Genomic DNA, 72,089 nt, shown 5'->3' on the forward strand with positions numbered 1-72,089 from the left:
AAACAACATTCTAAGTGAAAGGTGAATAAATCCCACGAAATTCATGCAAATACAAATTGTTTACCCCCCCCACACTTAAATCAAACTTTGTCCTCAATGTTTTAAGCAGAAAGTCACAACAGAGCAAGCAAATAAACAAATTCGAGAAAGAAAGCAAAGTAAAGGCAGTAAAGAAAAAGAAAGGAATAAAAATAAGTCTCTTAAAGGGTTTTCCAAGTTCTTCTCTATTCGGATGCATGGGTTGCCTCCCACGAAGCGCTTTCTTTTACGTCTTGCAGCCGGACGGTACCTCCGTTTAAGCTTGACTAGGTTCCACGGCATAGAGGGGTACCTCCTCCACGACATGCTCCTCAAACATCTCGTAATAGGGCTTCAATTGATGCCCATTCACTTTGAATTCTTGCTGCGTCCTTGAACTTTTGATTTGCACTGCACCATGAGGGAAAACATTAGTAACAACAAACGGGCCAATCCATTTAGAACGCAACTTACCAGGAAACAAACGTAGGCGAGAGTTAAAAAGTAACACTTTCTGCCCAACTGTGAAGGTCTTGGTTCGAATCATTTTATCATGGAATGCTTTGGTCTTGGCTTTGTACATCCGGGCATTCTCATAGGCTTCATTCCGAATCTCCTCAAGTTCATTCAATTGGAGCTTCCTATGAACTCCCGCTGCATCTATGTCCATGTTGAAAATCTTCACGGCCCAATGTGCCTTGTGCTCTAACTCTACGGGCAAATGACATGGCTTACCATAGACGAGCCGAAAAGGTGACATCCCAATGGGTGTTTTGTATGCCGTACGATACGCCCACAGTGCATCATCTAAACGTAAGCTCCAATCCCTCCTTGTTGGTCCAACGGTCTTCTCCAAAATTTGTTTGATTTCTCGGTTAGACACCTCGGCTTGGCCATTTGTTTGAGGATGGTAAGGTGTGGAGACCTTATGGTTGACATGGTACTTTCTTAGCAACGCCTCAATGGTCCGATTGCAAAAGTGAGACCCTCCATCACTTATGATTACTCTCGGCATTCCAAACCTAGCAAAAATGTTAGTTTTCACGAAATCTGCAACCACCTTAGAATCGTTAGTACGGGTGGCTTTTGCTTCCACCCATTTAGAAACATAATCAACGGCTAGCAAGATATAAGTGAAACCATAAGATGGAGGGAAAGGGCCCATGAAATCAATGCCCCAAACATCAAAAATTTCAACATTAAAGACAGGGGTTTGCGGCATTTGGTCCTTGGTACCTATGTTACCCATTCGTTGGCAACGATCACAAGACATACAAAAGGTTCTAGCATCCCTAAATATAGTCGGCCAATAAAAACCACATTCTAGAACCTTGAGGGCAGTGCGTTGTGTGCCAAAATGACCACCACATGCATATGTGTGACAAAAGCTTAGAATAGAGTGAAATTCAGAATCATGCACACATCTACGTACAATTTGATCTGAGCAATACTTCCACAAATAAGGGTCATCCCAAACATAGAAACGTGCATCATTTTTAAGCTTATCACGTTGGTGCTTGTTTAGTTCATTTGGAATTTGTTTAGCCACCAAGTAATTCACTAAATCTGCATACCATGGTTCACTTACCTCAATGGATAGCAGCTGCTCATCGGGAAAAGTTTCAGGGATAGGCACGGCATGTTCATGCTCCTCGTGGATCATTCGGCTTAAATGGTCAGCCACTACATTCTCGCTTCCTTTCTTATCCCGGATTTCAATATCAAATTCTTGAAGAAGAAGAATCCAACGGATAAGCCTCGGCTTTGCTTCCTTTTTCGTGAGCAAGTACCTCAAAGCTGCATGATCAGAATAAACGATTACTTTAGTACCAATTAAATATGAACGGAATTTATCTAAAGCAAAAACCACAGCTAGAAGTTCTTTTTCCGTCGTGGAGTAGTTCAATTGGGCATCATTGAGAGTCCGAGAGGCATAGTATATGACATGCGGCCGCTTGTCTCTTCTTTGTCCTAGAACAGCTCCTAATGCATAGTCGGATGCATCGCACATGAGCTCGAACGGAAGGCTCCAATCGGATGCATCTCACCATGATTCTGTTGAATACCACTAATTTTCTTCCGTAGGAGAATCACTCTCGAAGTAGGGAAGAATTTCTCCAAGAAAGCACGCTTCATACTCTCCCACGAAGTCACAGTTCCCGGGGCTAGTTCGTAGAGCCAATCTTTGGCCTTGTCCATAAGTGAAAATGGAAAGGCCTTCATCTTCAATATACTCCCATCCACATTGACGGGGGTCATGCTCGAACAAACCACCTCGAACTCCTTCAAGTGTTTGTTGGGGTCTTCCATAGACAAGCCATGGAACTTCGGAATATGGTGTAACAAACTGGATTTGAGTTCAAATTCCTCAGTCTTCCCCTCTGCAGCCGTGGGGTATTGGATACAAAGAGGCAATGCATTATCCAAACCCGAGGCCGAAAGCTCCTTGATGGTTCTATTATCTGCTGCCATGGCTTGTTCTTCTTCAAAAATCTGATCCGTGGGCTTTTCTTCTACACCTACTTCGTCTTCTTCAAGCCCAGGTTGTGGTGACTCTTGTTGACTCCTCGTTCTCCTCAAAGTGCGTTCAAAATCACCGTCAAAGTCGGAGATGTTCTCTATAATAGGCCGAGAGCGACGAGTCATACACAGTACCTAAAAAACAAGGAAACAAACAAACTAAGAATCTAAAATAAGAATGCACGAAAAACAAAAAAAATATAAAAATAAAGACAAAGGATTAGCAAAGTTGCTAATCCCCGGCAACGGCGCCAAAATTTGATGCGAGAATTACTTGACACTCAAATTAAACCCTCGTTTGACAATTGTAGTAGAATGGATAAGTGAGGGATCGTTCTAGACCGGGGATTAGGAGGGCTTGCTAAAACCTTCTAAATTGACTTAAAAACATAAAAACTAAATTAAAATACTCTTAACAAGACTACTATGACTCAGAATGGCTTTGAAAAACTCAAATTGTCTAAAACAATCAAATTGACTCAAATAGAAGCTAGAACTTGATTTAGACGAATTTGCAATTGTTTATGACTCCAAAAGCTTAAAGATACAAAAATAAAACAAATACGAATGATTAAGACTTAACAAAATAGGGGGGGGGGAAATTGTGGTTGGACGATATTAAATTAAAAAGACAGAATATAATTAAAGGCAAAATGTAAATATGAATGTGCTAAAAATATGGATGATGGAATAGCCAAGGGGTTCTTCTCCACACATGTTACACTTGCAAACAAAATTGATTCTCAGTTGGTCTTTCGATAAGTTGTGAAACTCAATGCTCCAAGTTAATTAGATCCGCTTAGATTAACTTTCAGATTTCCCTAAATTCGTTGGATTGAATGGAATACGCATTACAACCAAATTATTCTTAATCAAAGTCCCTAACTATGGAATACGCATGATAGAGACATTTAACCAAGATCATTAAGTTCAACGGAAATCATAAACATCGACGAGGCATTCGTTACTATGGAATACGCATGAAACTTATGCCAAGAATTCGTTTAACGCGATTGTTTATAAGCAACCTCTACTACTTGTGAATATAAGTTCATAACGATTAGGTGAAATTCACTTATATTCTAGCGTCATATTTATGCATGAAAATTAAGCTTGCAATCTCAATGAACATACATAAATAAGTTATCAATCAAACAGTTAAACGAATTGAATCCACAACTTATGAAATTCCAACCAAACGTAATCAATTCAAATTGCAAATATAAACATAGTTTCGAATCACCCCCTAGCTAAAGGGGGTTTAGTTCCTCATAACTTTGAAATCAAAGAAACACCTAAACATTCCAACAACTCAAACTGAATTGTATGAACGTTTAGGCACTCTTCTCTTCCATTACAAAACAAAGAAAATTGAATTTAAACATTGAAATCAAAGAAACACCTAAACATTCCAACAACTCAAACTTGAATTGTATGAACGTTTAGGCACTCTTCTCTTCTTCGTTGTTGTAGCACAAGGTCTAAGGTGAGCTTTGGGGATTATGTGAAGTGTTTTGGAGGGATGGGAAGTGGTTGGATAGTGGCTGCAATGAAGGAGAAAAACTGCACAGAAAATGGAAGGGGAATTGCGGCAATGGAATGGTATTTGTGTTGTGTGAAGTGTTGTGAATGGAAATATGAGATATGAATTGAATGAATGAATGCAAGGGTATTTATAGGAGTAGTGGAGGGAACATATGGTTGTTTGTTTAAGATGCAAGTGGCTAATTAATGATGGAAAAGTATGTGATTTAAAGGATGCAAAGTGAATGAATCATGAATCATTGTGGATGAAAGGTGGAAGTGCATGTGTTGATGACTAGGTTAGTGGGTGGAAATCTGAAAATGGCATATAGGAATGGGAGCTCACGGTTTGAATGTGTAAAGTGTGTGTGAATGCATGTGAAGATGCAATAAATAATGCATGTAGGGTTAGGAAATAATGAAGAAATGCATGTGAGATGTTTGGAAAGGAAATGGGAACCCACGGCAATGAAGTTGTTTTGTGTTGTGAATTATGATGAATGCATGTGAGTTAAAGAGGGAGAATGTGGTGAAATGATGAAGTAGGAAGGTGGAAATGCATGTGAGATGTTTGGAAAGGAATAAAGAATGAATGGTGGAAATGTGAGTGAATGATGTGCATGTGTGAGAGTGCATGTGGAATTAAGAGGAGTATGGAAGTGAAATAAATGAATGATATGTTAAGTGATAAGTGAATGATATGTGGTGAGTGATAAGTGAATGGTTTGATAAGTGATAAATGAATTAGTTTAAAGGGCTAGGGTTTAAGTACATAGAATGGGCCTAAAATAGGTTGGTTTGTATGGCATAATGTGTTTGATTGGGCTAGAGCCATTGTTTTGTGTCTTCAAGTGCATACAAGGCCTTCAAATTCGTCCATCCTCTTGGCTCCATGGATAAGCTATCCAATCCATGCCCAAAAATGCTCCAAATGGCCTCAAAATGCACTTTCTTGCTCCCTAGGCCCTTAGAACCTGAAAACACACAAAAGAAGCATAAAGGACTAAAATAACGAGAGAAACATAACGTAAATTCACGAGAACAAGCCATTTAAGTCGCATGAATATGCTCCTATCAGTGCCTCTGGAGATAAGACGCAAGCCTTTGACGGTCATTGTGAATTCGACCCTCAGATTCTTGCAGCTCATCAAGCTTCCTCTTCATGCTCGACGAATAGTTATTTGCAAGCACATGCAAACTTCTATTCTCATACTTAAGCTGCTGGATCTCCTGCTTGAGACTTTCCACCTCTGCCATCAATGATTCCACCTGACGGGAGCGGGCAAGCAGGCGTTGGCCCATGTTGGACACAGAACTCGCACACTGAACACTAAGTGCGAGGGACTCTTGAACGGCCAACTCATCGGACCGTCCTGACAGCAGCCTACTATCTTTCGGTGTGAGGAGGTTCCTAGCTACTATTGTAGCTGTTGTGGCGTCCCGCATCACGGAGTCTTCACCTGTGAGAGGACCGTTAGAAGAAAAGAAAGAAGGGCGCCATACGTTACCTTGACGCGGTGCGCCCGTATCACTACTAAGGCTCAATTCCAAGCTAAGGTTCGATGAGTTTGCCATTTTTCAAAAGTGTTCAAAGAGAAGGGATGGAGTTAATTCTCAAAGGGCCGGAGTCGATTTTCAAGAATGGGAATTCTTCAGAGTGTGTTTGTTGTGGTGATCGATAGCTCTATAAAAGCCAAGGCGACGCGTCCACCGATTCAAGAAGCCGGAATTTCCGGCGTAATTTAGGCGACGCTCCCTCGGCTTTTCAGAAAACGCGTTCAACTTTGTCAAAAGATTTCTGACAAAGCTGAAAACACGTGGAGGCCATCATCGCATCTACACGTCTTTAGCCGACAAGCGCAAAGTTCGGCGACGCTTTCTCTGCTTTTCAGAAAACGCGTGCAGCTTTGTCAAAAGGAGCCGCATCTGTACTACCACGTGTCGTTCAGAAAGTGAAGGGGCGTCGTTCAGAAATCGAAGGGGCGCCTGCTCAGAAATCGAAGAGGCGTATTCAAAGATCGAAGAGGCGCCACTATTTCAAAGAGCCGGATTTGCGGGATCAAAACGTTTGTCGACAAGGGTAAAAAGTACCACCACTTGATATTATCTCTATATATGTCGACCTTCGTCTTTTATGGCAGGGCAAACCTGAAGAAAATGCCCAACTCTCCCTCACCTCTGAGGGCGCACTCCCAGCAAAGCCTTTCAAAATACTCAATTCTTTCTTCTTCCCCAAAGATGATACCAGATGCCTGGAGTACATATGACCCAGGAGGAAACGGCGGATTAAAGCATGTGCTGATTCATTCACCGCTTCTTCAAAGCAAAGGTATCTCATATCATCAAGGTCAAAAGCAAAAGTATCTCATATCATGCTCTTTCCCTGTCTTTTTCTTTGTCCTTGTTCTTACTCGCATGGCAAAGTAAAAGAAGCAATCAGCCGGCACTTGGAGTCAGTCTTCCGATCTGGAGCCAACTGCCTGGAATCTATTCCTGATTGCTTACCTAGCGTTGCTCTCGAGTAGTCATCTTCAACGGTTGATACACTTCCAGAGAAGGGACCACTTCTGCAAAGGGGAGCGAGTAAGGCAAGTGAAAATGATACATTGAAGCATGTGGAGACAAACTTAGGCTGAGTTATCCTCCAACCCTTTTCAATACGAATTGGAAAGATTGAACAAAGAAACAGACCAAAGGAGTAAGCTCAGACCTTCGGAGGAGACCAAAAGAACCATCCTGCTGCCCAGTTCAAGAAGTAGCACAAAGGAAAATCAACGATGGGCAGAAACCAGTTCAAGAGTAAGCCTGTGGAATCACAAAGATCAAAGCCTCAATGCAATTACCAAGGAGAAGATGGAATTTACACTCTATAACCAGATTTGCGTCTCTAAACTCTTCTCTTTGTTAATTACATTATGCCATGTTTAATATGTTTAGTTGCTTTTTGTGTGTTTACTTATGTTTTGTGTGAATCTATGCTTAAAACATTGAGGACAATGTTTGATTTAAGTGTGGGGGGGTAACTAAACTAAGTATATTTAATGCAAATTCGTGGGATTTTATCACCCATAACTTCAAATGTTGTTCCTTGCTGTTTTAAGGTGTTTTTAAGTTGTTTTAGAGTGTTTTAGTATGTTTTGTTTTTATAACTCCGAAAATCACATAAAAATTTGAAAAACATGTTTTAAAAAAAAAAGCCTAAAAAGAGTGTTTTGAGTTGTTTTTGTGTGTTTGTGTCTTAGGGTACCTTCCAACACAATGATAAGGATTTGGTTTATAGTTGCATGACTGTTAAAAAGAGTTATAAACATAGATGAAAGTTTGATTTACTCTTGGTATATGCTTGGTTATGGTTATAATGTATGACTTCACATGCAATCATAAAAGAAAAATTCGTTTTTTTGTAACATGCTTGAAGGAAGGAACTCAAACAAACGCTACATCCCTGTGAGACTCGAGCCATTACCTTCTTTGGAGAGTTATTTTCTGTGATTCTTTGTTTTCTAAAATTGTTGCATGATCTCATTATTCCTTGCTTGGTTGCTACTTAGAATGCAATTATATCATGATAGAACTAAATGCTAGAACTTATATCCGTTTCATTCAAAGCATGATATTGATTGCATAACATACAATAAGATGAAGTTGTTAGTCAAGCCAAAGCCAAAAAGCCTATCCCTTTTCACATGTATTGTAGGATTACCCCTTTTGAGCCTTTTCAAGCTTATTTTCTTTGTTAACCCCTTGTTCTTAAAGGATAGTGAAGCATGACTTAGAATGAACTCCTTTTGATCAATATACTGCAGAAAATAAGTGTGGGGGAAGATAATAGGGCACGGCCAAAGAATGAAATAAAGAAAAAAAAAAATTGTTGAAAAGAAAGAAAAAAAAAAAAAAAAAAAAAGAGTTGAAAAATAAGTGAGAATGATCTCACAAGCATTGGTTATTGAAGGAAGGGTCCAAAAGAGTGAATTTGACCCTAGTTGTTGCATGAATCTTCCCTTGTGTTTAAAAGTTGATTTCTGCCATTAAAAGTGAGTTTAAGTGTCAATTTCATTACTTCGCTTCCTATTACTTTAAGAACCTTTGTTTTACTTTACCTTTCTTTGTTAAACCATTACCCTTAGCCCCGTTACAACCCTCAATTTTATTTCCTAATTCTAAAAGCCTTTGATTTAATTTTAATTAACCAAAATAAGCTAGGGTTTTGTTTTCTGAAACCATATATATTTTAAACCCTAGTCGTAGCTCCTCCATCTATTCCAGCCACCTCCCTTCTCTGCCGCAGCCACTCCACCCTTCCAGCCACCATTTCCAACCTCCATACACCTTCCCACCTCCTTGCCGCACCACCATATCCCCATAAATCCATTCCCAACCAAGAAAATCATCCAAACTCACCCTGAAACCCTCTCTGCCGCAGCAAGAAGAAGAAGAAAGAGGAGCTTGAAACGTGCAGAAATTCAAAGTGGATTCGTTGGGCGTTCTAGGTGTAATCAATCTTTTGTTCTTTATGTTTAATTTCAATTTTGTTTCTCTTTCTGTGAACATGAGAGGCTAAATCCCTAGTTAGCTAGGGGGTGATTAAAAACCATGTTTATGCTTGCAATATAAATTGATTACCTTTGGTTGGAATTTCATGAGTTGTGGATTCAATTTGTTTAATGATAGGAGCATATTCATGCGACTTAAATGGCTTGTTCTCGTGCATTTACGTTATGTTTCTCTAGTTATTTTAGTCCTTTATGTTTCTTTTGTGTGTTTTCAGGTTCTAAGGGCCTAGGGAGCAAGAAAGTGCATTTTGAGGCCATTTGGAGCATTTTTGGGCATGGATTGGATAGCTTATCCATGGAGCCAAGAGGATGGACGAATTTGAAGGCCTTGTATTCACTTTGGACATAAAACAAAGGGCCTAGCCCATTCTCTCTTATTCTCTCCCTTATAGCCATGCAAAGAACCATCCATTCCATCAAAAACAATCCATCAATTCACATGCAAAACCACCATTAACACACATGCACCCAAACAAAGCCAACCTAGCTAACCCTACATGCATTCTTTATTCATTCTTCATCATTGCATTCATTCTCCAAACACTTTCATTAATTAAAACACATTTGCACATCCACTCATTCTTTCCCCAAAGCCGTGCATTCCCAATCCCTTTCCAACATTTCACATGCATTTCCACCTTGGTCATGCTTTCCCATTTCATTATTCATTCACTTTGCATTCATTCAATCAACCCACATGCACTTTAATCATTCAAACATGTAGCCACATAATCATTCACCCTATCCATTCTTTGTCACAAAACAATGTCACATACACTCATCATCACACAACCTAGCTAACCCTACATGCATTATTTATTAACTCTTCATCATGCATCAACATTTTAAATCATCAAAAACCAACCCATTGCCGTGCATAATCTCTCATCATTCCAGCCACATTTCTAACTCACATGCATCACATTCATTTCCAAACAACAATCACTTCAAATGCCATGCATTCACATGCATTTACACCACCAAAAACCCCTTTGCCGTGGGCTTTCAATGCCTTGCTCAGAAATAAGCTAGCTTTCCCTTTTATTTTCCAGCTTTCATTCTTCATCATTGCAGCCATTCCACATGAAATTCTTCATCATTGCACCACAAATCTTCCCATACATTCAAATGCCATGCATTCACATGCATTTCCAGCAAGAAAACACCTAACCCGTGCAAACATACCCCATTTCCAGCTTTCACATGTTGTCCTAGCTGTTTTTCCATCATTCCTCCACACAAACACCTTAAACAAACAGCCATTTACATCTCCACTCCTCCTATAAATACCCTTGCATTCCCATCATTCAAAAACATCTCATTTCATACACAACACACCACAAACACTTCCCTAGCCGTGAGTTTCCCTCCCTTATAATCCAAACACCACTCCTCTACCATTTCCATAATCCCCCAAACCTCACCTTAGACCTTGTGCTACAACAACGAGGAAGAGAAGAGGACCTAAACGTTCATACAATTCAAGTTTGAGTTGTTGGAATGTTTAGGTGATTCTTTGATTTCAATATTTCATTTTAATTCTCTTTGTTTTGTACGTATGAGGAATGGAAGAGAAGAGTGCCTAAACGTTCATACAATTCAAGTTTGAGTTGTTGGAATGTTTAGGTGTTTCTTTGATTTCAAAGTTATGAAGAACTAAACCCCCCCTTTAGCTAGGGGGTGATTCGAAACTATGTTTATGTTTGCATTATGAATTGATTAACTTTCGTTGGAATTTCATAAGTTGTTGATTCAATTTGTTTAACCGTTTGATTGATAACTTATTTATGTATATTTATTAAGAATGCGCGCTTAATTTTCATGCATGAATATGACGCTAGAATATAAGTGAGTTTCACCTAATCGTTATGAACTTATATTCACAAGTAGTGGAGGTTGCTTATAAACAATCGCGTTAAATGAATTCTTGGCACGAGTTTCATGCTCATCATAGTAACGAATGCCTCGTCAACACTTATAGTTTTCATAATGCTTATTGATCTTTGATTGTATCTTTATTGTGCTGTTCACGTAAAGGACTTTTGGAGAATGTTGTGAATTGCGTTGCGCTAACCCATCCAATTCATTAACTTAAGGAAAACTTGACGGTTAATTTAAGCGGACCTAATTAACCCGGGGCGTTGAGTTTCATAATTTATCGAAAGACCAACTGAGAATCAATCTTGTATGCAAGTGTAACATGTGTGGAGAAGAACCCCTTGGCTATTCCATCATCCATTCATTCCATTTCATCAATTTCATATTTACATTCTGTTTTAATTGCAATTTGTTCATTTAGTTTAATTTTGTCAAAACCTAAATCCCCCTTTACTTTAATGTCAAATTAGTTAGAAATCAATTTAGTTTGTGTTTTTAAGAGTTTTGAGTCTTTTGAACTTGTTTGAATCTTTTGGTTTGTTTTAGTGTTTTAAGCATTTAGTTTTGTATTCTTTGAGTCTAGTTTAGTGTTTTATATTGTTTTTACGTTTTTGAGTCAAATCCAAGTGATTAACAATCCCTCCTAATCCCCGGTCCAGAACGATCCCTACTTACATACTTACTACAATTGTCAAAAAGAGGGTTTAATTTGTGCGCGTATGAATCGCGCATCAAATTTTGGCGCCGTTACCGGGGATTAGAAAATTTGCTAATCCCTTGGATTGTTTGTTTCTGTTATGTATTTTAGATTTAGTTTTTTTTATTTGTGTTTTGTTTGTTGAATTCAAGTACTAGATGGCACTTGATAATGCTTCTCTTTTGTCACAACTCATGGAAAGGTCCCAAATGCAAAGAGTTGATATATTTAATCTTCAATCAAGGAATAACGTGTTTTCCAATACTTACAATTCGGATTGGAGTGATCATTCAAACTCTATGTGGTGGGAACTTCAAAATGCTCAACAAAGAGGATATTGGCAGCCACCACAACCTCATATTCAATATGCCCAACCAAATTTAAGTTCGTCAATAAATTATAATCAAAAGCTTGATGAATTAATTTGTTTGGTGCAGGGCTTACAAAATCAAGACAATGAGGCTCAACAAGAAGGATATTGGCAGCCGTATGAGGAGTTCTATTCAATGCCTATGCAGCCACCACAACCTGCCCAAAGTAATGTAGGTAATTCAAATGATAATGATACGATTTTTCAATTACTTACTACTCTGGAAAAGCAAATTGGGCAGATAGCGGAGTTCGAAGGACAATTTTGCGACTAAGGCGAACTCCCTAGTTCAACCATTGCAAATCAGAAGGGAGAATTTGAAACCACCAATGCTATCATGTTGAGAAGTGACAAGGAGGTTGGAACGGACCCTCAACCATCAAAATCAAATCACAAGGAAGAGGAATACACCCAACCCACGGAAAGGGTGGAAACACCTTTACCGGAGGCACCTATTGCTCCTATGCCATCTAATACAGGTATGGTTGTTCCAAATTTCATTATTTTTAACCCCGTTCCAAGATTCATGACTTCCAAGGAAGAAGAAGGTGAAAAAGACATCTTGGAAGCCCTTCCAAAGGTGACAAGTAGGGAATGTCATGAATTCATCAAAGAGGACGTTCTTGAAACCACAAAATCCAAAGAAGTTAAATTTGATGACATTGGACAAGTCATAACCATCACTTGCAATCTGGCCAAGTCCAATATCCCTGAAACTTTCAAAGGAGTGGTGTTTGTCATTGAGTTCTTGTCGGACAAAACAAGTAAGTTTTTGAATCAGGCACCTACACTAGAATTCAAACCAATGCCGGTTCACTTCAAGTATCACCTTCCATTCAAGGACCAATTCCATGCCGTTTGATTTTATTTATGTTAATAAAAGAAAAAAAAAAAAAAAAAAAAAGATACTAAGCATGGAGAAAGATGGAGCCTTCACAGAGGATGTTTACGCGAAGCCCCACTACGAGGCGCAGAAGCGGAAGGCGCAAAAGCGGGAGGCATAGAAGCGGGAGGCATTGGAGCGGAAGCCATCGGAGCGGGAGGCATCGGAGCTAGAGCATTCCAGGCCTCAATACTTGGCCAAGCGCTGGATGACCCAGGAAAAAGGTGCCTCTGGAGATAAGACGTAAGCCTTTGACGGTCATTGTGAATTCGACCCTCAGATTCTTGCAGCTCATCAAGCTTCCTCTTCATGCCCGCCGAATAGTTATTTGCAAGCACATGCAAACTTCTATTCTCGTACTTAAGCTGTTTGATTTCCTGCTTAAGACTTTCCACCTCTGCCATCAACGATTCCACTTGGCGGGACCGAGCAAGCAGGCGTAGGCCCATGTTGGACACAGAGCTCGCACACTGAACACTAAGTGCGAGGGACTCTTGAACGGCCAACTCATCGGACCGTCCTGACAGCAGCCTACTATCTTTTGGAGTGAGGAGGTTCCTAGCTACTATTGTAGCTGTTGTGGCGTCCTGCATCACAGAGTCTTCACCTGAAAGAGGACCGTTAGAAGATAAAAAAGAAGGACGCCATACATTACCTTGACGGGGCGCAACCAGATCGCTGCTGAGACTCAAATCTAAGCTAAGGTTCGATGAGTTTGCCATTTTTTTTTCAAAAGTGTTCAAAGAGAAGGGGTGGATGGAGTTAAAATTTTTCAAAGGGCCGGAGACGATGTTCAAGAATGGGAAATCTTCAGAGTGTGTATGTTGGCGGTGATCGATAGCTCTATAAAAAGCCAAAGCGACGCGTCCACCGATTCAAAGAGCCGGATTTTCCGGCGTAAGTTAGGCGACGCTCCCTCGGCTTTTCAGAAAACGCGTTCAACTTTGTCAAAAGATTTCTAACAAAGCTGAAAACACGTGGAGGCCATCATCGCAACTACACATCTTTAGCCGACAAGCGCAAAGTTCGGCGACGCTTTCTCTGCTTTTCAGAAGACGCGTGCAGCTTTGTCAAAAGGAGCCGCATCTGCACTACCACGTGTCGTTCAGAAAGCGAAGGGGCGTCGTTCAGAAATCGAAGGGGCGCTTGCTCAGAAATCGAAGATGCGTATTCAAAGATCGAAGAGGCGCCACTATTTCAAAAAGCCGGATTTGCGGGATCAAAACGTTTGTCGACAAGGGTAAAAAGTACCACCACTTGCTATTATCTCTATATATGTCGACCTTCATTTTTTTTTTTTTTGGCAAGGTAAAACCTGAAGAAAATGCCCAACTCTTCCTCACCTCTGAGGGAGCACTCCCAGCAAAGCCTTTCGAAATACTCAATTCTTTCTTCTTCCCCAAAGATGATACCAGATGCCTAGAGTACAGATGACCCAGGAGGAAACGGCGAATTGAAATACGCTGATTCATTCACCGCTTCTTCAAAAGCAAAGGTATCTCATATCATCAAGGTCAAAAGCAAAAGTATCTCATATCATGCTCTTTCCCTGTCTTTTTCTTTGTCCTTGTTCTTACTCGCATGGCAAAGTAAAAGAAGCAATCAGCCGGCACTTGGAGTCAGTCTTCCAATCTGGAGCCAACTGCCTGGAATCTATTCCTGATTGCTTACCTAGCGTTGCTCTCGAGTAGTCATCTTCAACGGTTGATACACTTCCGGAGAAGGGTGATGCGAGAATTATACGCACACAAATTAAACCCTCTTTTTATCAATTGTAGTAAGTATGTAAGTAGGGATCGTTCTGGACCGGGGATTAGGAGGGATTGTTAATCACTTGGATTTGACTTAAAAACGTAAAAACACAAACTAAAACACTATACTAAACTCGAAGAATTCAAAACTAAAAATAAGAAAGATTAAGACTAAGACTTAAACGAAATATGGGGGGATTGATTTTGGACGAATTTAAACTAAAATGGATAGGTTGTAAAGAAAACAAATTGTAAATATGAAATTGACGGAAATGAATGGATGGTATGGCTAGCTAAGGGGTTCATCTCCATACATGTTACACTTGCATAATAAAATGATTTCCAATTGCATTTCAATAAACCATGAATTCTCAACACCCCGGGTTAATTAGGTCCGCTTAAATTAACCGTCAAGTTTTCCTTAAGTTAATGAATTGGATGATTGCATACGACAATCCAAAGCATTCCTCACAAATTCCCTACATGAATTGCATAATAGAGATACAAGCAAGAATCATTAAGCAACATGAAAACTATAAGTGTTGACGAGGCATTCGTTACTATGATTGCATGAAACTTATGCCAAGAATTTGTTTAACGCGATTGTTTATAAGCAACCTCCACTACTTGTGAATATAAGTTCATAACTATTACGTGAAACTCACTTATATTCTAGCGTCATATTCATGCATGAAAATTAAGCGTTCATTCTCAATAAACATACATAAATAGGATATCAATCAAATAGTTAAACAAATTGAATTCACAACTTATGAAACGTAATTAAAAGTAATCAAATCATATTGCAAGCATAAACATATATTTCGAATCACCCCCCTAGCTAGGGGGGGGGTTTAGTTCCTCATACAAAACAAAGAGAATTAAAATTAAACATTGAAATCAAAGAAACACCTAAACATTCCAACAACTCAAACTTGAATTGTATGAACGTTTAGGCCCTCTTCTCTTCCTCTTCGTTGTAGCACAAGGTCTAAAGATAGTTGGTTTGGGGGGATGGAAGTGTGGAATGGAGTGGGGAATTATGGAAATAGGTGAGGAGTGGTGGAGAGAATGGTGCAGAAAATGGAGAGAAACTCACGGCTAGAGAAGGAATGGAGTGTTTGTGTTGTGGTATCTACAATGGAATGAGATGATTCATGAATGAATGAATGCAAGGGTATTTATAGGAGTAATGGAGGTGTAAATGGCTGTTTGTTTAAGGTGTTTGTGTGGAGGAAATGATGGAAAAACATGGTGGAAAGCTGGAATGTGAAATGGTGCCCACGGCAAAGTGTTTTGGGGATGTTGGATTTGCATGTGTGTGCTGAAAATGGTGTGTGTATGCATGTGTTTGGGAAGCTTTCTTGCTCATTTTCTGGATGCAATGATGAAGAGTTTAATAATTAATGCATGTAGGTGGCTGAAATGATGAAGAATGAGTGGTGGAAATGAAAGGGAAAGCTAGAAAGACATGTGAAGATGCTGGAAATGCAATGGAACTCACGGCACAAGGGTTCTTTGGTGATGAATGTGGTTGATTTAATGGAGGAACAAGTGCATGTGTTGAATTGGTGGTGCATGTGATTAAAGATCGAGAAGGTGGTGTAATGATGAAGTGGAATGGCTGAAAATGCAAGGGGGAGTGAAGGCCACGGCAAAGGTGTTTTGGTGCATGTGTTGGCTGTTTTGTTTGTTGGTTAAAGCTTGTGTTTGCATGTGAATGTTGTTTTAAAGAATGAATGGTGGTATAATGATGAAGTGTGATGAGTGATAAGTGTATGATATGTTGAGTGATATGTTGAGTGGTAAGTGAATGATAAGATAAGTGATAAGTGAATGATATGTTGAGTGATAAGATAAGTGGTTATTGATATGTGGTTTATTGATATGTAGATGAATGAATGATATGATAAGTAATGAATGAATGATATGTGGTTATTGATATGTAGATGAATGAATGATATGATAAGTAATAAATATATGATATGTGGTGATGATAAGATAAGTGTATGATATGATAAGTGGTGAATGAAGGAGTGGAATGTTGGAATGTTATGCACGACTAAGGATATAGGAAAGGTTTAAATATCCTAAAACTAAAGGGAACAAGGTTCCAACACTTTGGTCTTCAATTAGGTTTTCAATTTCGTCCAACACTTTGGCTCCAAGCATAAGCTATCCATCCTTAGCCCAAAAGTGCTCCAAAATGCATCTTTTTGTCCTTTAGCCCTTTCGACCTACAAACACACGAAAATAGCTTAAAGTACTAAAATAACTAAAGAAACATAACGTAAATGCACGAGAACAAGCCATTTAAGTCGCATGAATATGCTCCTATCAAATACCCCCACACTTATCTTTTGCTAGTCCTCGAGCAAAACAAAACAAAAGAAACCAGAAACAAAACAAAACGAACAAGTAAAACACAACTTAAACCTTCCAACAAAGGTCTCAGGGATTTCCAAAGCATATGACAAGTTAAAAATCATTATTCCCACAGATTTTAGCCATCTTTACACTTAAGTACATTCTTAATCATAGTCACCACATACTAGTTCACAATTAAGCATTTAAAACCATGTTTTGAATGTAGTAACATGCCTTAGAGAAATTGCTCAAATCCTTACAAGATATGCACTCGTTTTTCACACAGATTTTCTGACTACACATCCTACACTAGTTATATGTGAGAAGATTGATGTAAACATGTAGACGAACACTCACATATGTTATAACAAGGAAAGCATTTTCTGGATTTACGATAATGACATGAATTTGATCTCATGAATGGAATGCTACTACTTAGAATGAGAACCAGTGATTCCATAAGCTCATATCAATTCCAAACTCCACATTATTGAACACGTAACGATCAAGATAGAAGTCAAAGGGGTATTGGCTAACAATGAAAGGATATGGAAGACAAAGGTTTTTAAAGAAATAGCGAGCAAAGCATTTGAATCATCTCAGAATTCACTTTTGAATGAACACTCAATCTTTTGAACAAAAAGGGGGAACAAGCTCTTTTTTTCTTTCTTTCTTTTCTTTTCTGTTTTTCTTTTTTCATATGTTTTTCACAAATTTTTTTTTTTTTTTTTTTTTTTTTTTCTTTTCTTTTGTCTCTCAAAACATACATAAACGCTTAAGAACAAAACATTCTCTCCCCCACACTCATTTTCTTTCATAATGTACTCAAAAGGAATTCATTTAAGTCATGCTCACTATCTTTTAAGAACAAGGGTACGGATGGTCCTAATCTAGGCTAGGTAAGGGTTGATGTGGTTAGCAAAGAAAATAGGTTAAACGAGGCTCAACGGGGTTCAGACTTACAACAAGTACGAAAAATGGGAAGTAAGGCTATTTGGCTATGGTGGCAACTACACAACTTCATCTTGATATATGTTATGCAATTCAATGTCATGCTTTGAATGAAACGGATATAAGTTCTAGCATTTAGTTCTATCATGATACAATTGCATTCTAAGTAGCAACCAAGCAAGGATAATGAGATCATGCAACAACTTTAGAAAACAAAGAATCACAGAAAATAACTCTCCAAAGAACGTAATGGCTCGAGTCTCACAGGGTTGTAGCATTTGTTCGAGTTCCTTCCTTCAAGCATGTTACAAAAACGAATTTTTCTTTTATGATTGCATGTGAAGTTATACATTATAACCATAACCAAGCATATACCAAGAGTAAATCAAACTTTTCTCTATGTTTATAACTCTTTTTAACCGTCATGCAATTACAAACCAAATCCTTATCATTGTGTTGGAAGGTACCCTAAGACACAAACACACAAAAACGACTCAAAACACTCTTTTTAGGCTTTTCAAAACATTTTTTTCAAATTTTTATGTGATTTTCGGAGTTATAAAACAAAACACACTAAAACACTCTAAAATAATTTAAAAACACCTTAAAACAGCAAGGAACAACATTTGAAGTTATGGGTGATAAAATCCCACGAATTTGCATTAACAACATTAGTTACCCCCCCACACTTAAATCAAACATTGTCCTCAATGTTTTAAGCATAGATTCACACAAAACATAAGTAAACACACAAAAAGCACTTTAAACATACTAAACATGGCATAATGTAATTAACAAAGAGAAGAGTTTAGAGACGCAAATCTGGTTATAGAGTGTAAATTCCATCTTCTCCTTGGTAATTGCATTGAGGCTTTGATCTTTGTGATTCCACAGGCTTACTCTTGAACTGGTTTCCGCCCATCATTGATTTTCCTTTGTGCTACTTCTTGAACTGGGCAGCAGGATGGTTCTTTTGGTCTCCTCCGAAGGTCTGAGCTTACTCCTTTGGTCTGTTTCTTTGTTCAATCTTTCCAATTCGTATTGAAAAGGGTTGGAGGATAACTCAGCCTAAGTTTGTCTCCACATGCTTCAATGTATCATTTTCACTTGCCTTACTCGCTCCCCTTTGCAGAAGTGGTCCCTTCTTTGGAAGTGTATCAACCGTTGAAGATGACTACTCGAGAGCAACGCTAGGTAAGCAATCAGGAATAGATTCCAGGCAGTTGGCTCCAGATCGGAAGACTGACTCCAAGTGCCGGCTGATTGCTTCTTTTACTTTGCCATGCGAGTAAGAACAAGGACAAAGAAAAAGACAGGGAAAAAGCATGATATGAGATACTTTTGCTTTTGACCTTGATGATATGAGATACCTTTGCTTTTGAAGAAGCGGTGAATGAATCAGCACATGTATTTGTTGTGCTGTTTCCTCCTGGGTCATCTGTACTCCAGGCATCTGGTATCATCTTTGGGGAAGAAGAAAGAATTGAGTATTTCGAAAGGCTTTGCTGGGAGTGCGCCCTCATAGGTGAGGGAGAGTTGGGCATTTTCTTCAGGTTTGCCCTGCCATAAAAGACGAAGGTCGACATATATAGAGATAATATCAAGTGGTGGTACTTTTTACCCTTGTCGACAAACGTTTTGATCCCGCAATTCCGGCTTTTTGAAATAGTGGCGCCTCTTCGATCTTTGAATACGCCTCTTCGATTTCTGAGCAGGCGCCCCTTCGATTTCTGAACGACGCCCCTTCGCTTTCTGAACGACACGTGGTAGTGCAGATGCGGCTCCTTTTGACAAAGCTGCACGCGTCTTCCGAAAAGCAGAGAAAGCGTCGCCGAACTTTGCGCTTGTCGGCTAAAGAGGTGTAGTTGCGATGATGGCCTCCACGTGCGTCTTCTGAAAAGCCGAGAAAACGTCGCCTAAATTACTCCGGAAATTCCGGCTTTTTGAATCGGTGGACGCGTCGCCTTGGCTTCTTATTGAGGTATCGATCACCGCCACAACCACACTCTGAAGATCTCCCATTCTTGATAATCGTCTCCGGCCCTTCGAAATTTAACTCCATCCACCCCTTCTCTTTGAACACTTTTGAAAGAAAATGGCAAACTCATCGAACCTTAGCTTAGATTTGAGTCTCAGCAGCGATCCGGTTGCGCCCCGTCAAGGTAATGTATGGCGCCCTTCTTTTTTATCTTCTAACGGTCCTCTTTCAGGTGAAGACTCTGTGATGCAGGACGCCACAACAGCTACAATAGTAGCTAGGAACCTCCTAACTCCAAAAGATAGTAGGCTGCTGTCAGGACGGTCCGATGAGTTGGCCGTTCAAGAGTCCCTCGCACTTAGTGTTCAGTGTGCGAGCTCTGTGTCCAACATGGGCCTACGCCTGCTTGCTCGGTCCCGCCAAGTGGAATCGTTGATGGCAGAGGTGGAAAGTCTTAAGCAGGAAATCAAACAGCTTAAGTACGAGAATAGAAGTTTGCATGTGCTTGCAAATAACTATTCGGCGGGCATGAAGAGGAAGCTTGATGAGCTGCAAGAATCTGAGGGTCGAATTCACAATGACCGCCAAAGGCTTGCGTCTTATCTCCAGAGGCACCTTTTTCCTGGGTCATCCAGCGCTTGGCCAAGTATTGAGGCCTGGAATGCTCTAGCTCCGATGCCTCCCGCTCCGATGGCTTCCGCTCCGATGCCTCCCGCTTCTATGCCTCCCGCTTCTGCGCCTTCCGCTTCTGCGCCTCGTAGTGGGGCTTCACGCAAACAACCTTTGTGAAGCTCCACCTTTCTCCATGTTTAGTATCTTTTTTTTTTTTTTTTTATTTTTTTATTTTTTTATTTATTAACATAGATAAAATCAAACGGCATGGATTTGGTCCTTGAATGGAAGGTGATACTTGAAGTGAACCGGCATTGGTTTGAATTCTAATGTAGGTGCCTGATTCAAAAAAATTAGCAAGTTAGTATAAAATCTAATGGAATTTGGAAAAAAATACTTACTTGTTTTGTCCGACAAGAACTCAATGACAAACACCACTCCTTTGAAAGTTTCAGGGATATTGGACTTGGCCAGATTGCATGTGATGGTTATGACTTGTCCAATGTCATCAAATTCAACTTCTTTGGGCATTGTTGTCTCAAGTATATCCTCTTTGATGAATTCATGACATTCCCTACTTGTCACCTTTGGAAGGGCTTCCAAGATGTCTTTTTCACCTTCTTCTTCCTTGGAAGTCATGAATCTACAAGGAATAGGGATACTTGTTGGAACGGGGTTAAAATTAATGAAATTTGGAACAACCATACCTGTATTAGATGGCATAGGAGCAATAGGTGCCTCCGGTAAAGGTGTTTCCACCCTTTCCGTGGGTTGGGTGTATTCCTCCTCCTTGTGATTTGATTTTAATGGTTGAGAGTCCGTTCCAACCTCCTTGTCACTTCTCAACATGATATCCTTGGCAGTTTCAAATTCTCCCTTCTGATTTGCAATGGTTGAGCTAGGGAGTTCGCCTTGGTCGCAAAATTGTCCTTCGAACTCCGCTATCTGCCCAATTTGCTTTTCCAGAGTAGTAAGTAATTGAAAAATCGTATCATTATCATTTGAATTACCTACATTACTTTGGGCAGGTTGTGGAGGTTGCATAGGCGTTGAATAGAACTCCTCATACGGCTGCCAATATCCTTCTTGTTGAGCCTCATTGTCTTGATTTTGTAAGCCCTGCACCAAACAAATTAATTCATCAATCTTTTGATTATAATCTATTGACGAACTTAAATTTGGTTGGGCATATTGAATATGAGTTTGTGGTGGGTGCATAGGTCTTGAATAGAACTCCTCGTATGGCTGCCAATATCCTTCTTGTTGAACATGTTGAGGTTCCCACCACGTAGAGTTTGAATGATCACTCCAATCTGAACTGTAAGTATTGGAAAACACGTTATTCCTTGATTGAAGATCAAATATATCAACTCTTTGCATTTGGGACCTTTCCATGAGCTGTGACAAAAGAGAAGCGTTATCAAGTGCCATGTTGTTCTTCTCTAGTACTTGAATTCAACAAACAAAACACAATTCAAAAACTAAAACTAAAATACATAACAGAAACGAACAATCCAAGAGATTAGCAAATTTGCTAATCCCCGGCAACGGCGCCAAAATTTGATGCGAGAATTATACGCACACAAATTAAACCCTCTTTTTATCAATTGTAGTAAGTATGTAAGTAGGGATCGTTCTGGACCGGGGATTAGGAGGGATTGTTAATCACTTGGATTTGACTTAAAAACGTAAAAACACAAACTAAAACACTATACTAAACTCGAAGAATTCAAAACTAAAAATAAGAAAGATTAAGACTAAGACTTAAACGAAATATGGGGGGATTGATTTTGGACGAATTTAAACTAAAATGGATAGGTTGTAAAGAAAACAAATTGTAAATATGAAATTGACGGAAATGAATGGATGGTATGGCTAGCTAAGGGGTTCATCTCCATACATGTTACACTTGCATAATAAAATGATTTCCAATTGCATTTCAATAAACCATGAATTCTCAACGCCCCGGGTTAATTAGGTCCGCTTAAATTAACCGTCAAGTTTTCCTTAAGTTAATGAATTGGATGATTGCATACGACAATCCAAAGCATTCCTCACAAATTCCCTACATGAATTGCATAATAGAGATACAAGCAAGAATCATTAAGCAACATGAAAACTATAAGTGTTGACGAGGCATTCGTTACTATGATTGCATGAAACTTATGCCAAGAATTTGTTTAACGCGATTGTTTATAAGCAACCTCCACTACTTGTGAATATAAGTTCATAACTATTACGTGAAACTCACTTATATTCTAGCGTCATATTCATGCATGAAAATTAAGCGTTCATTCTCAATAAACATACATAAATAGGATATCAATCAAATAGTTAAACAAATTGAATTCACAACTTATGAAACGTAATTAAAAGTAATCAAATCATATTGCAAGCATAAACATATATTTCGAATCACCCCCCTAGCTAGGGGGGGGTTTAGTTCCTCATACAAAACAAAGAGAATTAAAATTAAACATTGAAATCAAAGAAACACCTAAACATTCCAACAACTCAAACTTGAATTGTATGAACGTTTAGGCCCTCTTCTCTTCCTCTTCGTTGTAGCACAAGGTCTAAAGATAGTTGGTTTGGGGGGATGGAAGTGTGGAATGGAGTGGGGAATTATGGAAATAGGTGAGGAGTGGTGGAGAGAATGGTGCAGAAAATGGAGAGAAACTCACGGCTAGAGAAGGAATGGAGTGTTTGTATTGTGGTATCTACAATGGAATGAGATGATTCATGAATGAATGAATGCAAGGGTATTTATAGGAGTAATGGAGGTGTAAATGGCTGTTTGTTTAAGGTGTTTGTGTGGAGGAAATGATGGAAAAACATGGTGGAAAGCTGGAATGTGAAATGGTGCCCACGGCAAAGTGTTTTGGGGATGTTGGATTTGCATGTGTGTGCTGAAAATGGTGTGTGTATGCATGTGTTTGGGAAGCTTTCTTGCTCATTTTCTGGATGCAATGATGAAGAGTTTAATAATTAATGCATGTAGGTGGCTGAAATGATGAAGAATGAGTGGTGGAAATGAAAGGGAAAGCTAGAAAGACATGTGAAGATGCTGGAAATGCAATGGAACTCACGGCACAAGGGTTCTTTGGTGATGAATGTGGTTGATTTAATGGAGGAACAAGTGCATGTGTTGAATTGGTGGTGCATGTGATTAAAGATCGAGAAGGTGGTGTAATGATGAAGTGGAATGGCTGAAAATGCAAGGGGGAGTGAAGGCCACGGCAAAGGTGTTTTGGTGCATGTGTTGGCTGTTTTGTTTGTTGGTTAAAGCTTGTGTTTGCATGTGAATGTTGTTTTAAAGAATGAATGGTGGTATAATGATGAAGTGTGATGAGTGATAAGTGTATGATATGTTGAGTGATATGTTGAGTGGTAAGTGAATGATAAGATAAGTGATAAGTGAATGATATGTTGAGTGATAAGATAAGTGGTTATTGATATGTGGTTTATTGATATGTAGATGAATGAATGATATGATAAGTAATGAATGAATGATATGTGGTTATTGATATGTAGATGAATGAATGATATGATAAGTAATAAATATATGATATGTGGTGATGATAAGATAAGTGTATGATATGATAAGTGGTGAATGAAGGAGTGGAATGTTGGAATGTTATGCACGACTAAGGATATAGGAAAGGTTTAAATATCCTAAAACTAAAGGGAACAAGGTTCCAACACTTTGGTCTTCAATTAGGTTTTCAATTTCGTCCAACACTTTGGCTCCAAGCATAAGCTATCCATCCTTAGCCCAAAAGTGCTCCAAAATGCATCTTTTTGCTCCTTTAGCCCTTTCGACCTACAAACACACGAAAATAGCTTAATGTACTAAAATAACTAAAGAAACATAACGTAAATGCACGAGAACAAGCCATTTAAGTCGCATGAATATGCTCCTATCAAAGGGACCACTTCTGCAAAGGGGAGCGAGTAAGGCAAGTGAAAATGATACATTGAAGCATGTGGAGACAAACATAGGCTGAGTTATCCTCCAACCCTTTTCAATACGAATTGGAAAGATTGAACAAAGAAACAGACCAAAGGGATAAGCTCAGACCTTCGGGGGAGACCAAAAGAACCATCTTGCTGCCCAGTTCAAGAAGTAGCACAAAGGAAAATCAACGATGGGCAGAAACCAGTTCAAGAGTAAGCCTGTGGAATCACAAAGATCAAAGCCTCAATGCAATTACCAAGGAGAAGATGGAATTTACACTCTATAACCAGATTTGCGTCTCTAAACTCTTCTCTTTGTTAATTACATTCTGCCATGTTTAGTATGTTTAAGTGCTTTTTGTGTATTTACTTATGCTTTGTGTGAATCTATGCTTAAAACATTGAGGACAATGTTTGATTTAAGTGTGGGGGGGTAACTAAGTATGTTGATGCAAATTCGTTAAATTTTATCACCCATAACTTCAAGTGTTGTTCCTTGCTGTTTTAAATGTTTTTAAGGTGTTTTTAAATTATTTTAGAGTGTTTTAGTGTGTTTTGTTTTATAACTCCGAAAATCACATAAAAATTTGAAAAAAATGTTTTGAAAAGCCTAAAAAGAGTGTTTTGAGTCGTTTTTGTGTGTTTGTGTCTTAGGGTACCTTCCAACACAATGATAAGGATTTGGTTTGTAATTGCATGACGGTTAAAAAGAGTTATAAACATAGAGAAAAGTTTGATTTACTCTTGGTATATGCTTGGTTATGGTTATAATGTATGACTTCACATGCAATCATAAAAGAAAAATTCGTTTTTGTAACATGCTTGAAGGAAGGAACTCGAACAAATGCTACAACCCTGTGAGACTCGAGCCATTACGTTCTTTGGAGAGTATTTTCTGTGATTCTTTGTTTTCTAAAGTTGTTGCATGATCTCATTATCCTTGCTTGGTTGCTACTTAGAATGCAATTGTATCATGATAGAACTAAATGCTAGAACTTATATCCGTTTCATTCAAAGCATGACATTGAATTGCATAACATATATCAAGATGAAGTTGTGTAGTTGCCACCATAGCCAAATAGCCTTACTTCCCATTTTTTCGTACTTGTTGTAAGTTTTAACCCCGTTGAGCTTCGTTTAGCCTTTATTCTTTGTTAAACCACATTATCCTTACCTAGCCTAGTTTAGGACAATCCACACCCTTGTTCTTAAATGATAGTGAGCATGACTTAAATGAATTCCTTTTGAGTTACATTATGAAAGAAAATGAGTGTGGGGGAGAGAATGTTTTGTTCTTAAGTGTTTATGTATGTTTTGAAAGAAAAGAAAAAAAAAAAAAAAAAAAAAAAAAAAATTGTGAAAAACATATGAAGAAGAAAAACAGAAAAGAAAAGAAAGAAAGGAAAAAGAGCTTGTTCCCCCTTGTTCAAAAGTTGAGTTTTCATTCAAAAGTGAATTCTACGTTAATTCATATCCCTTCTTTGAGAACCTTTGTTTTCCATATCCCTTCTTTGTTAGCCAAACACCTTTAGCTCCGTTTCAACCCTTATGCTTCTATCTTGATCGTTATGTGTTTAATAATGTGGAGTTTGGAATTGATATGAGCATATGGTGTCACTGGTTCTTGCATCTAAGTAGTAGCATTCCATTCATGAGATCATACCTAAACATGCTTATTAACTCCAGAAATTGCTTCCTTTGAAATACATATATGTGAGTGTTCATTTTTATGTTTACATCAATCTTCTCACATATACCTAGTGTAGGGTGTGTAGTCAGAAAATCTGTGTGAAAAACGAGAGTATATCTTGTAAGGATTTGAGCAAATTCTCTAAGGCATGTTACTACATTCAAAATATAGTTTTAAATGCTTAATTGTGAATTAGTATGTGGTGACTATGATTAAGTATGTACTTAAGTGTAAAGATAACCAAAATCTGTGGGAATAATGATTTTTAACGTGTCATGTGCATTGGAAATCCCTAAGACGGTTGTTGGAAGGTTTAGGTTGTGTTTTACTTGTTTTGTTTCGTTTGGTTTTGTTTTGTTTTTCTTTCTGTTTTGCTCGAGGACTAGCAAAAGATAAGTGTGGGGGTATTTGATAGGAGCATATTCATGCGACTTAAATGGCTTGTTCTCGTGCATTTACGTTATGTTTCTCTAGTTATTTTAGTCCTTTATGTTTCATTTGTGTGTTTTCAGGTTCTAAGGGCCTAGGGAGCAAGAAAGTGCATTTTGAGGCCATTTGGAGCATTTTTGGGCATGGATTGGATAGCTTATCCATGGAGCCAAGAGGATGGACGAATTTGAAGGCCTTGTATTCACTTTGGACGTAAAACAAAGGGCCTAGCCCATTCTCTCTTATTCTCTCCCTTATAGCCATGCAAAGAACCATCCATTCCATCAAAAACAATCCATCAATTCACATGCAAAACCACCATTAACACACATGCACCCAAACAAAGCCAACCTAGCTAACCCTACATGCATTCTTTATTCATTCTTCATCATTGCATTCATTCTCCAAACACTTTCATTAATTAAAACACATTTGCACATCCACTCATTCTTTCCCCAAAGCCGTGCATTCCCAATCCCTTTCCAACATTTCACATGCATTTCCACCTTGGTCATGCTTTCCCATTTCATTATTCATTCACTTTGCATTCATTCAATCAACCCACATGCACTTTAATCATTCAAACATGTAGCCACATAATCATTCACCCTATCCATTCTTTGTCACAAAACAATGTCACATACACTCATCATCACACAACCTAGCTAACCCTACATGCATTATTTATTAACTCTTCATCATGCATCAACATTTTAAATCATCAAAAACCAACCCATTGCCGTGCATAATCTCTCATCATTTCAGCCACATTTCTAACTCACATGCATCACATTCATTTCCAAACAACAATCACTTCAAATGCCATGCATTCACATGCATTTACACCACCAAAAACCCCTTTGCCGTGGGCTTTCAATGCCTTTCCAGCTTTCCCTTTTATTTTCCAGCTTTCATTCTTCATCATTGCAGCCATTCCACATGAAATTCTTTATCATTGCACCACAAATCTTCCCATACATTCAAATGCCATGCATTCACATGCATTTCCAGCAAGAAAACACCTAACCCGTGCAAACACACCCCATTTCCAGCTTTCACATGTTATCCTAGCTGTTTTTCCATCATTCCTCCACACAAACACCTTAAACAAACAGCCATTTACATCTCCACTCCTCCTATAAATACCCTTGCATTCCCATCATTCAAAAACATCTCATTTCATACACAACACACCACAAACACTTCCCTAGCCGTGAGTTTCCCTCCCTTATAATCCAAACACCACTCCTCTACCATTTCCATAATCCCCCAAACCTCACCTTAGACCTTGTGCTACAACAACGAGGAAGAGAAGAGGACCTAAACGTTCATACAATTCAAGTTTGAGTTGTTGGAATGTTTAGGTGATTCTTTGATTTCAATATTTCATTTTAATTCTCTTTGTTTTGTACGTATGAGGAATGGAAGAGAAGAATGCCTAAACGTTCATACAATTCAAGTTTGAGTTGTTGGAATGTTTAGGTGTTTCTTTGATTTCAAAGTTATGAAGAACTAAACCCCCCCTTTAGCTAGGGGGTGATTCGAAACTATGTTTATGTTTGCATTATGAATTAATTAACTTTCGTTGGAATTTCATAAGTTGTTGATTCAATTTGTTTAACCATTTGATTGATAACTTATTTATGTATGTTTATTAAGAATGCGCGCTTAATTTTCATGCATGAATATGACGCTAGAATATAAGTGAGTTTCACCTAATCGTTATGAACTTATATTCACAAGTAGTGGAGGTTGCTTATAAACAATCGCGTTAAATGAATTCTTGGCACGAGTTTCATGCTCATCATAGTAACGAATGCCTCGTCAACACTTATAGTTTTCATAATGCTTATTGATCTTTGATTGTATCTTTATTGTGCTGTTCACGTAAAGGACTTTTGGAGAATGTTGTGAATTGCGTTGCGCTAACCCATCCAATTCATTAACTTAAGGAAAACTTGACGGTTAATTTAAGCGGACCTAATTAAGCCGAGGCGTTGAGTTTCATAATTTATCGAAAGACCAACTGAGAATCAATCTTGTATGCAAGTGTAACATGTGTGGAGAAGAACCCCTTGGCTATTCCATCATCCATTCATTCCATTTCATCAATTTCATATTTACATTCTGTTTTAATTGCAATTTGTTCATTTAGTTTAATTTTGTCAAAACCTAAATCCCCCTTTACTTTAATGTCAAATTAGTTAGAAATCAATTTAGTTTGTGTTTTTAAGAGTTTTGAGTCTTTTGAACTTGTTTGAATCTTTTGGTTTGTTTTAGTGTTTTAAGCATTTAGTTTTGTATTCTTTGAGTCTAGTTTAGTGTTTTATATTGTTTTTACGTTTTTGAGTCAAATCCAAGTGATTAACAATCCCTCCTAATCCCCGGTCCAGAACGATCCCTACTTACATACTTACTACAATTGTCAAAAAGAGGGTTTAATTTGTGCGCGTATAAATCTCGCATCATTTAACTACTTGATTGATAACTTATTTGTGTATGTTTATTGAAAGTGCACTCTTAGTTCTCATGCATGAATATGATGCTAGAATATAAGTGAGTTTCACCTAATAGTTACAAACTTATATTCACAAGTAGTGGAGGTCGCTTATAAACAATCGTGTTAAATGAATTCTTTATTGTGCTTTTCACGTAAAGGACTTTTGGAGAATGTTTTGAATTGTGTATGCTCTGTCCCATCCAATTCATTAACTTAAGGAGAACTTGAAGGTTAATTTAAGCGAACCTAATTAACCCGGGGTGTTGAGTTTCATGATTCATCGAAAGACCAACTGAAAATCATCTTGTATGCAAGTGTGACATGTGTGGAGAAGAACCTTCTAGCTAGCATTCCATCCATATTTTCATCAAATTCGTATTTACATTATGCCTTTATTACAATCTGTGCATTTTGTTTAATTTCGTCAAAAACTAAATCCCCCTTCACTTTAGTGTTCAATTTAGTTAGAAAGTGTCTTAGTTTATCTTATCCAAACCTTATCCTATCTTATCCTAACCTAATCTTGTTCCACCTTAATCCTAGCTGCAAGTGGACCTAAAAACCTAATTTCTAGAGCCCTATCTGACCCTAAAAGGGTGCCACACCTTCCTTCCCCTTTTATGCCTTCTAGAAGACCCAAAATCAGCCATAAGACACTTAGCTTCTAGAAGGCCCAATTTTGGACGAAAATTCTTAAACCTATTTCTGTTTGGATTCTGATTTTATTTGGCCCTTTTTCTCTTGGATTTGGATTGTATAAGTCCATATCTGAGATTGATTGGGCTAGGTTTTAATTCCCCAAACCCATGCCGCAACTTAGGGGCCCTAAACACTTATATTGGCTAGTTTTAACCCTAAATCTGATTGCTAGGGTTTTGCCACGCTATATATATATATTAAACCTAAAGTTGCCGCACCCCTTAGACACCCTAGACAGCCATCCATCCTTCAATTCAGCCATCCATTCACAGCAGCCACCATTCATTTAGAAAACACATCTTGTGCCGCAAGTCCTAGGGAGAAGAAGGAGCACCGTGGCTTCCATAGGAGAAGGACCATCTTGTGCTGCAAGCAATCTACATCCATTGGAGACTTTCAGAGTTCTTTCTTCCCTTGTTTCGTTTCCATGTTTATTTTAATTTGCTTTTCAATTGTTATGAACATGTGTAACTAAGTTTTTCTTAGTTAGGGGTGAATTCGAAACCATGGGCATATGTTTTATATGAATTGATTTCCTCCAGATTTTGTTTCTTGAATTGTGGATGTGATTTACTTAATTGATTTATTGAGAACTTGTTCTTGTGTGTTGATTAAGGATGCATAATTAGTTTGCATACATGAATTTGATGCTAGGATATAAGGAAATTTCACCTAATCGTTATGATCATATATTCATAAGTAGTGGAAATCACTAGTCATGATTGTATTAAGTAAATTCTAGGCAAGAGTATCATGCAATTCATAGTTACGAATGCCTAGTCAATGCTTAGGGTTTTCAAAAAGCTTAATGATCTTTGATCTTATCTCTATTATGCAGTTCATGTAGGGAATTTGATAAGAATAATTTGATTGTCGATGCGTATTCCATCCAATTCAATGAAACTAGGAAAATCTGAGAGTTAATTTGTGCTTTTCACAATTAATTTGGGGCATTGTCATTCATGATTTAAAAAGAATAAAATCTGGAGATCAATTTATGTTACATATGTGCATGTGTGGAGAAGAACCCCCTAACCAGCCTTTTTCCTATTCAATTCACCTAGTTTAGTGCCTAATCTGTTTAAATTGCAATCTGTCCATTTTAATTAATTTCATCCAAATCAATTCCCCATTTTATTAAGTGTGTTATATTAGTTAGAAAAGTGTTTGAATCTGTCCAGATTAGTGTTTTGAGTCTAAGTTAGTTAAATTTCGTCCAAATCACCCTTTAGAGTCTAGTTTGAGTCTATTTGAGTGTTTTGGGCTGTTTTGAGTCTTTTTAAGTTGTTTTGAGTCATATAGGTCTAGGTAAGTGTTTTAAAGTTTAATTTTGTGTTTTTAAGTCAGTTTAGAGTTGATTAGCATCCCTAGTTAATCCCCGGTTAGAACGATCCCTACTTGCATATATACTATAATTGTCACAAATAGGGTTTAATTTGTGTGTTAACATAATTTTCACATCAGGATTCCTAGAAGAACAAGGATTCCTACTTGAAGTAGGAAAGTTAAGCCTAGGTTTCCCATTTTGGTAACCTTTCCTAATCTTAAAAGTCCTTATTTTCCAGCCAATTTGAAGGCCTTGTATGCACTTTAGGACACAAAACAAAGGCACTAGACCCCTTAGGGACCTTTGCCGCACCTTTCCCTTTCTTTCCATCCCTTGCCGTGCAAGGGGGGGTATTTATGTCCTATTTTCTGCACTTAAACACATTCCCCTTCCAAAATAAAACCCTAGCTGCATATTTTAGCCTATTTTCCTTTTAATTTCTGATTTGATTTCCTAATTCTAGAAGCCTTTGACTTAATTTTAGTTAACCAAAATAAGTTAGGGTTTTAATTTCTGAAAACCCTATATATTGATAGATGATGCGAAAATTAACTTAACACACAAATTAACCCTCTTTTGACAATTGTAGCATATAAATAAGTAGGGATCGTTCTTACACCGGGGATTATGAGGGATTGCTAAACACTCTAAACTGACTCAAATAAATAAAAATGACCTTCAAAACACTTAAACTCACTTAAAAAGACTCAACCACGTTCACAAAACTCAAAATAGGCTAAAAACACTCAAAACTGCCTTAAAAACACAATCTGGGCAGTTTTGAGCCTAAACACAAACTTGGACGAAAATTGGTTCTAACTTGACTCAAAACTCTTAAAAACACAATCTAAAACATATTTGGACCAATTAGACACTCTAAGGAAATTGGGGATTTGGTTTTGGACGAAAATCAAACAAACAAAACAATAATGTAAACTAGGCAGAATGTAAATACGAATTTGATGAAAATATGGATGGAATGCTAGCTAGAAGGTTCTTCTCCAAACATGTCACACTTGCATACAAGATGATTTTCAGTTGGTCTTTCGATAAATCATGAAACTCAACACCCCGGGTTAATTAGGTTCGCTTAAATTAACCTTCAAGTTCTCCTTAAGTTAATGAATTGGATGGGACAACGCATACACAATTCAAAACATTCTCCAAAAGTCCTTTACGTGAAAAGCACAATAAAGATACAATCAAAGATCATTAAGCAACATGAAAACTGATAGGAGCATATTTAGGCGACTTACTTAGCTTGTTTTCATGCATTTATGTTGTTAATTCATAGTTGTTTTAGTATTTTAAGCCATTTTCGTATGTTTTTAGGTCCTAATGGCAAAGGGAGCAAGAAAGTGCATTTTGAGGCTATTTGGAGCATTTTTGGGCATGGATTGGATAGCTTAACAATGGAGCAAAGAGGATGGACGAAATTGAAGACAAGAAGAGCTAGGAAAGGCTACAAATTTGGTGGAAGAAGTTATACTCCAATGAAGATAAGGAAGAAGCAAGAAACAAGGGACCTTATCCAACCTTATCCAAACCTTATCTTATCCTATCCTAGAAACCTTATCCTATCCTAACTCTAACATTATCCTATTCTATCCTATCCAAATCAGGTTGGGACTTAAACCTAGCTAATTAGAGGGAATTAATTACACATCTAAACACCTATTTCAGTTTCTAGGGTTTAAAATATGAAAGAATTAGGAAACAAAACACCTATTTCAGTGGCTGTGGCTGTGGCTGAAATATGAAAGAATGAATAATAGAGAGAATAGGGTGCGTCTAGGGTTTAAAATATATATGGTTTCAGAAAACAAAACCCTAGCTTATTTTGGTTAATTAAAATTAAATCAAAGGCTTCTAGAATTAGGAAATTAAATCAGAAATTAAAAGGGGAGTGGCTGCAAGGTGCGGCTAGGGTTTAGTTTAGGAGAGGAGCATGTGTTTAATTGCATAACCTAGGACAAAATTGCCCCCCCCCCTTGCACGGCAAGGGAAGGAAAGAAAGGGAGAGGCCACGGCAAAGGGGTTTAAGGGGCCTAGGGCCTTCGTTTTGTGTCCTAAAGTGCCTACAAGGCCTTCATGATAGGAGCATATTTAGGCGACTTAACTAGCTTATTCTTGTGCATTTGTGCTATTATTTCTTAGTTAATGTTGTATTACAACTCAATTTCGTGTGTTTGTAGGTCCTATGGGTTAAAGTACCAAGGAAGTGCATTTTGGAGCAATTTGGAGCAATTTTGGACACTATGTGGATAGCTTGCATATGGGCCAACATGGATGGACGAATTTGAACTTCAAGAGGCTAGAAATGTGATAAGAAGAGGAAGGAACTAAGCTAAGGACAAATTGGATAAGGAAGTAGCTCAAAAGAGGAAACCCTATCCAAAACCTTATCTAAACCTTATCCAACATTATCCAAAACCTTATCCAACCTTTTATCCAAACCTTATCCTATCTTATCCTAACCTAATCTTGTTCCACCTTAATCCTAGCTGCAAGTGGACCTAAAAACATGACTTCTAGAAGCCTTATCTGACCCTAAAAGGGTGCAACACCCTTCCCCCTTTTATTTCTTCTAGAAAACCCAAAATCAGCCACAAAACACTTAGTTTCTAGAAGGCCCAATTTTGGACGAATTTCCTAAACCTTTTTCCTTTTGGATTCTGATTTGTTAGGCCTTAATCCTTGTGGATTTGGGTATACAAATCCTTTTATGAAACTAATTGGGCCAAACCCTCTCCTAAGTGGATTTAACTTACTTGTGCCAAACCCTAGGGCCCTAATCCATAAAATCTGCTAAGTGTAACCCTAATCTAATTAACCCTAGGACTATATAAACATATTTTCAGCCATAAATTCGTACCACCCCTTATGCTATACAGAAAACACCTTGCCGCAACACCCTAGCCTCCATTCTCATCCTTCATCCACTCCATAAACCCCCAATTCCACCACACACATCTTGTGTCGCAGCAAGGAGGAGAAGGAGGAGCCAAATCGTGCATCAAATCCATCTTGGAATTGCTGAGCGTTTAGGTGTAATCTTTCTTATGATTTCAATGTTTAAATTCAATACTTTTTGTTGTGCAAGCATGAGGAACTAATCCCCTGTGGCTAGGGGGGGAATTTCGAAACCATGGTTATATTTGCATGATGATTTGATTACTTTTAGTTGTGATTTCATGAATGGTGAATTCAATTTACTTATCTGTTTTAATTAAAACTTGTTTATGTATATGAATTGAGAGTGCACACTTAATTTGCATGCATAAATATGATGCTAGGGTATAAGGAAACTTCACCTAATCGTTGGGAACTTATATTCATGAGTAGTTAAGATTGTTGGTCACAATTATGTTAAGTAAATTCTTGGCATAAGTATCATGCGCTTTCATAGTTACGAATGCCTCGTCAACACCTATGATTTCCATAGAACCTAATGATCTTTGATTGTCTTTCTTTTATGCGCTTTCATATAGAAAATTTTTAAGGAATAATTTGATTGCAATGCGCTAATTCCATTCAATTCAATGGCCTAAGGGAAATCTGAGAGTTAATTTAAGCATACCTAATTAACTTGGGGTGTTGAGGTTCATAATTCATCGAATAAGCAACTGAAGATTGTGTTGTATGCAAGTATGCCATGTGTGGAGAAAAAACCTCCTAGCCATCTCACCATCCACTTAATATTATCAATTTCGTCCAAATCTGCCTAGTTTACATATTTGTTTTGTTTGTTTGATTTTCATTCAAAACCAAATCCCCACTTGTCTTAGAGTGTCTAATTGGTCCAAATATGTTTTAGATTGTGTTTTTAAGAGTTTTGAGTCAAGTTAGAACCAATTTTCGTCCAAGTTTGTGTTTAGGCTCAAAACTGCCCAGTTTGTGTTTTTAAGGCAGTTTTGAGTGTTTTTAGCCTATTTTGAGTATTGTGAACGTGTTTGAGTCTTTTTAAGTGAGTTAAGTGTTTTAAAGGTCAGTTTTATTTATTTGAGTCAGTTTAGAGTGTTTAGCAATCCCTCCTAATCCCCGGTGTAAGAACGATCCCTACTTATTTATATGCTACAATTGTCAAAAGAAGGTTAATTTGTGTGTTAAGTTAATTTTCGCATCACTTCAAAGTGGCTAGAAAATACGGACGTTTAAGATTAGGAAAGGTTACCAAAACGGGAAACCTAGGGTTAACTTTCCTACTTCAAGTAGGAATCCTTGTTGGAGTAGGAATTCATCGTTGGAGTAGGAATTCATCGTTTCTTCAAGTCTTCAACTCATTCATTCCTCTTTTGCTCCAAAAGACTCCAATTTGCATCTTCTTGCACACTTTGGCCTTATAATCTGAAAATACACAAAAGTGACTTTAAACACTAAAATAACTAAGGAAACACAACATAAATGCACGAGAACAAGCTAATTAAGTCGCATGAATATGCTCCTATCAATAGAAGCATATTTAGGCGACTTACTTAGCTTGTTTTCGTGCATTTATGTTGTTAATTCATAGTTGTTTTAGTCTTTTAAGCTATTTTCGTATGTTTTTAGGTCCTAATGGCAAAGGGAGCAAGAAAGTGCATTTTGAGGCTATTTGGAGCATTTTTGGGCATGGATTGGATAGCTTAACCATGGAGCAAAGAGGATGGACGAAATTGAAGACAAGAAGAGCTAGGAAAGGCTACAAATCTGGTGAAAGAAGTCCTAATACAATGAAGATAAGGAAGAAGCAAGAAACAAGGGACCTTATCCAACCTTATCTTATCCTATCCTAGAAACCTTATCCTATCCTAACTCTAACATTATCCTATTCTATCCTATCCAAATCAGGTTGGGACTTAAACCTAGCTAATTAGAGGGAATTAATTACATATCTAAACACCTATTTCAGTTTCTAGAAGACTTATCCATTTAAATGCCGCAAGACACCATTCCTTGTAGGTTTAGGAATTACAATCCTTCTCCTACTCTTATATCACATGTCCTAGGCCCTTTAGGATTAGGAATCTGCCTTAAACACTTCTTCTAGAACACCTTATCCTCTCCCTACATGTGTGTCGCACCTAACCTTCTAGAACTCCCTAAATCCTAGCCGCACTACCTATTCCAATTCCCATTTGATTTCTGCCTTGAATTAACCCTTTTTCAATGGGATTGTGCAATCCTTTTCCTTCACTAAGTGTGCCAAACTAGCCTATATAAACAGCCTTTGCCGCACCATTTAGATCACCACCCTTCACACAACATTCATTCATCCATTCAGAGAACCATCCCTTGCCGTGACCTTACAACCAACTTTACACCATTCCCCTACTTCCACACCTCTATCCCAACCTCCATACACCACCATCAACCCTTGCCGCACCACCACACCTACCTAAATCCATCCAAAATCCAGAAAATCATCCACAAAACCACCCTATACCTTGTGCCGTATCTTAGCAAAGAAGAGGAGAAGGAGACCAAGCCTTGGGCGTTTGTGCATTCGAGTTGGAGTGTTGGACGTTTTTAGGTGTAATCTATCTTTTATTTTCAATGTTTAATTCTATGTTGCTTTGTTTTGTCATGAACATGAGAGGCTAAACTCGTTTTAGCCTAGGGATGCTTTGAAACCATGATTACATTTATAATATGAGTTGATAAAGTCCAGTTGTGATTTCATAAATTGTGAACGCAATTTACTTAACCGTTTGATGGATAACTTATTCTTGTATGTTTATTAGGGAGGCCTACTTAATTTGCATGATTGAATTTGGGGCTAGAATATAAGGGTGTTTTACATAATCGTTACAAACTTATGTTCACAAGTAGTTAAGGTTGTTTTCACAATCATGTTAAGTAAATTCCTAGCACGAGTATCATGATGTCATAGTTACAAGTGCTTTGTCAATACTTATGATTTCTATTGAACGTAATGATCTTTGACCGTATCTCTATTATGATGTCATGTAGGGGACTTTTGAAGAATGCTTTGGGTTGTCGTATGATGTCATCCAATCCACTAACTTAAGGGAAATCTGAGGGTTAATTAGTGATGTCACGGTTAATCTGGGGTGTTGAGGTTCATGGTTTATCGGAAAAGCAACTGGAAATCAATTTATGTTTGAAAGTATCATGTGTGGAGAAGTATCCCTTGGCTATCCCATCATCCATTAGTTTTTCTTAAATTCGTCCAAAATCTGTTTTAAAGTTTTAAGTTACTTGTTTTCTTTTAAATTCGTCCAAAATCAAAACCCCTTTTCTTACTTGTTCCAAATCTGTCCAAAAGAGTCTTTTTGAGTCTTTAGAGTCAAAACTAAGTGTATTTTCGTCCAAATTAAGTCCTAGAGTCTAAATTGAGTATTTTTGGTTGTTTTGAGTTGTTTTGAGTCTTTAAAGTTTGTTTTTGGTCATACAAGTTAGTAAGAGTCTTGTGAGTTTATTTAAAGTGTTTTAAAGCATATTTTCACATCTTTGAGTCAATTTTCATTAGATTAGCAATCCCTCCTAATCCCCGGCCGAGAACGATCCCTACTTATATCTATACTACAATTGTCAAAAAGAGGGTTTAATTTGAGTGCTATCTTTTACCACATCATATATTCTTGGACTTAAGCCGCACCCTAGATCATTCTTTAATCATTCATTCATCATTTCACCTCCTTGCCACAGCCACCATCAACCTTCTACATCTCTGCCGCAGCCTTCCATCCATTCCAGCCACCATTCTACACCTCCATACACCACCCACAACCCTTGCCACACCACCATACCATCCTAACTCCCTCCCTAAACCAAAATCACATCCAAAAATCCCTTAAAACCTCTCTGCCGCAGCAAGGAAAAGCAGAAAGAGGAGCTTGAACGTGCAGAAATTCAAAGTGGAATCATTGGGTGTTTTAGGTGTAATCAATCTTTTGTTCCCTATGTTTAATTTCAATTTTGTTTCTCTTTCTGTGATTATGAGAAGCTAAACCCCTAGTTAGCTAGGGGGTGATTCAAAACCATGTCTATGCTTACAATATAAATTGATTACCTTCAGTTGGAATTTTATGAGTTGTGGATTCAATTTGTTTAACGGCTTGATTGATAACTTATTCGGGTATGTTTATTGAGAGTGCACGCTTAGTTTTCATGCATGAATATGATGCTAGAATATAATAGAGTTTCACCTAATAGTTACAAACTTATATTCACAAGTAGTGAAGGTCGCTTATAAACGATTGCGTTAAATGAATTCTTGGCACTAGTTTCATGCTCATCATAGTAACGAATGCCTCGTCAACACTTATAGTTTTCATGTTGCTTAATGATCTTTGATTGTATCTTTATTGTGCTTTTCACGTAAAGGACTTTTGGAGAATGTTTTGAATTGTTGTATGCGTTGTCCCATCCAATTCATTAACTTAAGGAGAACTTGAAGGTTAATTTAAGCGAACCTAATTAACCCGGGGTGTTGAGTTTCACGATTCATCGAAAGACCAACTGAAAATCATCTTGTATGCAAGTGTGACATGTGTGGAGAAGAACCTTCTAGCTAGCATTCCATCCATATTTTCATCAAATTCATTTTTACAATCTGTTTTTATTACAATCTGTTTTCTTTGTTTTAATTTCGTCAAAACTAAATCCCCCTTTACTTTAGTGTTTCAATTTAGTTAGAAAGTGTCTTAGTTTGTGTTTCTAAGTGTTTTGATTCAAGTTATAACCCAAATTCGTCCAAATTAGTGTAGGTGTTCAAAACTACCCAGATTGTGTTTTTAAGGCAGTTTTGAGTGTTTTGTTGCTGTTTTGAGTCTTTTGGTTTGTTTTAGTGTTTTAGTGTTTAGTTTTGCATTCTTTGAGTCTAGTTTAGTGTTTTAATCTTTGTTTTACGTTTTTGAGTCAGTTTTCAAGTGATTTAGTAATCCCTCCTAATCCCCGGTTTAGAACGATCCCTACTTATACATATACTACAATTGTCAAAAGAGGGTTTTGATAGGAGCATATTCATGCGACTTAATTAGCTTGTTCTCGTGCATTTATGTTGTGTTTCCTTAGTTATTTTAGTGTTTAAAGTCACTTTTGTGCATTTTCAGATTATAAAGCCAAAGTGTGCAAGAAGATGCAAATTGGAGTCTTTTGGAGCAAAAGAGGAATGAATGAGTTGAAGACTTGAAGAACGATGGATTCCTACTTCAACGAGGATTCCTACTTGAAGTAGGAAAGTTAACCCTAGGTTTCCCATTTTGGTAACCTTTCCTAATCTTGAAAATCCTTATTTTCCAGCCACTTTGAAGGCCTTATATGCACTCTAGGACACAAAACAAAGGCCCTAGCCCACTTTCACACCTTTCCGTGGCCTTTTCCCTTCTCCCCTTCCCTTACCGTGCAAGGGGGGGGGCAATTTGGTCCTAGGTTATGCACTTAAAACACATGCTCTTGCCTAAACTAAACCCTAGCCGCACCTTGCAGCCACTTCCCTTTTAATTTCTGATTTAATTTCCTAATTCTAGAAGCCTTTGATTTAATTTTAATTAACCAAAATAAGCTAGGGTTTTGTTTTCTGAAACCATATATATTTTAAACCCTAGCCGCACCCTATATTCTCTATTATTCATTCTTTCATATTTCAGCACATTCTCTCCCTAAGCCGCAGCCACCATCACCCAAAAACCCCTTCAATCCGCAGCCTTTTCCATCCATTCCAGCCACTTCCACAACCCTTGCCGCAACCCTTCACCTCCCTAAAACCATCTACCACCCCTTATGTTATACAGAAAACACCTTGCCGCAACACACTAACCTCCATTCTTCATCCTTCATCCACTCCATACACCTCCATACATAACCTGCCACACCCTACCACCATAATCAGCCATTATTCATCCTTCTAAACAAGAACACACCATTCACAACCCCCAAAACCACCACCCACACCAAGTTCCGCAGCAAGGAAGAAGGAGGAAAGCCCTTAGACGTGCATGCCATTCGACTTGGAGTTGCTGGACGTTCTAAGTGTAATCTTTCTTGTGTTTTCAATGTTTAATTTCCAGAATTTTTGCTTTGCGAGTATGAGGAACTAATCCCCTTTTTGGCTAGGGGGAATTTCGAAACCATGGCTATATTTGCATTATGATTTGATTACTTTCAGTTGTGATTTCATGAATGGTGAATTCAATTTACTTATCTGTTTGAATTAAAACTTGTTTATGTATATGAATTGAGGGTGCACACTTAATTTGCATGCATAAATCTGATGCTAGGGTATAAGGAAACTTCACCTAATCGTTGGGAACTTATATCCATGAGTAGTTAAGGTTGTTAGTCACAATCATGTTAAGTAAATTCTTGGCATAAGTATCATGCGCTTTCATAGTTACGAATGCCTCGTCAACACTTATGATTTCCATAGAACCTAATGATCTTTGATTGTTTTTCTACTATGCGCTTTCATATAGAGAACTTTTGGGGAATAATTTGATTGCAATGCGCTAATTCCATTCAATTCAATGACCTAAGGGAAATCTGAGAGTTAATTTAAGCGTACCTAATTAACTTGGGGTGTTGAGGTTCATAATTCATTGAATAAGCAACTGGAGATTATTTTGTATGCAAGTATGCCATGTGTGGAGAAAAACCTCCTAGCTAGCCCACTATCCACTTAATTCCACCAATTTCGTCCAAATCTGCATAGTTTAATTTCTTGTTTTGTTTGTTTGATTTTCGTCCAAAACCAAATCCCCAATTGTCTTAGAGTGTCTAATTGGTTCAAATATGTTTTAGATTGTGTTTTTAAGAGTTTTGAGTCAAGTTAAAACCAATTTTCGTCCAAATTTGTGTTTAGGCTCAAAACTGTCCAGTTTGTGTTTTTAGGCAGTTTTGAGCGTTTCTAGCTTATTTTGAGTCTTGTGAACTTGTTTTGAGTTTTTTTTAGTTGAGTTAAGTGTTGAAAGGTTAGTTTTATTTATTTGAGTCAGTTAAAAGTGTTTAGCAATCCCTCCTAATCCCCGGTGTAAGAACGATCCCTACTTATTTATATGCTACAATTGTCAAAAGAGGGTTAATTTGTGTGTTAAGTTAATTTTCACATCAGGTTTTAATTTGTGTGCTTATATATTTCGCATCAAACGTAAGTCAATTTCCAGTTATCAATTCAATAAGTTATGAACCTCGACACTCCAAGTTAATTAGGTCCGCTTAAATTAACCTTCAGATTTCCCTAGAATCATTGAATTGGATGAATATGCATCGCAAACAAATTATTCCTAACAAGTTCTCTATATGAACAGGATGATAAAGACACAAGTTAGAATCATTACGTTCTTTGAAAATCATAAGCCTCGACAAGGCATTTGTAACTATGAAAAGCATGATACTCCTACCAGGAATTTACTTAACATGATCGTGACTAGCGACCTTCACTACTTGCGAATATAAATTCAAAACGATTAGGTGAAACAAACTTATACCCTAGCACGAGATTCAAGCATGCAAATTAAGTGTGCACTCTCAATCAACATACAAGAATAAGTTCTAAATCAAACGGTTAAGCAAATTGTATTCACGACTTATGTAACGATAACTGGAAGTAATCAACTTATTTCACATATATAATCATGGTTTCAAATACACCCGTAGCCAAAACGAATTTAGCCAATCATACTCAAAGCAAAACAAAGATTACATGAATTAGACATTGAAATATAAGATAGAATACACCTAAAATTGTTCAACAACTTAGAATGAAGAGCCAAACAATTGAGTGAATCTGTCTCCTTTCCCTTGCTTGCGGCAGATTGGGTGGTGGTGGTTTCTGGGTTGTTTTGATGATGTAGAATGGATTTTGGGGTGTTTAGAGACACGGCAAGGGGTGTAGGTTGAGTGTGGATGAGTGTTTGATGGTTGGAAGGTGGTGGAGAACTCGGCAAAGAGGGTGGAAGAAGGTGGAGCGGCTGGTTGTATTTCTGAGTTGTTTGATGATGTTTTGGGATGAATGGATGTGTGTGGGGGTGAATGGACGAATTTCTGTGGTGAATGATACTCTAGGGTTCGGCCAAGGGCTGATTATATGTGTTTTGGGAAGTTCATAACATACCTAATTGAGTTATGATTCAGATTTCCTAGTCTAAATAGAAAAGGTAAGTGAATAAAGTCCAAATAAACTCAGAAAAAGGGGATGCACGAATTTAAACAAGTAAGGAATGTCCTTGCCTTGCAAGGAATCAGAAATTAAACCCCTTGCACAACAAGGAAAGGGAATTTAAGGTAAGAAACTGATAGGAGCATATTTAGGCAACTTAGCTAGCTTATTCTTGTGCATTTGTGCTATTATTTCCTAGTTAATGTCGTATTATAACTCTTTTTCGTGTGTTTGTAGGTCCAAAGGGTTAAAGTACCAAGAAAGTGCATTTTGATGCATTTTGGAGCAGTTTTGGGCACTATGTGGATAGCTTGCATATGGGCCAACATGGACGGACGAATTTGGGGTTCAAGAGGCTAGAAATATGATAAGAAGATGAAGAAATTAAACTCAAGACAAGGTGGATAAGGAATCAGCTCAAAGGAGGAAACATTATCCAAAACCTTATCTAACCTTATCCAACCTTATCCTATCTTATCCTAACCTAATCTTGTTCAACCTTAATCCTAGCTGCAAGTGGACCTAAAAAGCCTAATTTCTAGAAGCCTTATTGATAGGAGCATATTCATGCAACTTAATTAGCTTGTTCTCGTGCATTTATGTTGTGTTTCCTTAGTTATTTTAGTGTTTAAAGTCACTTTTGTGTATTTTCAGATTATAAGGCCAAAGTGTGCAAGAAGATGCAAATTGGAGTCTTTTGGAGCAAAAGAGGAATGAATGAGTTGAAGACTTGAAGAAACGATGAATTCCTACTCCAACGATGAATTCCTACTCCAACGAGGATTCCTACTTCAACGAGGATTCCTACTTGAAGTAGGAAAGTTAACCCTAGGTTTCCCGTTTTGGTAACCTTTCCTAATCTGAAACGTCCGTATTTTCTAGCCACTTTGAAGGCCTTGTATGCACTTTAGGACACAAAACAAAGGCCCTAGCCCACTTTCCAACCTTTGCCGTGGCCTTTCCCCTTCTCCCCTTCCTTTGCCGTGCAAGGGGGGGCATTTTTGTCCCATTTTATGCACCTAAACCCTAACCTTTTTCTTGGCCGCACCTTTCCCTTTTATTTCTGAACTTAAACCTATTTCCCTTTCAAATAAAACCCTAGCCGCACCTATTAACCAATTTCCCTTTTAATTTCTGATTTAATTCCCTAATTCTGGCAGCCTTTGTTTTAATTTTAGTTAATAAAAACAAGCTAGGGTTTTATTTTCTGAAACCCTATATAAACTAAACCCTTTGCCGCACCCTAGCTGACCTTTCATTCATTCTATTATTTCATTCAGCCACCATCACCCTAATTCTCTCCCTTTGTCGCAGCCACCATCCCCTTTCTCCCTTCAATCCGTAGCTTCTCCAGCCATTACCCTTCTCTGCCGCAGCCACTCCACCCTTCCAGCCACCATTCCCAACCTCCATACACCTTCCCACCTCCTTGCCGCACCACCATATCCCCATAAATCCATTCCGAACCCAGAAAATCATCCAAACTCACCCTAAAACCCTCTCTGCCGCAGCAAGAAGAAGAAGAAAGAGGAGCTTGAAACGTGCAGAAATTCAAAGTGGATTCGTTGGGCGTTCTAGGTGTAATCAATCTTTTGTTCTTTATGTTTAATTTCAATTTTGTTTCTCTTTCTGTGAACATGAGAGGCTAAATCCCTAGTTAGCTAGGGGGTGATTCAAAACCATGTTTATGCTTGCAATATAAATTGATTACCTTTGGTTGGAATTTCATGAGTTGTGGATTCAATTCGTTTAACTGCTTGATTGATAACTTATTTGTGTATGTTTATTGAGAGTGCACGCTTAGTTTTCATGCATGAATATGACGCTAGAATATAAGTGAGTTTCACCTAATAGTTACAAACTTATATTCACAAGTAGTGGAGGTCGCTTATAAACGATCGCGTTAAATGAATTCTTGGCACTAGTTTCATGCTCATCATAGTAACGAATGCCTCGTCAACACTTATAGTTTTCATGTTGCTTAATGATCTTTGATTGTATCTTTATTGTGCTTTTCACGTAAAGGACTTTTGGAGAATGTTTTGAATTGTATATGCGCTGTCCCATCCAATTCATTAACTTAAGGAGAACTTAAAGGTTAATATAAGCGAACCTAATTAACCCGGGGTGTTGAGTTTCATAATTCATCGAAAGACCAACTGAAAATCATCTTGTATGCAAGTGTGACATGTGTGGAGAGGAACCTTCTAGCTAGCATTCCATCCATATTTTCATCAAATTCATCTTTACAATCTGTTTTAATTACAATCTGTGCATTTTATTTAATTTCATCAAAAACTAAATCCCCCTTTAGTTTAGTGTCCAATTTAGTTAGAAAGTGTCTTAGTTTGTGTTTCTAAGTGTTTTGATTCAATTTATCACCCAATTTCGTCCAAATTAGTGTAAGTGCTCAAAACTGCCCAGATTGTGTTTTTAAGGCAGTTTTGAGTGTTTTGGTGCTGTTTTGAGTCTTTTGGTTTGTTTTAGTGTTTTAAGTGTTTAGTTTTGCATTCTTTGAGTCTAGGTTAGTGTTTTAACCTTTGTTTTATGTTTTTGAGTCAGTTTTCAAGTGATTTAGCAATCCCTCCTAATCCCCGGTTTAGAACGATCCCTACTTATGCATATACTACAATTGTCAAAAGAGGGTTTTAATTTGTGTGCTTATATATTTCGCATCAAATTTTTGGCGCCGTTGCCGGGGATTAGCAACTTTGCTAATCCCTTGGATTGTAATTTTCTGTTTATTTTAGTTTGTTTAAGTTTCTGACCTTGTTTTGTTTTTCTTGTTAGTTACTAGTGTATGACTCGGAGTTCTCAATCGATTCGTGAGCATATCTTGGACTTTGACAGCGATTTTGAGAGGACTTTGAGACGAAAGAGAAAGCAACACGAATCAAATCCACAAAGCCCGGAACCTGACCTTGAAGAACAAGTCCTAGAAGAGGAAGAGGAGGCCACGGCAAGGATTTTTGAAGAACCACAAGGCATGGCCTTGGATAACCAGACACTCAAGGAGCTTTCTGCTTCAGGATTGGATAATGCCGCACCTTTGTGTATCCAATATCCCCCACCTGCCCAAGGTAAGACCGAAGAGTTCGAGTTGAAGTCAAGCTTGCTCCACCACATTCCAAAATACCATGGGTTGTCTATGGAGAATCCGAACAAGCATCTGAAAGAATTCGAGGTGGTGTGTTCAAGCAGGACTCTTGTCAACGTCGATGGAAGTATATTGAAGATGAAGGCTTTTCCATTCTCTTTAATGGACAAAGCCAAAGATTGGTTGTATGAATTTGCTCCCGGAACCGTCACATCATGGGAGAGTATGAAGAGGGCATTTCTGGAGAAGTTTTTCCCAACTTCTCGAATCATCCTTTTACGTAAAAGGATAAGTGGAATTCAGCAAGAAGAAGGTGAGTTTTTTCCTACGTATTATGAACGTTTTAAATCCCTTGTTGCTTCTTGTCCACAACATCAGATGAAGGAGGAGTTACTTCTACAATACTTCTACGAGGGGCTCCTACCAATTGAACGTCAAATGCTCGATGCCTCGGCGGGTGGAGCATTGGTGGACAAGACACCCATGGCTGCCAAGGTTTTAATTGCTAACGGAGCGTTGAACGCTCAACAATACGAAGGAGTAGGCCAAAGAGGACCCCCACGACAGCAAGTTCATGAGGTAAGTTCCACACCCGACATTCATTCACAATTAGCTAATCTTACTTCCATTGTGTCTCAGATCGCCGAAGGAATGAGGGTGGAAGGACCAATTGTATGCGGAGTATGTTCTATCCAAGGACATGCTTCTGAGAAGTGCCCACAACTGATTGAAAATGGTGGATGGGAAAGCGCAAATGCAATTGGATTTCAAGGCCAAAACCAACCACGGAACGATCCATATTCTAACACATATAATCCAGGTTGGAGAGACCACCCAAACGTCAAGTGGAGGGAGCCCCAACAACCACCACAACAAGGAGGCTTTAGACAACAACCCCCGGGTTTCTTCACTAAGCCATACGCACCCACACATGCTCCACAACAATCTGCCCCAAATGCTTCAGGTACATCCATAGACAATGATACACTTCTTAAGTTACTAACTAATTTGTCTCAGGGGCAAGAGAATCAAGCCAAAGCAATGCAAAATCAAGAAAAAAGGGTGGATCAATTGGAGAAACAAATTAGGCAGATTGCAGAGTTTGCAGGGCAATTCCGAGACCAAGGCAAGCTCCCAAGCTCAACCATTCCAAACCCAAAGGGAGGGTTCGAAACGGCCAATGCAATCATCTTGAGAAGTGGAAAAAAAGTTGGGGCAGGTCCTAAACCATCCAAGACAGGTCCTAATGACGAAGGAAAGCTGCAACATGAAGAGGAGGATGCAAGCAACTCCACGGCAAGGGTACAAACACCTTTGCCGCAACTACCTAGGCACCCTAATGCATCCAACTCATCCAATTCGACCACCAAGGGTAAGTTGGGTTCAAATTCGATTAAGTTTAACCCCGTTCCACCCAATGTTCCTTTTCCTCAGAGATTTTTGCAAACAAACAAGGAGGAGCAGGAGAAAGACATTCTTGAGACGTTTAGGAAAGTCCAAGTAAACATTCCTTTACTTGATGCCATTAAGCAGGTGCCCAGGTATGCAAAGTTTTTAAAAGAGTTATGCACAACTAGGAAAAGAATTTCAAACAAAGAAGTTGTGAAAGTAAGTGAAAATGTATCCGCGGTTTTGCAACGGAAGTTACCTCCAAAATGTAAGGATCCAGGGAGCTTTACTATCCCATGCGTAATTGGAAACACTAGATTTGAACAATGCATGTTAGATTTAGGTGCTTCTATTAATGTCATGCCATATTCCATTTATGCATCTATGAACCTTGGTGAGTTAAAACAAAATGGCGTTATAATTCAATTGGCCGATCGTTCTAATGTTTATCCCAAGCGAGTCCTTGAGGATGTTTTAGTGCAGGTCAATCATCTCATCTTTCCTGCAGATTTTTATGTCTTAGAAATGGAGGATTCGAGCCATGCTCCATCATTGCCAATCTTGCTAGGCCGTCCGTTCTTGAAAACAGCCCAAACAAAGATTGATGTGGCCAAGGAGCACTAACAATGAAGTTTGGTGGTGATGTAATTAAATTCAATGTTTATGACTCTATTAAGAATCCTAACGATAGTCATTCTTATTTTGTCATAGATGTGCATAAGGACATAGGGCTGAAAGGACCCACATTTATCACGAAGGATGTATCAAGAACCACCATTGGAGAAGAACTTGGAGTGATTGCCCTACAACCACCCAATATGGCCGAAAGTAGCCATGGTGACATTGTTGATAGGGCTGCCGATTTTGAGCCTTCACTACAATATGTTTGTAAGTCGCCAAGCCCAATTTCAATTCCCATTTCAAATAATAGGTTGTTACCTTTTGTGGTGCAGGTGACCAACCGATTTAAAGGTGGTGGGAGCATTTACATGGACTTTCGGAACCAAAACACCACCATCAGGGAGGATCATTATCCCCTCCCATTCATTGAGCCATATTATGAAAGTGTTGAAGAGCATGTTATGGAGGAGATCCCATTGCATGCCGTGGGCTCCAATGGGGCATAAGCATACCATCGTCCGGCTGCAAGACGTTAAAGTAAGCGCTTTATGGGAGGCAACCCATGCAATCACCAAGGAGAGGATAGCATTTACACTCCATAACCAGATTTGCGTCCCTAACCTCTTCTCCTTGTTATTTACATTCTGCCATGCTTAGTGTGTTTAGTTGCTGTTTGTGTGTTTGCTTTTGTTTGGTGCGATCTTAGGCTTAAAACATTGAGGACAATGTTTGATTTAAGTGTGGGAGGGGGGGGGGGGGGGTAACTAAGTGTGTTGATGCAAATTCGTGGGATTTTATCACCCATAACTTCCAATGTTGTTCCTTGCTGTTTTTAAGTGTTTTTAAGCTATTTTAGAGTGTTTTAGTGTGTGTTGACTTAAAAATCCGAAAATCCCATAAAAATTTGAAAAATTGTTTTGAAAAACCCAAAAAGAGTTGTTTTTGTGTGTTTGTTTGTGTCGTAGGGTACCTTCCAACACAATGATGAGGATTTGGGTTTTAATTGCATGATGGTTAAAGAAAGTTACAAACATGGATGGACGTTTGATATACTCTTTGGATTATGCTTGGTTGTAGTTATAGTTTACGAATTCACATGTAATCACAAAGGAAAATTAGTTTTTGTAACATGCTTGAAGGAATGAACTCAAACTAACGCTACATCCCTGTGAGACTTGAGCCTAAACGTTTATTTGGAGAGTAATAATCTGTGCATCATTATTTTCTAAAGTCGTTGCATGATCTCTTTATTCTTTGCTTGGTTACTACTTAGAAGGCGTTTCATCACTTAGTTCCAAATGCTAGAACTCATGCCCATTTCATTCAAAGCATGTTATTGATTTGCATAACACATATTCAAGATGAAGTTGTGTAGTGACCACCACCAAAGCCAAATAGCCGTGTGCCCTTAACTCATTTTGTGTTTAAGTTTAACCCCATTGAGCCGTGTTAGCCCATGTTCTTTGTTAACCCATATTATCCTCACCTAGCCTAGATTAGGACCACCCATACCCTTGTTCTTGAAGCATAGTAAGCATGACTAAAAAATGAATTCCTTTTGATTAAGGTGTTGCAGAAACTAAGTGTGGGGGAAGGATTATTGATGTGAGTTGTTGTGCCATAGGCACGGGAAAAAAAAAAAAAGAAGAAGTTGTGAAAAAAAAAAGTGAAAAAGAGTTGAAAAGAAGTGAAAAGAGTTCCAAAGTATTGTTTGTTGAAGTAAGGGTCCAAAACAATGAATTAGGCCCTAAGAGTTGCTTGAATCTTCCCGATATGTCTAAAAGTTGAATTCTGCATTCTAAGTGTATTCTAAGTCTTAATTTCATTACTTTGCTTGCTATTGCTTAAAGAACTTTTGTTTATCCCTATCTTTCCTTGTTAGCCAATACCCCAAGCCCCGTTACAACCCTTGACTTCTATCTTGAGTGTTCTGCATTTCAATTGTGGAGTTTGAATTCGGTATGAGCATATGGTGTCACTGGTTCTCGCATCTAAGTAGTAGCATTCCATTCATGAGATCATATCTAAACATGTTGAATTACTCCAGAAATTGCATTCTTTGTTATAACATATGTGAGTACTAGTCTTTCATGTTTACATCAATCTTCTCACATATAACTATTGTAGGGTGTGTAGTCAGAGAATCTGAGTGAAAATTGAGTGCATAACTAGTGAGGAATTGAGGGAATTCTCTAAGGCATGTTACTACATTCAAAATGTGTTTTAATTGATTAAATGCGAACTAGTGAATGGTGACTATGATTAAGTATGTGCTTGAGGGGAAGGAAGACTAAAAGCTATGTGAGTAATGATCTTTGACATGTCATGTTTCATTGGAAATCCCTGACGCAAACGTTGGAAGGTTTAGTTTTTGTTTTGTTTGTTTTGTTTCGTCTTGTTTTCTTTAGTTGTTTTGTTTTGCTCGAGGACTAGCAAAAGTTAAGTGTGGGGGAATTTGATAGGAGCATATTCATGCGACTTAATTAGCTTGTTCTCGTGCATTTATGTTGTGTTTCCTTAGTTATTTTAGTGTTTAAAGTCACTTTTGTGTATTTTCAGATTATAAGGCCAAAGTGTGCAAGAAGATGCAAATTGGAGTCTTTTGGAGCAAAAGAGGAATGAATGAGTTGAAGACTTGAAGAAATGATGAATTCCTACTCCAACGAGGATTCCTACTTGAGGTAGGAAAGTTAACCCTAGGTTTCCCGTTTTGGTAACCTTTCCTAATCTGAAACGTCCGTATTTTCTAGCCACTTTGAAGGCCTTGTATGCACTTTAGGACACAAAACAAAGGCCCTAGCCCACTTTCCAACCTTTGCCGTGGCCTTTCCCCTTCTCCCCTTCCCTTGCCGTGCAAGGGGGCATTTTTGTCCCATTTTATGCACCTAAACCCTAACCCTTTTCTTGGCCGCACCTTTCCCTTTTATTTCTGAACTTAAACCAATTTCCCTTTCAAATAAAACCCTAGCCGCACCTATTAACCAATTTCCCTTTTAATTTCTGATTTAATTCCCTAATTCTAGCAGCCTTTGTTTTAATTTTAGTTAATAAAAACAAGCTAGGGTTTTATTTTCTGAAACCCTATAAAACTAAACCCTTTGCCGCACCCTAGCTGACCTTTCATTCATTCTATTATTTCATTCAGCCACCATCACCCTAATTCTCTCCCTTTGCCGCAGCCACCATCCCCCTTCTCCCTCAATCCGTAGCTTCTCCATCCATTCCAGCCATTACCTGATGTGATATATAATAGCACACAAATTAAACCCTCTTTTTGACAATTGTAGTATAGATATAAGTAGGGATCGTTCTAGGCCGGGGATTAGGAGGGATTGCTAATCTACTCTAAACTGACTCAAAAACATAAAACTAAACTTAAAAACACTTAAATAAACTCAAAAGACTCTTAACTAAACTTATATGACTCAAAACAACACAAAACATTCAAAAAGACTCAAACTAGACTCTAGGACTCAATTTGGACGAAAATAGAATTGGTTTTGACTCAAAATACTCAAAAACACACAATAGCTCAGATTCTAACCTAATTGACACTTAAAACAAAGGGGGGTTTTGGTTTTGACGAATTTGAATTAAAACAAAACAGAAACTAAACTTAGACAAAGTTATGAACGAATTTGGGTATATGGATGGGTGATTAGCTAGGTAGAGGGTCCTTCTCCACACATGAGACACTTGCATACAAATTGATTTCCAGTTGCTTTTTCGATAAGCCATGAACCTCAACACCCCAGATTAACCGTGACATCACTAATTAACCCTCAGATTTTCCTTTAGTTATTGGATTGGATGACATCATACGACAACCCAAAGCATTCTTCAAAAGTCCCCTACATGACATCATAATAGAGATACAATCAAAGATCATTACGTTCTATGAAAATCATAAGTATTGACAAAGCACTTGTAACTATGACATCATGATACTCATGCTAGGAATTTACTTAACTTGATTGTGAAAACAACCTTAACTACTTGTGAATATAAGTTTGTAACGATTATGTGAAACTCCCTTATATTCTAGCCCCAAATTCATGCATGCAAACTAAGTGTGCACCCTTAATCAACAAACAAGAATAAGTTATCTGTCAAACGGTTAAGTAAATTGCATTCACAATTTATGAAATCACAACTGGAATTAATCAATTCATATTGCAAATATAATCATGGTTTCAAAGTCTCCCCTAGCTAAAACAAGTTTAGCTCCTCATGTTTACAACAAAACAAAGAGAATATAAATTAAACATTGAAAACAAAGATATAATACACCTAGAAACACTCCAGGTGGCTCCTCCTTCCTTCCTTGTTGCCAACAATGGGGATTTGCGTGAATTTAGGCTCTTGAGGTGTGGTGGATGGTGTGGTGTGAATTTGTGGTAAAGGGTGGTGGTTTTTTAGTGTTGTGGCATCAAATATTTATGGGGTCAAGGGGAGGCACGAATTTGGGCTGAAAAAGAGACGAATTAGGACTTCAAATCACCAAAGAACAAGGATACTTTCAATTAGATTCCAAGGAGGACAAGGAATGGTCCTTGTGGCAAATTCTAGAATTTCTAGAAGGGTTACATGTGGCATAAACTTAATGCACGAAAATAGGGCTTCTAGAACTTGAAATAGGTGTTTAAATGTGTAACTAATCCCCTCTAATTAGCTAGATTTAAGTCCTAACCTGATTTGGATAGGGTAAGATAAGATAATGTTAGAGTTAGGAAAGGATAAGGTTGGTTAGGATAGGATAAGATAAGGTTGGATAAGGTTCCTTATTTCTTGCTATTTCCTTATCTTCTTTGCATTTGGACTTCTTTCTCCAGATTTGTAGCCTTTCCTAGCATCTCTTGACTTCAATTTCGTCCATCCACATTGCTCCATAGTTAAGCTATCCAATCCATGCCCAAAACTGCTCCAAATAGCCTCAAAATGCACTTTCTTGCTCCTTTTGCCATTAAGACCTAAAAACATACGAAAATACCTTAAAAGACTAAAATAGATAGTAATTAACTCGCTAAATGAAAGGAAACAACATAACTAAGTAGCATAAATATGCTCCTATCAAATTCCCCCACACTTAGCTTTTGCTAGTCCTTGAGCAAAACGAAATAAACAAAACAAACAAAACACAATCTAGACCTTCCAACATGTACCTCAGGGATTTCCAATGAACATAACACATTAAAGAACACCACATACATAGATTTTAGTTATCCCTACCCTCGAGCATATACTTAATCATAGTTACCACTCGCTAGCTCGCATTTAATCAATTAAAACATGATTTTGAATGTAGTAACATGCCTTAGAGAATTCCCTCAATTCCTCACTAGATATACTCTCTATTTTCACAAAGATTTTCTGACTACACTCCCTACACTAGGTATATGTGAGAAGATTGATGTAAATATGTAAACTAATACTCACATATGTATAATCAAAGAAGGCACTTTCTGGAATTATTAACATGTATATGATCTCATGAATGGAATGCCACTACTTAGACGCGAGAACCAAGGATACCATATGCTCAAACCAATTTTAAACTCCACATATTGAAACACATAACAATCAAGATCGAAGTCTAAGGGTTGTAACGGGGCTAGGGTATTGGCTAACAAAGAAAGGTAAGGATAAACAAAAGTTCTTAAAGCAATAGTAAGCAAAGTAATGAAATAAACACTTAGAATTCACTTTTGAATGCAGAAATCAACTTTGAACACCAAGGGAAACTTCACACAAAACTCAGGGTCAAATTCAAACTTTTGGACCCTTTCTTCAACAATCAACACTTGTGAGTTCATTCTCACTTATTTTCAACTCCTTTTTCTTTCTTTTCCTTCTTTTTCACGTTTTTTTTTTGTTTTTTTTTTCCGTGCCTAGTCTTTTCTTTGGCACATAAATCATCCATCCCCCTAGATTCCCACGAAAATCCTTCCCCCACACTTGTTTTTCTGCAAATTGTAGAACAAAAGGAATTCCCTCTAAGTCATGCTTTACTATACTTTAAGAACAAGGGTATGGATAGTCCTATTCTAGGCTAGGTAAGGATAATATGGTTAACAAAGAAAATTAGGCTAACTAAGGCTCAAAGGTTAACATACAATACATATGCAAAGGGTAAGGCTTTCTGGCTCTCGTTTTAACTAAACAACTTCATCTTGTTTTATGTTATGCACTCAATTTTATGCTTTGAATGAAATGGGCATGAGTTCTAGTATTTGGAACTATAGTGATAAAACGCATTCTAAGTAGCAACCAAGCAAAGAATAATGAGATCATGCAACGACTTCGAAAACAAGAACATCAAGATTAATAACTCTCCAAAGAATGTTTAGGCTCAAGTCTCTCAGGGTTGTAGCGTTAGTTTGAGTTTCTTCCTTCAAGCATGTTACAAAAACTGATTTTTTTTTTCCTTTGTGATTACATGTGAATTCGTAAATGTCAACTACAACTAAGCATAAACCAAAGAGCATATCAAACTTCCATCCATGTTTGTAACTTTCTTCAACAATCATGCAATTAAAAACCAAATCCTCATCATTGTGTTGGAAGGCATCCTAAGACACAAACAAACACAAAAACAAAAACGACTCTAGAAACAACTTTTTTTGGGTTTTTAAAGCACTATTTTTCGATTTTTTCAAATTTTCGGATTTTTTGTTCAAGACACATAAAAACACTTCAAAATACACTAAAAACACTTAAAAACAGTGAAAAACAACTTTAGAAATGATGGGTGATAAAATCCCACGAATTTGCATGAAAACACTTTGTTTACCCCCCCACACTTAACCCAAACATTGTCCTCAATGTTTTAAGCATAGACTCACAAACAAACAACCAAATAACACAACTAACAAACACGACAAACATGGCAAAATAAAAGCAATAACGAGTAGGGTTTAGGAACGCAAATCTGGTTATGGAGCCGGAGATTCCTAGGTCTTCTTTATTTAAATGCATGGGTTGTGACATCCCGTCCCGGGATTTTTGGAACGCACGTGTGAAATTACAATTTTACCCCTAGTTTGTTTTCGTTATGTTTTTGGTTGTTTTGTGTGGTGTTGGCAAGCTTAGGGCCACACACACACACACACTGTCTCACTCTCACTGTCTCTCTCTTTCTCTCTCTTTCTTTCCCCCGAGAACCCCATTCCTTCTTCTTCATTTTGAAAACGTACGGACACACACCAAACCCACCAAATCCTAGCAGATCGAGGAAACCAAGGGTACTGTAGTGATCGTGAGGTTGAGAGGAGTCCAGTGGTACCATTTTCAGGTAAGGTTGTAACCGTTTTCACGTCGATTCGACGAGGTCCATTTTAGTTACTATTCATGCAAACTTATTCTAGCGTGTTTTTGGACTTTTGAAGCTTGTAGTTGTGTTCGTGAGGTCCCAAGGAGCCTCGGAGTGCTTCGTTGGACAAATTTGGACGTCGGGATCGTCCTGTTCTAAGTTGGCTGGTTTTGGAGAGTTTGCACAGGTATAATCTAGTGAGTTTTAGACCTTAAAACATGTTTGGTTGTGTTCTACTAGTTTAGGGCTTTAATTTGGTGCAAGAAACGTGGAGAATGGTGGAAAAATGAGCGAGAAAACCCAAGTTGCAGGTTTTCCCAGTTTCCGGCGCCGGCGACGTCGCCGGAGATTGAACGAAGAAGGTGACGGAATATTCCGTCAATTCTGACGGAATATTCCTGACGCCGTTAACGGTATCCGGTTAATTCTAACGGAATATTCCAAATTCTAACGGAATATTCCTGACGGCGTCAATTGACGCTGTCAGTGTGCATGGCACGTGGCCGCGCGTGGGGGGCGCGTAGGTCCGTGCCTATTTCGGCGCGTGAGGGGTTCAAAAATTATTTTAAAAATATAGTTGTGATCCTGAGGTTGTGTAGAACACGTTGGTATATTCATTTGTCCAAATTGAGCAATGTATGAGGAGTTATTACGAGGAGTTGGTTATGTGCTTTAAAGTTAACGTTTTTATAGCTTTTTCGCATATAGGTGCCACGCATTACATTATCGTTTTTCGTGCATCGTTGGGTACGTTATTAGTTGCATATATTTATACATATGCATATTGGGTGCTGTGGACGCACAGGTAAGTGCCAGGTAAACGTTGTGCATGTTTATGTTTCAGTAATGGTTTGAGATAGTTAGAGAGCTCATAACCTGCACCCCCGGTGTTAGTGCTCCCGCCCGTGGCCAGGGCACAGTGCTTCACGTGATGTTCACCTCCCGCACCTTATGCTTACCTTGGATTCAAGGTAGGTGCACAATCCTGTCGTACAGACCACTTTAGGTGGTTCCGACTCGTAGGTGACCCGCGATTATTCGCCCAGTCTTCACGTGATCGTAGCACTTGTTTACACCCAGGCCTGTCGTACAGACCACTTTAGGTGGTTCCGACTCGTGGGCAGGTTTAGATATTGAGATTGAGATTTGAGCTCTAGATGCAGCCGTACAGGTCACGTTAGGTGACTCCGGCTGCCAGATTACATGATATTGATATGTTTATACCTGGGCACTTGCATATCGTTATGAGATTTTGGCATGGCATATTCTTGAGCATGATTGGCATATCTACACTTACGTACATATGTTTATTTTCTGGGATGTATACAGGTTTTACGGCGAGGGGTTAGAAAGTATTTTATAAATGGTTTTCGAAAGCTTTGTTTTTGCCCACTCACACTTTTGTTTTGCGCCCCTCCAGGTTCTAGTTGAGTAGCAGTTCCGGTGGTTTCCCAGAGGGCTTGTTCGGCACTTCTGACAGACACCTATCATTGTAGGGTCACCTTCGGGTGAACTATTGTCGCATTTTTCTTTTGGACTGCTGTTGTCTGGCTCTGAATTTGCGATTCACACGCTAGCACTTATTTAGTACTTTGTATGCTAGTTTAGTTTTTAATTATTCGTACTTATATTACTACTTTATTAGCTTCCACACGTGCACATGGCTACGTCACCTTAGTGTGACGGCCAGCACGCTCCGATCTCGGTCGGGGTGTGTCAGTTTGGTATCAGAGCCTAGGTTTGGCAGTCCTGTGTCCTTGTGAGTATTCTAATGGTTTTGGTGTCTTCTGTCAGAATTATGCCGCCTCGTCAGGAACCCCGTCGTACTTCTGAGTCTAACTTCCCTGATGTTGCTCAGTTGGGGGAAGTTTTTGCTACAGCCCTTCAGTCTGTGTTGCGCCCTCCCCAGAGGACTCCTCTGGAGACTATGTACAATCTGAAGTTGGATAAATTTAAGGGTAGTGAGGGGCACGAGGGCGCAGAGCGCTGGCTAGAACACATAGAGAAGACTTTCCGTGTGCTGCATAATCAGGGGAACTTGCCTATAGAGAGGTGGGTCGAGACGACCTCATGGTTTCTGGATACGGAGTCGGCAGCTTGGTGGGAGCAGGAGCTTCGTAGGTTGACTCCAGATCAGAGGACTGATTGGAATGTTTTTACGGATTTGTTCAAGAGAAGGTATGTGCCCCCTGAGTACATTGACCGTAAGAAGCAGGAGTTTACCGAGCTAAAACAGCGGAAGATGTCAGCGAATGAGTACTACTGTAAGTTTACGAACTTGTCTCGTTACCATCCTGATGTCGCTGGTAATCCGGCGGAGATGCTGCGTCTTTTCCGTTTGGGCACCAGGAAGAAGTGGCGTTCTATGGCGACTACTGTCCACTGCGAGACTTACCGGGACTTCTATGAGATACTGTTGAGGATCGAGGACTCTGAGAATATGTCGAGTGACACTGATGAAGAGAAGGACAGCAACCAGAAGAAAGATGACAAAGGCAAAGGTCAGGCATCGCTCGGGCCCCGTCAGACCCAGAACTTCAAGAGGGGTGGTGCTAGCTCGAGTTCTTCGAGTGGCGGCTTCAGTGCCACTGGACAGGGTCGTGGAGGTAGATTTTCTGGTGGCGCTAGAGGCCAGAGGCAGGGCGATGGTGGTCGAGGCAGAGCCCCTATTTGCCGCAGGTGTAACAATCGGCATTTCGGTGAGTGTAGACGTGGTAGCAACGGTTGCTTCACATGTGGACAGGTGGGACATAGAGCGGCAAATTGTCCCCAGGGTCAGCAGCAGCAGAAACCACAGCAGACCTTTATGCCACCACCTGCACCACTCCAGCAGATCCAGGGTCCTAGTAGCTACGGCCAGACGGGTCGAGGTGGTGCATACCACTATCAGGGTGATGCTGTCCCTTATGCTCCGAGACAGTATCAGTATCCCCAGGATCCCTATTCTCAGGGTGGCTATCCTCAGTATTCGGGCGGCTATATGCCGTATCCTCCAACTCCAGCGGGTGGTTTTCAGTGGTATCAGGGAGGACAGTATCAGCAGGGGGAGATTGCCACTAGCAGTGCAGGGTCTTCGAGACAGTCGGGTCAGCCCAGTCAGGGGCGTGGTGCTCAGGGACGCGGCGTTCAGGCGAGCAGAGGCCGCGGCGGGCGTCAGCAGGGACAGGGGCGTCTTCACAATATTTCTCTGCAGGACGCTCAGAACAACCCAGACTTGATTATGGGTACGTTGAACATTCTTGGTTGTTTTGCTAGAGTCTTAATTGATTGTGGAGCTACACATTCCGTAATTTCTCATACATTTGCTCAAGTGACGCAACCTCGCCCCACACCTCTAGGGTATGATTTAGAGTTTTGTTATGCCTAGAGGAGAGAGTTGCGTTGTAGATTGTGTGTACCCAGGATGTCCAGTGATCGTAGAGGGTGTTGCTCTGTCAGCCGATCTTATCCCGTTAGATATTGTGGACTTTGATGTGATTCTGGGCACGGATTGGTTAGATTTCTATCGTGCCAACATTGACTGTTACGGGAAAGTAGTTACGTTTCACCGACCTGGACTACCTGTGGTTACTTTTGTTGGTGAGCAGAGTGGGGTGAGATATGGCGTTATTTCGGCTCTGCGAGCGAAAAAGTTGTTGTCTAAAGGTTGTCAGGGGTACCTAGCTCATGTGGTGTTAGATGAGACTGTTCCTAGCAGAGTGGAGGATGTGAGAGTGGCCAGACACTTCCCTGATGTTTTTCCCGAGGATTTACCTGGTTTACCCCCAGATCGAGATGTGGAGTTCACTATTGAGTTGATTCCAGGTACTAATCCTATTTCTTTAACTCCTTATCGTATGGCTCCCGCGGAGTTAAGGGAATTGAAAGTTCAGCTGCAGGAGTTAGTGGATAAGGGATTTATCCAGCCTAGTACTTCGCCTTGGGGCGCTCCAGTGTTGTTTGTGAGGAAGAAGGATGGAACTTTGAGGCTGTGCATCGACTACAGGCAACTGAATCGGGTGACGATTAAAAACCGTTATCCATTGCCTCGTATCGATGATTTGTTCGATCAGCTGAGAGGTGCTTGTGTGTTCTCTAAGATTGACCTGAGGTCTGGTTACTATCAGTTGAAGATTGGTAGGGATGATGTCCCTAAGACGGCGTTCAGGACTCGTTACGGTCATTACGAGTTTCTGGTTATGCCATTTGGGTTGACGAATGCACCAGCTGCCTTTATGGATTTAATGAACCGGGTGTTTCAGCCTTATCTGGATAGATTTGTTATTGTCTTCATTGACGATATTCTGGTGTATTCTAAGTCGAAAGCGGAGCATGTTCGACATCTTACTTTGGTGTTGAAGAGGTTGAGGGAACACCAGCTATATGCTAAGTTTAGCAAGTGCCAGTTCTGGTTAGATCAAGTCGCCTTCTTGGGACACATCATTTCTGCTCAGGGTATTCTGGTTGACCGTCAGAAGGTGGCAGCTGTGGAGAGTTGGGAGCAACCACGAACCGTCACCGAGGTGAGAAGTTTCCTTGGTTTGGCAGGGTATTATCGGAGATTCGTTAAGGATTTTTCGGTGATTGCCTTGCCACTGACGAGATTAACGAGGAAGGATGTTAAATTTGAGTGGGATGATAGGTGTGAGCAGAGTTTCCAGCAGTTGAAGCATTGTCTCACTCATGCACCTGTTTTGGCACTCCCAGACGATAGTGGTGATTTCGAGGTTTATAGCGATGTTTCCTTGAATGGTCTGGGATGTGTATTGATGCAGCATGGTAGGGTGATTGCTTATGCTTCGCGGCAGTTGAAATCACATGAGTTGAATTACCCTACACATGATTTGGAGTTGGCTGCTATCATTTTTGCGTTGAAGTTGTGGAGACACTATCTTTACGGAGAGAAGTGCAGGATCTTGACAGATCACAAGAGTCTCCAATATCTTTTTACTCAGAAGGAGCTTAATCTTCGTCAGCGGAGGTGGTTGGAGTTGCTCAGCGATTACGATTGCACGATTGATTATCATCCTGGTCGTGCGAACGTAGTGGCTGATGCACTTAGCAGGAAGTCTCATGGTCGTATTAATGCGTTGTATGCGAGTCATGTTCCTCTTTTGGTCGACTTGCGCGCTACGGGGGTAAGGCTAGAAGCCGAAGATCGAGAAGTGGCGCTACTTGCTAATTTCCAAGTTAGGCCAATTCTTATTGATCGGGTGCTTGAAGTACGGGTAGCCGATCAGGAGACTCGAGAACTTATTCAAGCTCGAGAGCAAGGAAGGAGGCGAGACCTCAGAGTTCGTGATTCGGATGGCATGTTGATGCTAGAGGGTAGAATGTTCGTGCCTAATAGTGTGGAGTTGAAGAAAGAAATTCTTGATGAAGCACATATCTCGGCTTACGCCATGCATCCAGGAGCTACCAAAATGTATCATACCATTCGACCATTTTATTATTGGCCGGGTATGAAGAGGGAGATAGCCGAGTATGTGAGCAGATGTGCTGTTTGTCAGCAAGTTAAAGCAGAAAGAAAGAAGCCGTTTGGGTTGTTGCAGCCGCTTCCCGTTCCAGAATGGAAATGGGAAAATATCACTATGGACTTTGTGTACAAGCTCCCGTGTACACATAATGGCTTTGACGGCATTTGGGTGATCGTCGATCGGCTCACTAAATCGGCACATTTTATTCCAGTGAGAGAGAAGTATTCTTTGAGCCGGTTAGCGGAGTTGTTTATCTCGAAGGTTGTGAAGTACCATGGTGTCCCGGTGAGTATTGTTTCGGATCGAGATCCACGACTTACATCGAAGTTTTGGGTGGCTGATGCGAGAATTATACGCACACAAATTAAACCCTCTTTTTGTCAATTGTAGTATAAGTATAAGTAGGGATCGTTCTTAACCGGGGATTAGGAGGGATTGCAAATCACTTGGAAACTGACTCAAAAACGTAAAATAAAGTTAAAAACGTTCGCAAAGACTCAAAGGACTCAAAACAAGTTCAAAAGACTCAAAACTGCCTAAAAACACTAACTAGGCAGTTTCTGACCTTAAACCCAATGTTGGACGAATTTAAGATTATGGTTTGATTCAAACGTAAAAACACAATATAAAACACTATACTAGACTCAAAGAATGCAAAACTAAACTTTAAAACACTAAAACAAACCAAAAGACTCAAACATCACCCAAAACACTCAAAACAGCCTTAAAATCACTTTCTGGGCAGTTTTGAGCACTTTGGTGAATTTGGACGAATTTTGGGAAATAAATTGAATCAAAACACTTTAAAACATAAACTAAACAAAGTCTAAACACTAAAGAACAAGAAAGTAAAGGGGGGTTTTAAATTGACGAGAATTGAAATAACGAAAGAAGTTAATAAACTAGACAGAATGTAAAGATGAATTTGATGGAATTGAATGGATGGGAACCTAGCTAAGGGGTTCATCTCCATACATGTTATACTTGCAAAATAAAATGATTTCCAATTGCATTTCAATAAACTATGATACGCAACACCCCAAGTTAACCGTGATGCACTAATTAACCTTCAAATCTTCCTAACGTTATTGAATTGGATGATGCATGCGACAATTCAAAACATTCCCCACAAGTCCTCAACATGAATGCATAGAAGAGGTACAAGCAAGAATCATTACGCTCTATGAAAATTATAAGTGTTGACGAGGCATTCGTTACTATGATTGCATGAAACTTATGCCAAGAATTTGTTTAACGCGATTGTTTATAAGCAACCTCCACTACTTGCGAATATAAGTTCGTAACTATTAGGTGAAACTCACTTATATTCTAGCGTCATATTCATGCATGAAAATTAAGCGCGCATTCTCAATAAACATACATAAATAAGTTATCAATCAAACGGTTAAACAAATTGAATCCACAACTTATGAAACGCAATTAGAAGTAATCAAATCAAAATGCAAGCATAAACATATATTTCGAATCCCCCCCTAGCCAAGGGGGGTTTAGTTGAATTTAAACATTGGAATCAAAGAAACACCTAAACATTCCAACAACTCAAACTTGAATTGTATGAACGTTTAGGCCCTCTTCTCTTCCATTCCTCATTCGTACAAAACAAAGAGTATTGAAATTAAACATTGAAATCAAAGAAACACCTAAACATTCCAACAACTCAAACTTGAATTGTATGAACGTTTAGGCCCTCTTATCTTCCTCTTCGTTGTAGCACAAGGTCTAAGGATAGTTTGATGGTGTGAATGGTTTGGGGAGTGGTTGGAGTGGCTGCAATGGAGGAGAAAAGTGTTTTGGTGGCTGCTGCAAGGGTGTGGAGAGGTTTTGACGAATTTCTGGAATATGGAAGAGTGAATGAGAATGAATGAGTGTGAATTATGAATGAGAATGCAAGGGTTTTTATAGGAGGAATGGAGGTGTATATGGCTGTTTGTTTAAGCATGCATGTGGATGGTTAATGATGAAAAACAGCTAGGAAAGCTGAAATTGTAAGGGGAATGCATGTGCAATGTTGGAAATCTGATGGGAGAAAGGTGGATGCATGTGTTGGCTGATTTAAAGAATGTGAGGGAATGATGAAAGGGGAAACATGACAGCTAGGATGAATGCATGTGGAGTGCATGTGCAATGTTTTAAAGGATGGAATGCATGTGAATATGCTAGAAATCTGATGGGAATGAATGATTAAATGTGAATGGCTGAATAGAATCTAGGGTGCATGTGGGTTAGAAATGCATGTGGGTGAATGTTTGAATGATTAAAGGGGAAACATGACAGCTAGGTTGGTTGGTGGCTGCCATGGAGGTGTGGAATGATGGAATTGCACAAGGGGAATGCATGTGCACGGTTTTGGTGTGGAGAAATGATTATGGATGCATGTGTTGAATGATTTCTTGGTGAGGGATGTGGAGTGGCTGGAATGATGAAAGAATAAAGGGTGCATGTGGGTTAATTAATTAAAGGGAGTGCATGTGCAATGTTGTTGTTGGTGCAATGATGGAGGAACAAGTGCATGTGGCTAAAATGTGGAAGGTGTGTGGCTACTTCAAGCAGGAATCCTTGTGCCATCAACTCTTCAATTTCGTCCATTCCTTTTGCTCCAAGTATAAGTTATCCCTTCCAAGTCCAATTTTGCTCCAAAATGCTCCAAAATGCATCTTTTTGCTTCCTTAGCCACATGAACCTAAAAACACACGAAAATGGCTTAAACGCCAAAAACAACTATGAATTAACAATATAAATGCACGAAAACAAGCTAAGTAAGTCGCCTAAATATGCTCCTATCAGTGGCTTTCCAGGAAGCTTTGGGCACGAGATTACTTTACAGTACGGCATATCATCCACAGACAGACGGACAGTCAGAGAGAACTATTCAGACTTTGGAGGATATGCTGCGAGCTTCGGTGTTGCAGTTTGGTGACGCTTGGCACCAGCGGTTGGATTTGATGGAATTTGCCTACAACAACAGTTTTCATTCGAGCATTGGCATGGCGCCATTTGAGGCCTTGTATGGCAGAGCTTGTCGTATACCGTTGTGTTGGTCAGAGGTTGGAGAAAGAGTTTTAGTGGGTCCGGAGATTGTCGAGGAGACTACCCAGAATGTTCAGGTGATTAAGTCTAACCTGAAAGCAGCTCAGGACAGGCAGAAAAGTTTAGCGGATCGGCATGCTACGGACAGAATGTATGAGGTTGGAGATTGGGTATTTTTGAAGCTTTCACCGTGGAGAGGTGTTATGCGATTCGGAAAGAAGGGGAAGTTGAGCCCCAGGTACATCGGACCATACATGGTCACAGAACGAGTTGGTGAGGTAGCTTACAGGTTGGAGTTACCTCCGGAGTTGGCTAGAGTGCATAATGTTTTTCACGTGTCTATGCTCCGACACTATGTTGCTGATCCATCTCACGTGATACCTCCTCAACCGTTAGAGATTAATCCAGATTTGACGTACGACGAGGAACCGGTGACGATCATTGATTGGAAGGAGAAGGTTCTGAGGAACAAGACAGTGAACTTAGTGAAAGTTTTGTGGAGGAATCATTCAGTTGAGGAAGCTACGTGGGAGACAGAAGATCGGATGAGGGATTTGTATCCTCGATTGTTCTTTGACCACTAGGGGTTATACTTGGTTGTTTTGAATTTCGGGACGAAATTCTTTTAAGGTGGGTAGGTTGTGACATCCCGTCCCGGGATTTTTGGAACGCACGTGTGAAATTACAATTTTACCCCTAGTTTGTTTTCGTTATGTTTTTGGTTGTTTTGTGTGGTGTTGGCAAGCTTAGGGCCACACACACACACATTGTCTCACTCTCACTGTCTCTCACTGTCTCTCTCTTTCTGTCTCTTTCTTTCCCCCGAGAACCCCATTCCTTCTTCTTCATTTTGAAAACGTACGGACACACACCAAACCCACCAAATCCTAGCAGATCGAGGAAACCAAGGGTACTGTAGTGATCGTGAGGTTGAGAGGAGTCCAGTGGAACCATTTTCAGGTAAGGTTGTAACCGTTTTCACGTCGATTCGACGAGGTCCGTTTTAGTTACTATTCATGCAAACTTATTGTAGCGTGTTTTTGGACTTTTGAAGCTTGTAGTTGTGTTCGTGAGGTCCCAAAGAGCCTCGGAGTGCTTCGTTGGACAAATTTGGACGTCGGGATCGTCCTGTTCTAAGTTGGCCGGTTTTGGAGAGTTTGCACAGGTATAATCTAGTGAGTTTTAGACCTCAAAACATGTTTGGTTGTGTTCTACTAGTTTAGGGCTTTAATTTGGTGCAAGAAACGTGGAGAATGGTGGAAAAATGAGCGAGAAAACCCAAGTTGCAGGTTTTCCCAGTTTCCGGCGCCAGCGACGTCGCTGGAGATTGAACGAAGAAGGTGACGGAATATTCCGTCAATTCTGACGGAATATTCCTGACGCCGTTAACGGTATCCGGTTAATTCTAACGGAATATTCCTGACGGCGTCAATTGACGCCGTCAGTGTGCATGGCACGTGGCCGCGCGTGGGGGGCGCGTAGGTCCGTGCCTATTTCGGCGCGTGGGGGCGCGTGAGGGGTCCAAAAATTATTTTAAAAATATGGTTATGATCCTGAGGTTGTGTAGAGCACGTTGGTATATTCATTTGTCCAAATTGAGCAATGTATGAGGAGTTATTACGAGGAGTTGGTTATGTGCTTTAAAGTTAACGTTTTTATAGCTTTTTCGCATATAGGTGACACGTACCCCGAGGACGAGCGTGCACACGCGAGGCAGGGGGGCTACGACCCTTCTACGTACCAGTGAGTGGGCTTTTGGTTTTCCGTATATACCTATATACTATATTTTTCCCAGAACTTGAATAAATGTTTATTCATTATGCCACGCATTACATTATCGTTTTTCGTGCATCGTTGTGTACGTTATTAGTTGCATATATTTATACATATGCATATTGGGTGCTGTGGACGCACAGGTAAGTGCCAGGTAAACGTTGTGCATGTTTATGTTTCAGTAATGGTTTGAGATAGTTAGAGAGCTCATAACCTGCACCCCCGGTGTTAGTGCTCCCGCCCGTGGCCAGGGCACAGTGCTTCACGTGATGTTCACCTCCCGCACCTTATGCTTACCTTGGATTCAAGGTAGGTGCACAGTCCTGTCGTACAAACCACTTTAGGTGGTTCCGACTCGTAGGTGACCCGCGATTATTCGCCCAGTCTTCACGTGATCGTAGCACTTGTTTACACCCAGGCCTGTCGTACAGACCACTTTAGGTGGTTCCGACTCGTGGGCAGGTTTAGATATTGAGATTGAGATTTGAGCTCTAGATGCAGCCGTACAGGTCACGTTAGGTGACTCCGGCTGCCAGATTACATGATATTGATATGTTTATACCTGGGCACTTGCATATCGTTATGAGATTTTGGCATGGCATATTCTTGAGCATGATTGGCATATCTACACTTACGTACATATGTTTATTTTCTGGGATGTATACAGGTTTTACGGCGAGGGGTTAGAAAGTATTTTATAAATGGTTTTCGAAAGCTTTGTTTTTGCCCACTCACACTTTTGTTTTGCGCCCCTCCAGGTTCTAGTTGAGTAGCAGTTCCGGTGGTTTCCCAGAGGGCTTGTTCGGCACTTCTGACAGACACCTATCATTGTAGGGTCACCTTCGGGTGAACTATTGTCGCATTTTTCTTTTGGACTGCTGTTGTCTGGCTCTGAATTTGCGATTCACACGCTAGCACTTATTTAGTACTTTGTATGCTAGTTTAGTTTTTAATTATTCGTACTTATATAACTACTTTATTAGCTTCCGCACGTGCACATGGCTACGTCACCTTAGTGTGACGGCCAGCACGCTCCGATCTCGGTCGGGGTGTGTCATGGGTTGCCTCCCAAGAAGTGCTTGCTTTAACGTCTTCCAGCCGAACGATACCTCTCTTTAAACATCATTGGAGCCCACGGCATGGAATTGATCTTTGAATGGAAGGTGATACTTGAAATGATCCGGTAATGGTTTAAATTCTAGAGTGGGTGCCTGAATCATTAACAACATATTAGTATAAAACAAAATTGAAATTCGGGGAGGTGGCTTACCTATGTCCTCCAACAAGAATTGAAGGATAAACACATCTTCTTTGAACGTTTCAGGAACTTTGCACTTGGACAAATTTGGTGTGAGGATTGTTCCTTGTCCTGTGTCATAAAATTCAACATCTTTGGGATTGTTTGTCTCAAGAACGTCCTCTTTGATGAATTCTTGATATTCCCTACTTTGCACCTTTGAAAGGGCTTCCAAGATGTCTTGTTCACTTTCTTCTTCCTTAGAAATCATGAACCTGCAAGAAATAGGGACATGATGCGTAAATTAACTTGACACACAAATTAAACCCTATGGATGACAATTGTAGTATATGAGCAAATAGGGATCGTTCTAGACCGGGGATTAACTAGGGATGCTAATCAATGTGAAATTGACTCAAAAACGTAAGAACACAATATAAAACACTATACTAGACTCAAAGAATGCAAAACTAAACTTTAAAACACTAAAACAAACCAAAAGACTCAAACATCACCCAAAACACTCAAAACTGCCTTAAAAACACTTTCTGGGCAGTTTTGAACACTTTGGTGAATTTGGACGAATTTGTGTAACAAATTGAATCAAAACACTTAAAAACACAAACTAAGACACTTTCTAATTAAGTTGGACACTAAAGTAAAGGGGGATTAAGGTTTTGACGAAATTAAATTAAATGCACAGATTCTAATTAAAACAGATTGTAAAAACGAAATTGATGAAATAGAATGATGAGAAACTAGTTAGAGGGTTCCTTATCCACACATGAACATATGCATATAATTTGATTCCCAGTTATGACTTCAACAAACGATGAATGACAATGCTCCAAGTTAATTAGGTCCGCTTAAATTAACTTTCAGATTTCCCTAGATTCATTGGATTGAATGGGATACGCATTACAACCGAATTATTCCTAATCAAAGTCCCTAACTATGGAATACGCATGATAGAGACATTCAACAAAGATCATTAAGTTCAACGGAAATCATAAACATCGACTAGGCATTCATAACTATGGAATACGCATGTTAATCCAGCCTAGGGCTTACTAAACACAATCGTGACTAGCGATTTTTACTACTCATGAATATAAGTTCATAACGATTAGGTGAAATTCCCTTATATCCTAGCATCAAGTTTAGGCATGCAAATTAAGTGTCGACCCTCAACCCACATACATAAACAAGTTCTTAATCAAAACAGAAAAGTAAACCACATCTAAAGTTCATGAATTCATAACTGGAGTAAATCAAATCATAACCAACATATGTCCATGGCTTCAAACTTTCCCCTAACTAATTAGGGGTTTAGCCACTCATGATTACAACAAACTTAGAGAGTAATAACAAAGTAAACATTGAAAACAAGAACGAAGAACACCTAAAAATCCCAACAACTCAATCTTGAATTGTATGAACGTTTAGGCCTCTTCTCCTCTAGTTGCTGCAGCACAAGGGGTTTTGGTGAGTTTTGGGGGTTATGGATGATGTAGAATGATGTGTTTAGGGTAGGGATGGATGTAGGGGAAGGCAAGGAGTGTTTTTGGGCAGAAAATATGAAGAATGGTGAAGTATGGCAGTGTTAGAGAGAGGGAATGAATTTCTGGCGTGAATGAATGTGTATATGAGATGGTTTTCTGAATATGGAAGAGTGTGTGATTTGTGGCTGCAATGGATGCTTATTTATAGGTGAAAAAGAGGGAACATGACAGCTAGGAACTTGGTGGAAAGCTGGAAATGCATGTGGAGTGGCTGAAATTGTAAGGGGAATGCATGTGGAAATGATAGAATGTGTTGATGTGCAATGATGAATTGGGATGGCTGAAAATCTGGAGTGGGAGTGTGATGCGTTATTTATACGCACACAAATTAAACCCTATTTGTGACAATTGTAGTAATGATGTAAGTAGGGATCGTTCTAACCGGGGATTAACTAGGGGTGCTAATCTAATTTGAAATGACTTGAAAACACAAAAACTAAATGTAAATACTCTTAACAAGACTACTATGACTCAGAATGGCTTTGAAAAACTCAAACTGCCTAAAACAATCAAACTGACTCAAATAGAAACTAGAACTTGATTTAGACGAATTTGAAACTGTTTATGACTCCAAAAGCTTAAAGATACAAAAATAAAACAAACACGAATGATTAAGACTCAACGAAATATGGGGGAAATGTGTTTGGACGATATTAAATTAAATGGACAGAATATAATTAAAGGCAAAATGTAAATATGAATGTGATGAAAATATGGATGATGGAATAGCCAAGGGGTTCTTCTCCACACATGTTACACTTGCATACAATATTGATTCTCAGTTGGTCTTTTGATAAGTTGTGAAACTCAACACCCCGAGTTAATTAGGTCCGCTTAAATTAACCGTCAAGTTCTCCTTAAGTCAATGAATTGGATGGTTAGCGCAACGCAATTCACCACATTCTCCAAAAGTCCTTTACGTGAAAAGCACAATAAAGATACAATCAAAGATCATTAAGCATTATGAAAACTATAAGTATTGACGAGGCATTCGTTACTATGGAATACGCATGAAACTTATGCCAAGAATTCGTTTAACACGATTGTTTATAAGCAACCTCCACTACTTGTGAATATAAGTTCATAACGATTAGGTGAAATTCACTTATATTCTAGCGTCATATTTATGCATGAAAATTAAGCGCGCATTCTTAATAAACATTCATAAATAAGTTATCAATCAAATGGTTAAACAAATTGAATCCACAACTTATGAAATTCCAACGAAAGTTAATCAATTCATATTGCAAATATAAACATAGTTTCGAATCACCCCCTAGCTAAAGGGGGTTTAGTTCCTCATAACTTTGAAATCAAAGAAACACCTAAACATTCCAACAACTCAAACTTGAATTGTATGAACGTTTAGGCACTCTTATCTTCCATTCCTCATACGTACAAAACAAAGAGAATTAAATTATAACTTTGAAATCAAAGAAACACCCAAACATTCCAACAACTCAAACTTGAATTGTATGAACGTTTAGGCACTCTTCTCTTCCTCTTCGTTGTGGCACAAGGTCTAAGGAGATGTTAAGGGCTTTAGATGTATGTGGAATGGAGTAGGGAGTGGTTGGAGATGGAAGAATGGATTGATGGGGAAAGGGGACTCACGGCTAAAGAAGGTGGAGAGTGAATGTGGTGTGTTGTGTATGAAAAAAAATGAGATCCTTTGGTAATGGGAATGCAAGGGCTTTTATAGGAGAAATGGAGGTGCAAATGGCTGTTTGTTTAAGCATGCATGTGCTGAAATGTGGTGGAAAACAGCTAGGAAAGCTGGAAAGCACAAGGATCCCACGGTATTGACAGTTTTTGATGTTAGAATTGCATGTGTGTGCTGAAAATGGGAATGAAGGCCACGACATTGAGTTGATTTCTGGTGGTTGTGAGGTGGAAAGCTAGGTGGAAAGCTGGAAAGGCATGTGAATGCATGGAAATGGGAATGAATGCCACGGCAAAGGTTGGAGAAAAGGTGTGTGAATGGGGTGATTGAATGATTAAAGTGCAAGTGGGTTAGAAATGTGGCTGAAATGATGAAGAATAATCTGGAAATGCAAGGTGGAAAGCTGGAAGTGTGAGTGAAGGCCACGGCAAGGGTGTTTTCTTGATGGTTTTGGGGTTGTGATGCATGTGAATGCATGTGAATGATAGCTAGGGTGTGTGATGATGAGTGTATGTGGAATAAAGAATGAATGGTGGCTTAATTGAATGAGTGGGAAGCTGGAAAGTTGAAGGGGATACACGGCACAAGGTTTTCAGGATGCATGTGTGTGCGAATGGTGGTGAAAATGCATGTGATGAAGAGTGAATAAAGAAATGCATGTAGGGTTAGCTAGGTTGGCTTTGTTTGGGTGCATGTATTTGGTGGGAACAAAGGGGGAAGCACGGCTTTGATGGTGTTTTGTAAAGGGGAAGATGGTGTGTGTAATTGCATGTGTGTGAATGTGGGTTAAAGTGATGCATGGCTAGGAAATGTGAGTGCATGATTTGCATGTGTGTGAATGTGATAGCTAGGGTGAATTATATGTGGAATAAAGATGGAGAAGGTGGTGTAATGATGCATGGTTGTAGTTTAAGGTGTTGAATATGGATTTGCATGGCCTTTGAAGTGATTGTGGGTTTTGGAATTGGAAGGAAATGCATGGCCTTGGGGTTGGTTTAAGAGAGAATGAGCTAGGCCCTTTGTTTTATGTCCAAAGTGAATATAAGGCCTTCAAATTCGTCCAAACTTTGGCTCCATGGATAAGCTATCCAATCCATGCCCAAAAATGCTCCAAATAGCCTCAAAATGCACTTTCTTGCTCCCTAAGCCCTTAGAACCTGAAAACACACAAAAGAAGCATAAAGAACTAAAATAACTAAAGAAACATAACGTAAATGTACGAGAACAAGCCATTTAAGTCGCATGAATATGCTCCTATCAAATACCCCCACACTTAGCTTTTGCTAGTCCTCGAGCAAAACAAAAAAAACAAAACAAAACAACAAAAGAACACGAAACTAGACAAAACGAACAAAACACCACCTACACCTTCCAACAATCGTCTCACGGATTTCCAATGCACATGACAAGTTAAAAATCATTATTCCCACAGATTTTAGCCATCTTTACACTTAAGTACATTCTTAATCATAGTCACCACATACTAGTTCACAATTAAGCATTTAAAACCATGATTTGAATGTAGTAACATGCCTTAGAGAATTTCCTCAATTCCTTACTAGAATGCACTCTATTTTCACACAGATTTTCTGACTACACACCCTACACTAGTTATATGTGAGAGATTGATGTAAACATGAAAGACTAGTATCTCACATATGTTATAACAAAGAAAGCATTTTCTGGATTTACGATAATGACATGAATATGATCTCATGAATGGAATGCTACTACTTAGAATGAGAACCAGTGATTCCATAAGCTCATATCAACTCCAAACTCCACATTTTTAAACACATAACACTCAAGATAGAAGTCAAAGGGTTGTAACGGGGCTAGGGTATTGGCTAACAATGAAAGGTGAAGGATAAACAAACATTCTTAAAGCAATAGTGAGCAAAGTATTGAATTAGGCACTTAGAATTCCCTTAAGAACGCAGAAGTCAACTTTGAACACCCAAGGGAAAGTCACACAAAACTTAGGGCCATATTTAACTTTTTGTACCCTTTCTTCAACCATCAACACTCGTGAGTTCATTCTTACTTATTTTCACTCCTTTCTTTTTTTTTTTTTTTTTTTTTTTTTTTTCTTCTTTTTCTTTTGAATCTCAAAACATACATATAAACGTAAGAACAAACTTTTACTCCCCCACACTCATTTTCTTGCATAATGTAACTCAAAAGGAATTCATTTAAGTCATGCTCACTATACTTTTAAGAACAAGGGTATAGGAAAGTCCTACTCTAGGCTAGGTAAGGGGTGATGTGGTTAGCAAAGAAAATAGGCTAAACGAGGCTCAACGGGGTTAAAACTAATATATACGAAATATGGGAAGTAAGGCTATTTGGCTATGGTGGCAACTACACAACTTCATCTTGATATATGTTATGCAATTCAATGTCATGCTTTGAATGAAACGGATATAAGTTCTAGCATTTAGTTCTATCATGATACAATTGCATTCTAAGTAGCAACCAAGCAAGGAATAATGAGATCATGCAACAACTTTAGAAAATAAAGAATCACAGAAAATAACTCTCCAAGGAAGGTAATGGCTCGAGTCTCACAGGGTTGTAGCGTTTGTTTGAGTTCCTTCCTTCAAGCATGTTACAAAAACGAATTTTTCTTTTATGATTGCATGTGAAGTCATACATTATAACCATAACTAAGCATATACCAAGAGTAAATCAAACTTTTCTCCATGTTTATAACTCTTTTTAACAGTCATGCAATTACAAACCAAATCCTCATCATAACGTTGGAAGGTTCCCTAAGACACAAACACACAAAAACAACTCTTTTTTTGGGTTTTTCAAAACAGTTTTTTCAAATTTTTATGTGCTTTTCGGAGTTATAAAAACAAAACATACTAAAACACTCTAAAACAACTTAAAAACACCTTAAAACAGCAAGGAACAACATTTGAAGTTATGGGTGATAAAATCCCACGAATTTGCATTAACAACATTAGTTACCCCCCCACACTTAAATCAAACATTGTCCTCAATGTTTTAAGCATAGATTCACACAAAACATAAGTAAACACACAAAAAGCACTTAAACATACTAAACATGGCAGAATGTAATTAACAAAGAGAAGAGTTTAGGGACGCAAATCTGGTTATGGA

This window comes from Pyrus communis, chromosome 10 (genome assembly GCF_963583255.1).
Source record: "Pyrus communis chromosome 10, drPyrComm1.1, whole genome shotgun sequence".
Taxonomy (NCBI): Eukaryota; Viridiplantae; Streptophyta; class Magnoliopsida; order Rosales; family Rosaceae; genus Pyrus; species Pyrus communis.